This window comes from Apus apus, chromosome 1 (genome assembly GCF_020740795.1).
Source record: "Apus apus isolate bApuApu2 chromosome 1, bApuApu2.pri.cur, whole genome shotgun sequence".
NCBI lineage: Eukaryota > Metazoa > Chordata > Aves > Apodiformes > Apodidae > Apus > Apus apus.
The window spans coordinates 152,087,849-152,142,097 of record NC_067282.1 but is presented as its reverse complement, the minus strand read 5'-3'; the positions used below and the strand labels follow the sequence as shown (position 1 = coordinate 152,142,097).

Sequence of the window (54,249 nt, the reverse complement as noted above, 5' to 3'; positions counted from 1 at the left end):
TACCTGTTCTCCCTTTCCCCTGTCTGGAAACCTGCCTCAGGGTTCAGCCCTTGAGCCTGATCCCTTCCAGGTGATGCAGGACAAGAAAAAGTTATCCATACCAGCAGGAGAAAAAGCAACTAGAGCCAGCTTACCTCTGCTTGGGTTGTGTGTGCAATTAAATAAATTCCTTTCAAACTCCAACATAAGAAGGACATGGAGCTATTGGAGCAAGTCCAGAGGAGGGCCGTGAAGATGATCAGGGGGCTGGAGCACCTCTCCTCTGAAGAGAGGCTGAGAGAGTTGGGGTTGTTCAGCCTGGAGAAGGGAAGGCTCCAGGGAGACCTTATAGTGGCCTTTCAGTACCTGAAGGGGCTACAGGAAAGCTGGGGAGGGACTTTTTACAAGGTCATGTAGTGATAGGACAAGGGGGAACAGTTTCAAAGAGAAAGAGGGTAGATTTAGGTTGGATATTAGAAAGAAACTATTTCCTGTGAGCATGGTGAGACATTGGAACAGGTTGCCCAGAGAAGCTGTGGCTGCCCCCTCCCTGGAAGTGTTCAAGGTCAGGTTGGATGGGGCTTGGAGCATCCCGGTCCATTGACAGTTGTCCCTGCCTCTGGCAGGGGGGTTGGAGCTAAACAATCTTTAAGGTCTCTTCTACCCCAAACCGTTCTGTGATTCTATGAAATCCAAGGTTTTGTGAGACTAAATCCCTGGAAAGGACCCCGGACATATCTCCAAGAAGATGAGCCGCTGCTGGAGCCATGGCCTAGCAGGTTGCAGGGGACAGACTAGGAGGGACTGTTCCCTTGCAATAAATGCTGGACAGGGAAGGGAAATGTGCCAGTATTTTCTCACTTGGAGCTAGAGATAAGTTTGGCCATTTAAAAGGTCAGAGGTAGGTTCTGTGTTCCCTGCAGTGTTTCTGGCAGCTGGGTGCTGTAACCTCATCTTAGCAGCCACTAGCTCCCTGACTAATGCCTGTCTAGGGGCCTTCCTCCAATTGCTTCTGGAAAGATTAGAGACTCATGGATAACAGGTGATAAGGAGGGGATGCCATCTCAGAGGAGATGCTTACAGGGCTGTTCACTTCAAGAAAATTCAGCCTTCACACTTAAGCCTGCCTTGAACCTGTGCTTGTCTGGTAGAAGTTCAGGTGTCTCCGGTGGCTTTCAAGGAGGCTTGAATTAAATGGCATTATCAGGACAGGCTAATGCCACAGGCAAGGGGGCCATGGGGTGTCTCATTGCCTGTAGGCCACAGGCTACCTCCATCAGTACAGTGCCATGACTCCCTTCCTAAGTCTGGGTTGGAGCCAACATGGGGAGGTGACAAGATCTGAAGCTTCAGGGCCAGTGTCCTCACAAGATATGGCTCAATTCAGGGAAGGGAAGGTCCCAGCTCACCCTGATGGCACACCAGAAAGGGATGGTGGCCCCAGCTGCACTGACACCTGCTTCACCACACTGAAGATGCAGAGGTGCTTGCCCATTATTTTCAGGAGTGATGTGGTGTAGGAAGAGCCACTGTGGGTTGAGAAAGACAGAGCCAGGCTGGTAAGAGCTGGCAACTCTCACCTGCCATCACCTCATTCCTTACCAGTGTGTGGTGGGTCAGCCAGCTAGGGGATGTGCCATCAGGTTATTGACCCATCTGATCTGCAAAGGTGGTGACGAGGAAGATGAGGACAGATCACAGCAGACCTTGGTGGCATGGGCTTATCCTGCTGTGTGGGAACTTAGCAGTGTGAAAGGTTCCTTTTCCTCCACCTTTCCAGCCAGGCTCTTGCTCATCAGGAGAGCTCTCCTGCCATTACATGGCAAGTCCTTACTTTGTATTACAGGGTGAGACACTGATCTGCATCATACCTTCGGAAGCAAAAGATCATCTTTGCCCAAGCCAAAAGGAGTGAGTGGACCTGATGCTGTTGCTGCAAACAGTGCCCTTGGCCATGCCAAACTCGGCCAGAGGGAGCTGGAAGTATGGAGAAGGAAGTAAAGTCTGTGGGATATTCTTTCAGCAGTGCCTCATCTCTGTTTATGACTGTGAGGCTGGTTGGTGTTTGCATCTGCACCTGTGATCTCCTAACTGGGATTTTGTGTCAGTGATAGGACAGGGCCAGGAGAAGTGGGTATAGAAGAGCCAGCCAGACCAAATTCAAAGGCCAGATATCACAGCAAAGACCCCACCAAGCATGTCCTAAGCTAGAGGTTAGGCATCCCACTCAGGTCCTGTCCCTGGATACCTTTCCTGTGACCTGGACTTCAGAGACAGCCTGGCTTCTGGTAGTGACTCACTGCCCTCTTGCCAGCCTTTCCTTGCACAATGTTTCTGTCTGCTTGCTTCTCCTTGGAAAGTGCAAGTTGCCCTTGTATGCTGGGCTATCCCAGACAGTCCTGAAAGAACTGCTGCTACTTTTGGGGCCTGAGCTTATTTTCCAATGCTGGCTGTGACCCATCATTCCCACAGAAGGGTCCAGACACCTCTATCTGTTCTTAGGGCTGCCTATGGTTTTTGTTGTAGTTCTTCTCCCAGATCCTCAGATACCCTTCTGCACTCTCCTTGACACCCAAAGAGCCTGTACAGATCTTTCCATGCTGAAATGGCACAGTTTCTTGAGCGCCCAGCTTTACTCAAGGACATGGCCACCTCTCCCATCTTCCAAGCTGTAATTCATCTTAGGTTGAAGAGGGAAACATGATTGCTCAGGGTGAATTTTGCCACCGTGAGTAGCTTTGATTTAGGGCCTGCCTTCTGGTCTAGCTGATAGGCACTGGTATGCTTTAGCACACCTGAACTGGTCCTGCATGGTGAGGGCTGGAGTCCAGCTGCTGCATGCTATGGGGTTGAGTGGAACTGCTGGGCTGAGCTGTTGGGTGGCTCTAACCAAGGTGGTTTGGCAGCCACCAAGGAAGCAGCCCCGTCAGGCTAGTGTCTGAAGCAAAAGAGGGAAGATCTGCCTCCAAATCTGCTTGTGAGGGATGCAGTGATAGACAGGGCATCCCAAATCATGACCTTGGAGGACTGGAAGAGGGCCTGGCTGAAAAGCCAGTGGACTACGTGACCAAAGTCCAGCTGTATGCATTGTTGTCCAGCTGGCAAAATCCTGTTTCGGCTGCAATTATTCCTTCAGTGATTTGCAACATTTTTCCACAGGGAGAGCATCTTTGTACCTGTTCAGCCACTTTGTGTAATGTGGGCTGTGGTATTTTTAAATTCAGGACTAGGTGTGCTAAACTCAGTTTTATTATCACATGGACAGAGAGCCTCACACCAGGAATGAGCCACAGCAGGATCTCCCAAGCTTTGCCTGCTGAAAATTTTCCAACCACATCCAATTTCCTGGATTAGGAGTCATCTGTGAGGCTCCAGCTCCTGCTGACTCCAGAATCTCTGCTTTCATTAAATCAGTATGGAAATATGTTCCTCAGTGGTGAAGATAACCCTGCAAATGCTATCAAAGGGTACCTGGACAAGGCGATTTATCCGGGTGAGCCTGAAATTACAGCTTGGGGAAGCTGAAACGACTCCTGCTTATGCTAATGACACTGGGATGTGTTAGACACACCTCAAAGTGCATCCCGGGAGCTCCCCAAAATCCATGCTCTCCACCTCCTCCCTGCATCTCTGTCTGCTCACATTGGGCTTCATCTCACCTTTGGGGTGTGAACCCTCCCCAGGAACAGCAGGGAAGGGAGTACACCAGGTCTGCCAGCTGGGGTGGTATCCCTGTGGCTGCAGAATGGGCACAGCTCCCTGGCCGGGAGGGCACGGAGGGGGCTGGGCACGTGGTTGTGGCTGCAGACAGCACAGATCAGCCTGGGTCATCCTGTGGGAATGGTTGGTCCAAGCCATTTGAGCACCCTTCTAGTGTGTAAGAACAGCCAGAAGTCACCAGCTGATCTGGGTTAGCTCCTCTGCCTGGGGAAACAGGCGGGAGGACTCCTCACCTGATGGTGCTAGAAACAGAATCATAGAATCACAGAAGGGTTTGGGCTGGAAGGGACCTTAAAGATCATCTAGTTCCAACCTCCCTGCCATGGGCAGGGACACCTTCCACTAGACCAGGTTGCTCCAAGCCCCATCCAACCTCTTTGGGCAACGTGTGCCAGTGTCTCACCACCCTTACAGTAAAGAATTTATTTTTAGTATCTAATCTGAATCTACCCTCTTGCCAGTGCAGAAAAAAAAGGAGCCAAGCCTTCGATTAACTTGGACAAGAATGGTCCTGACAGTGAGGCTGGAGCAGCGAAGTTAGCAGATCTTTAATCCCAGTCAGGTGGTGACAGGTCAGGAAGGCTTCAGGCCACTTACATTTCAGTTTAAGAGCACTTGGCCCAGGGTGGCACAACAAAGGCAAATCCAGGAGGAGCAGCTTGATGTGTTAGGAGAGCATGTTCTTGGGTTTGACACAGAGAAGTTGCTCACAATGACACAGCCTGGACTGGGCTGTTGCTGCATGTAGAGGATTTCCAAAAGCTGCAAATGCAGGTTAGGAGAAGTCTTGCAGCAGGTTGGGCAATTGCTGCCGAGCCAGAAGGGACTGCAGGCCAGGGAAAGCTGGAAGGTAAACGGAGCAAGGTTCAGGTTCTCCTGTAGGCAAAGTACAACTAAGGACCTCGTACAACCATGCCATGCAGTTTGAAACTGGTAATACTTTTCTCATTTAAAGAAAATGGGAAATCAGACTCAGACCAGTGGAGTGCATTTCCATTTTTTCTCTGTAAATAACTAAAGTTGAAGAAAGAGAAAGGAAGGAAAAGGTAGAAGTGAAAATGAGTTGGGGTGCAGCGTGCATTGTTCAGGCTGTGCAGGCACTGCAGGCAAGGCTACAAACCTAACCTTTAAGAAATGACATGTTTCAAAAGCAGAGCTACAAGCTCAGCAAATGCTGGCTATCAAGGCAAAAACATTGTCTGGATAATGGATAATGTCCAGAGGGCCTGGAACTTAAGCCCAGCATCACCACTGCAGGAGAAAAAGGGAATATTATGCTAAAACATGACACTACGGAATATTCCTGGTCTGCTAGGTGTTCAAGGGCAAGGAAATGCAGCTCCATGCAGGAGGATCAGATGTTTCAACACTGATATGCAGGAGCAGAAGAGCTGCAGGCTATTGACTGCTTGTGGCCACTGGCTCTGCACTTCTGTAATACCCAAATTGGTGTCCTAGAAGTACGTTACAAACCTGCCATTTATTGAGCCTATTTCAAGGCTAGAAACAACCTGCTGAGGCATATTCCCTCTCTTGGGTTGCCTGTTAAAGTGACTTTTGAGATGCACTGGGCACTGTAGTTAATATGCAAACTGTTAAGTGGATGCCGTGTTTGAACATGTTACAGCAATCCCAATGCTGGCTTCAGCTCTTCCAAAAAACAGTGCTCAGAAGAAGTATGTTCATGGAATACAGGCACGTTCTCCTGCAACACCCTTGAGACCGAAACTCAGCTGCATGCAATTTAGCAGTGAACCATGTGTGTAAAAAAACAGTCTGGAATGATAATCCTGAAGAAAAGGGTTGTCTTGGATATGCTTTTCTGGCAGGAATGACAAAGAAGTCTGAAAAAGCCCTTTTTTCTTTTTTTCTTTTGTGCATGCAAAGTGGTACCTAGGGTGTGGGCTGTGGTATTAGTCTCCACACACAGCAGAAATGGCATCAGAGCTGCTTGGGAGGTGAGGCTGGCAGGGAGCCTGGAGCACACCAGGTTTTTCTCACTGGGATGTACCCTGCATGGGCCATTGCATCAGACATGGCAAATGTGTTCATCTCCAGCCAGCCCACGAGCCAGCGTGAGGGGCATATCTCGTGCTTGGAGAGCTTCCAAAGCATGTGGCACCATAAGGCATCAGCACAGCTGTGCTGAAGCCAAGGCAGGCAAAAGGCCAGCTTGCCCTTTCCAAGGGGCAATGGGGTCCTGACAGGCAGCAGGAGCTGGAGAAAAGAGGGTTGCCTTGGATATGCTCTTGCCCTTCCTTGGGGTCCTGCAGGTGGCACAGCTCACTGTTCCCCAGCAGGGATGCATCCTCCTGGCCACAAAGCCAGCACAGCCTGGGATACCCCTCCACTTAATGAGTAGGGAGCACAAAAAAACTTCCTCAGGGGTTTCAGTTGCATGGGTGATCCCTTACTTGGTTCCCCAGAGTTAGGAGCTGCTGAGCCCTGTTCAGCAGCTGCTGCCACTCTACAGCCAGCTGGAACAATTACCCTCTTGCTAATAAACTGTCTGTTATCCACCAGGATCAGCTGCTGAAATGGGATGGTGTTTCAGCACGGCTTGGCACCCTCCCTTCCCTGAGGCTCATACTATTTGGGGAGAGAAAGCGCAGGGCGCTCCCCTCCGATGCTATCGTGCCTTGGAGACAGTGGGAAGAGCTGGGATGCGTCATCCCCTGCAATGCTGTTGGTTCCCACCCCCTTGCAAGGGGGCCCAGGCACCCTCTGGAGCTGATGGGTACTTACACATCACTGCTGTGGTGAGGGTGTATTGCTCTTTTGGGAGTTTTTGCAAGCAGATCTCTCTGAGGAAGCCCTTTGCAGAGCACACCCACCATCATCATGTCCCACTCAGGAGCTTGCTCTTCCTCACCTTTGGCTTCTCTGATGTCCTTTGCTCCCCGGGCTGAAGCACCCTGCCAGTGCCAAAGCTGGGCTCTGCCTGCTTGCAGTGCTTGGGAGACCCAGCCTCAGGTGCTCAGCTGAGCCCAAGGGTCATTTGTCCCACCTTATGGCAAAAGAGCCACACTTGGGATTTCCTCAGTTCCCTTCTCCAGATGTGGAGCTGGGGCAGGTTCACAACAGCATCTGGTAGGGTGGTAACTACAGGCTGTTTCCTCAGGAGCACAGGTTCGCTCTCCCAGCACTGGCAGCATGGATGTACCCTCCCTCTTTTCCCCCTTGTGCTCCAGGGCTGGGCTCCTCAGCCTTTCCCAAACAAAAGACCATCTCATTTTTCTGAAAGAAAGCCAATGGCAAGCTCATATCCCAGCAGAGCTGGGTGGCTTGGGAAAAAGGAGAGAAGTGTCTGGATGATTTTAGCATCCAAGGAAACAACGTGGTTTTGTTCTATGGAACCGGAGTCTTGCTCTTGTTATGAAGGACGTAGAGGCTGAGCACTGGCAAGCTCCTGATTTGCCTGGGGGTGCAGACCCTGACGTGAGTGCCTGGCCATGTGCACGGGCAGGGGGCATTTCTGTGGGACAGTTTTGAGGATTCTACAAAGCCTTGTTGGCTGAGAAATGTTTCATCAGGGAGAAGGGTCACAGATGAGGCTAAGTGTTGGTTAGATACAGCGTCATCTTCAGCTTAGCCTCTACACAGCAGGAGCCTAGGGAAAGATGGATGGATGGGTGGATGGATGGATGGATGGATGGTTCTTCACTTGAGGCATCCATGTGCCAGTGATTTGGTGGCAAGTGCTGCTTGTGTGAAGCCTGCTCTTCTCTCCCAGAGGAGAAGATAAGCAAGAGTCCATCAGCCAGCCAGGTATTTTTGGGTGTAGACTGTAGATTCCATAGGTAGCCAGTCTGTGGGGCACACATGGTGGGGTAGGTCCATGCTGTCTGTTCAGCCCACAGCAGGTTCACCAGGTACACTAGGAGTCCAAGGGCTGTTGCACCAGTGGGAAGCTCAGCCTTTACACCCTGGGGTGCTGGCCCCTGAGTCTTCCCCAGAGCTGGGAATGGCATTCATGTATTGAGCTTCTCTCTTGGCAAAAGTGAAGTAAATGGCCACAAGGGACTGAAACCCAGAAGGGAAGTGCAGAAGGCGCTGCCTGAGGATGGAGGAAGCACTGGGTACATCTGTGTGGGGCATCACAAGACAAAAGCATCGAGGAGCAGAAGTGGGACACTTGCAAAGCTCCTTCCTGGACAAGGAGGCATTTGTCACTTCCCCTTGGCTGCAGCTACTGTTTAGGGTTACCCAACAGGGTTACTAAACCTGCCTGGCTTCCCCTCCCACCCCAGACCCCAGGCTAGTGACAACGTTTCAGAGATCACACTGACTTGGTTCATGTGGTGTCCTCTGCACCCCTGGCTCCAGAGAGCTTGTTCAGGCTTGTTCACCCTTGTCCTGGAGGTCCACAGTCTAAGTGTTTTCTTGTGAAGGGTGGATTAGTTTCCAAAACACTGGACATCTGGAGGTGCTGGCCTCCAGGCCCTTGGGCATTCTCTCCAGAAGCAGGCAACAGTCAGCATGTGTCGATTCCATTCCCACCAAAATTTAACAGGGAAAATCTGGGAAATTCTCCTTGCCTCTGCATTGGCTAAATTTAGTCAAGCAGGTTCAAGCTGTGATATAATGCACCTCCTGCCATTCAAAGAGGAGATGGGGTGAAGAAACAAGTCCACAGGTCAAGCCCATGACAAGGAGGTGACCTTAAAGGGAAAGCAATGTCCCTACAGGGTCCGTTGTTGTGTAACCTCACCCCGAGGGGGACAGGCTCTTTACAGGGCCCAACCCTGAGCCAAGCTCTGAGCAAGGGTCCCCAAACCTGGGCATCCTGGGCTTGGTTTACTACCTCTGCCACGTGTGAGCTCCTGGAAGAAGCAATGCAAGGGGTGCTGCTGGGTGCAAATGTTGGGTTGGAGCAGAGTGAGCCCCGTGCTGGGCAGCCCTAAGAGAACGCTGTTTCTTTTGAGCTCAGTTTTGGCATTCTGTGGAGTCCCTGCCAGCCCAGGGCCACATCAAGAGGTCCAGAAATGGGGGCCTCCCTGCACACCCCTTGGTGTCTGCCAAGCTGGTGTCTATTCAGGATAAGAGCCATTGGGAATGGAAGTCTCCCTGGGCAAGCAGGCATCAGCCGTGACTTTCCTGGAGAGAAAGAACAGAGGGTCAAGAGCCCCAGCCCTCCTCCTCCCTCCCCAGTGCACCCCTTCAATAGCACTGTCAGCAAGGACTTGTGTGGCAGGGCTCCCTGTGGCTCTTGGGGAATTTTCTAATCCCTGACGAGACACAGGGAGACATGCCATTCTGACAGCCCTTCCCGCTTTGGAAACAAAGATGTTTGTCTCTCTTTGTGGTAGCCTGTTTATTTGGGGGAAAGGGAAGGGAAAACAGCAGAGAGGAGAACAGGGCCTTCCCCGACATGGTGCTTATTCAGCTGCCCTCCTGGTGTGAGCTTGGCTTCATGGGCAGGGAAGATTTTACCTGCTGAGCAAGCCAAGGAAGACCCGTGCCCATGATTGGGACTGAGCAGTGCAGGAGGCGCTGGGAGGAAGACCCACTGGGGGCTGGTGGGGCAGGGTGGCTGGGGGACCAGGCCTACAAGTGGACAGGACTACTCCTCCAGCCATGAAGGTGTGAGTCCAAGAAGAGCTCTGAAAAACACAAGGAGCCTGCTGGCCAGTTTGCCAAAAACTACAAAGGCACTCAGTCTTCCTTTGCTAGCTCCTCACCGACCATAAGTGGTTACCCCCTTGGCCCAGGCACCCACCCCACCTTCCCTAGGTGTTGGTCCCCTCTCCAGATGGCCCAGCCACCGTCTTGGCTTGGGTGTCACAGAGCTGCTTCTCCTTCTCTCCTTCTGCTGTGCTGAAGGCTGCAGTGGGAGGACTGCCTGCCTCTCCTCCCCGTGGTGCTCAACACTCTCAGCTGGTGGGCGAAGGTAGTCTGGGACTTGCTCGACAGGTAAAACCTTCCCTCCCTGTGAAGTCTCTACCTGGCTTTATGACTGCCTGCCTCTGAGCCAAGGATGCCTTTTTGGCAGCTCCAGGACTGGGCTCGGCTGGGTGCAGAGCACTGTTTTTCTCTGGGGTTTTATTACTTGCTTCTTTTCTCAGGGTGTCTCAGTTGGACTTCCTTCAAAATCTCCATCGCTTCATTGCTATCCACTCTGTTCCTTCTCCCAGCCCTGCATGGACCCCATCCATGGCAGGGAAACCAAGATGGCACCTGGCACCTCCCAGACACCTCTCTTGCCAAAAATCCTGCTACTGAGCTGTGCAACAAACTCCACATAGGCTGAGCCATGCAGCATCCTTGTGACACTGCCAGTGGGTTGGGGGGGGATAGGGGCTCATGCAAGACCTCCACTGCTGCTGTGCTCCCACCTCCTCCTGCTCTCTGGCTGTGCTGGGAGCCTGTCACACCGGTGCCAACACTATCTCTTGCTGGTTAATGAGGCTGAGCCCTCCACCCTGCCACCAGGCCACCTGGCCACATGTCCTGGACTACCTGTTCCCTGTCCCTCTGCCTAGCGATTAGTGCTTGCCTGCAGGGACCCCTCAGGGCAAGGGAGTGGGTTAAACTCCCTGGACCCAGGCAGGACCCCCCAAGGAGCACCACCAAGGCCAGTGCATCCATCCTTGCTGCTCAGACCCTCCAAACACAGCCCTGGGGCTGAATCAGAGAGAAAGGAGTGGAGCACCCAGGACTGGTGGTGTGTTCATCCCCAGATGTCTGAGGCAAGCTTCTGGTAGGGCAGGGTGCTGTGCTACAGGGATCTGCTCTCAACAAACACCAACCTTCATCTCTTCTTGCATTATGCAATGTCCATCAGGCTGAGGCTTCCTGAAAAACACTTCCTCAGGTTCCCAAAACTGGCCAGGGAAGCCCTGTGAGCTGAGCCTTGACTGAGAGCAAAGACTCTGTCTTTTGGGAACAGCCAACCTGCTGCTCCTGGGCCCTACAGGTATTGTGGCCTAAGCAAGGTCAGGATCCATGCTGGGATCAGTTCACTCAATGCAGTGGGGATGGATAGGTGGATTCAGGGTTGTGAAACCCTTGGGTGGAGGAAAAGGCAGGCCAGGTCACTGCAATCACTTGGTGAGGCTGGATGCAGCTGCAAGGGGAGTGGAGTGCTGGAGGAGCAGCCATCAGTTGCTTCCATCCTTCTGTTCCCACAGCTCCCCAGGCCTGTTGGGCACATGGAGGGATTTGGGATGAAGACTACTCCACCTGCAAATCTGCTTGCTGTCATGTGAAGGAGATGGCTTGCAGAAAGACTGTATCTCCCCAAAAAACAATGTCTAATGCTGAAAAACCATCACACCCCATGCTTTGGGATGCAGGAGTAGGGGATGAAAGAAAGGGTCATTCAGCCCTGGAGAAAAAGGTCCATGGAACTGGGGGTAAATCTTTGTCCCCAGAACTAAGCCTTCCTCCTTTCAACCTCATAAGAAAGCCCTAGCTGAGCAAGGGCAGTTCCAAAATGTGTCTGTACAGCTCTGTGGTGAAGCCCAGGGCACTGGGCCAGTGGGAGCAGCCCTGCTGGAGGAAAACTAACCCCTCTGCATACAAACCCACCCTTGGGCATCACAGGGTTGCTGTGGTTTGGCTCAGACCAGCCTCAAAAATGCCGAGCTCACTCTTTTTGAAAGCAGGCAACCTAAGTGAAGACTGTGACTGACCAAAGCTGGTGTGGGCTGCAGCTGCCAAAGGGATACTCTGGAGGACCAGCCCTGGGTACTGAGCCGCTCCCTGCCGAGTCACCATTTCCCTTTTGGAAAACCAGCACTGTCCTGCTGCAGAAAGGCCAGACCGTTCCTGGTGTGCAGCTGCATCTCAGCTTGGCTGGAGGACAGATGGCTTTAGCCCTCAGAGTGAAACTGAGACCCTGGGCTCTCTGCTGCTATTCTCAGAAGCAGCAGGTGAGGATGCCCGGCTGTGCCATGAGCCACCCATCCCTCTTGCAGGCAGGAGGGTGGCCACTGGCTCAGAGTGATACTCCCCATGGGAAAATGGGATGCTTTCAGAGAAAGGCAGGCTCTGGGCAAGCAGTGTGCCAGCAGGACTCGCTGGGCGCTGGTGAGAGCTGCTGGAGATGGGGTGGCCCAGTTTGCTGGGCACGAGCTCACCCTTCTCAGAGGGAGCTCGTGAATGGCTCAGAACGGTTGCTTTCTTTCCTTTTGTTTTTGGCCCAGCACAGGACTTCCCAAGGCAGAGTAACACTCCTGTGTGTTTGGGGGGCCTCCCTCTGTCCAGAGTGCTCAGGGAAGGGTGTATCAGCCCAGCCCTGCAGAGCCCACCACTATGCCAGGGTGTGGGTGTGGGCAGAGAAGGATGAAAGGATGAATCCTGAAGACAAGCAGGACAGGCACTACAGTTCACAACCAAGCTTATCTTGGTTTTTTGTTTTGTTTTGTGGGGGGATTTTTTGTTTGTTTTTTTGTTTTGTTTTGTTTTGTTCTTTTTTACTTTCTAAAGTAAAGTGTTTCTAAAGATAAGATACTCTTTGGTCCCTCCGAGAGACTGAAATGCAAAATGCACAGCTTTTCTTTCCCACTTTCCTTTTTAATGCAATGTTTTACAGACTTCTGGGTTGTGTGTCTGCATTTCTGGGAACAACATAGAACCTAGAATCACCCAGCCCTGTAAAACCACAGGCCAGGCCTCAGCAGCACCAGCAGAGCTGATGGGAAGGCAGGCTTAGGTGTGTGACACAAAGGGCAGAGTCAGAGTGGGCCTGGCCAGAGGGAGAGAGGATGGTGGGTGAGCAAGTGCTGCCTTGGGAATGACAATGGGGATCCTTAGACCTCTTGAGGCATCTCCTCTTCCAGGGATGTTCCATACTGCATTGCTCCACCGATCAGAGGGAGGAGAATGCCCAGGGCACGCCAACACCCACCACTCCTTTTAGGTAGCCACAGAACTCTCTCCAGCTCTGGGTCCCCTTGTCACCCCCAGAGCAGTTTTGAATGGGTGCTTTGTAGAGTACTGGCACACTAGCTGTTATCACAGCAAAACTGGGTGCCTGGAGGAAGCCCTGCATCTCCCTGGCACCTCACAAAGGTGGCTTCCCAGGCTCCCACTGCTGCTAACATCTCAACCAACTGCAGGCAGACCAAGTCCCTGACCTCCTCCATCTGCAATCAGGACATGCACTGACAGGCTCCAGCTCCCCAGCAGACCTTTGCCCAGCCAGTGTATTTCAGCTCTGCTTGCAGAGGAGCAGAGAGCTCTCTGTATTGCACCGTGGTGCCAAACCCAACTTTGCTGCCAGCTATGCCTGCCAGTTATTTCACCACAGCCCTGGCTCTCCTGGGCTGGGCTGGCTGGGCACTCTGTGATGGCAGCCTTGCTGGCGTGGTGGCTGCCCCACTCAGGCTGAGCGTCTGTGGCCTCCTCCTGTTGAAACTTCATCCCTCAGGAGCAAACCAGCCAGGCACCAGTGAATGAGCTGGGATGAGGCTGAGAGCTGCCATTACAATGGGTAGGCTGCGTACGTGCAGCTTCCCAGCAAGGTGCAACCACAGCCCCAGGTGTTCTCCTTCCCCGTGCCTGGCCAGGCTGGTGTAGCTGCAGAGAAAGGGCACTGCTTGGCTGCTCACCCAGCCTGTATCAATAACTGTCCCACACATGGGTCTGGAAATAGGCACTGAACACGGATTTGGTGTAGCTGCACCCCTCAGAAGGGGTTGCGGATGGCTCGCAAGAGCCAGTCTGGCCCCTTTTCCCTGTCCTGCTGCTCCAGACTCTAAGTCTGACACGTGGAGGTTTAGGCACCTGAAGCTACTGCTAAGAGTTTTACAGCAGTGCCTGAAAAGATTGGGTCCTGTTTCACTTTGACTTGGATAGGCAAAAAAAATGTACTCTAGGCCTGGGAAATAGAAAATACAATTCCTGTGGCAGTGCAGCCAGCAGAGCAGTGAGTAAAGCAGCAAGCAGGGTGTCTGGCAGTCATCAAAGGAGGATGAGGAACTGCGTAAGGCAACTAGTGAAGGGAGGACACCATGCAGGCTGGAAAAGAAAAATCTATAGCATTGAAACTATAGGGCATAGACGGAGGGCACGGTCCTGCTAACAGCAACTGGAAGCATGACAGAAGATGCCAAGCAAAAGCACAGCACAGCACAGCCCGGCACAGAAGGAGCTGGTTAAGCGTGCACAAAAGGGAGCCGTGACTTGGATGCAGACTGGAGGGCTGTCAGACACATTGTGCACTGTTTGTGCTCCAGGACACAGCCTCTGCTCACCAGCAACCAGGCTCTCCTGAGCAGAGGCGCTTGCGTGACTGAGCTGCTGCGACTGGAGTGGTGGAGGGAAGCAGAGATGAGCTGTGATCAGAAACAGCTTTGGAGCAGAGAGCTGCAGCCACAGGGTGGCTGGTTACGCCCAGGGTGCCAGCAGCAGTTAGGGTCCCCAGTGGTGGTGACAACGGCCAGTGAAAGAAGCTGATGCCTGAAGAATGGCCAAAATTGTCTGTGGTTATGAATCCAGCTTTTCAGCTCTCAAGAAGGGGGCTTGTTCAACAACTCAGAAGAACACAAATTTTGTATGTGTGAAGAGACAGGACTTCACACTCTCTTCCCAACCAGCTGCCACTTATCAACCCATATTTCTGTGAGTGAGCTCATATCGGCCGGGGTGACACCCCAGGTCATCCCATCCCATCCCACCCCACCCTCCAACCTTCAGCTGTTCGCCCCTGCCTGGCACAGCCCCCTCACTTGTGGTGGAAGCATTCCTGTCACTGAGCATCAGACTGATGTGAAAATAACCGAGTTTTTTTCAGCAGCAGCTCAACCTGGGTTTGCAGATCCACGGAGCAAATGTGACGTGGAATCTCCCACTCCTTCCCTTCTATTGAGACACACAAACAGACAAGAGGCTCAGGCAACAGAGGACATGAGGTTTGCTGCAGTCCTTTCTACCCAGTTGCATTTTTTTCCTCTTTCCATGCCCAGCACCAAGGCCTGCAGGCATCACACAGCTGTGTGTTAAAGGACAGGGTAACAACTGGTCTTGGTGGGATGGATGGTGGCAGGGATGTACAGCTCACAGTCTGTTTGTACAAGGAACTGGTGGAACTGGTAGGCAGTGGAGCCCCTGGTAGTTGCAACAGGAAGGAAAAAGGAAAGAGAACATTTGCCATTAATATTATTAAATTAAAGAAAAATCTGGTGTCAGTTCACTCCAGCCAGTGTAATGGGAACAAAAGGAAGAAACCTCCTACTTCTAGATTTATTTTCAGCCTAGAGAACAACAGCCCAGGAGACGAGATGGGAGAATAAGAGCCCTAGACAGATGACTTACTAGAGTTGTCTAATTTACTTATTGCACCTGGCAGGACCATCCAAATTCAAGAGAAGAGGAACAGATAAATGTTATGCTTTGCAGATGTCTTACTCTTCTGCATTACAGAACATTGTCAGGGCAGGAGGAGGAAATATGGGTAGTGGACAGGATGCCTCCATGTTGCTGAACTTGGAGGTTTGATGCCAGAAGAAGTCCCAGGGTAATTTGCAGACTCCTTTTCCAGGGAGTTTTGTCTCTTCCTAAGTCACTACAGGGATCAGACAGATGTTCCTGCTGCTGTTTGTGAGCCATTGCTGGAGACATTGCTCTGGACATCTTATGACATGCCTCAAGTATTAAGAGCAGAGTATTGTATTGCATCAGCAGGCAGCACCAGGGGCTCTGCCTCAGATCCTGCAACTTAAAAGATGTGCCAGCCAGGACAATGTGCTGCTTGCAATGACTGACCACCTCCATCCCTGGACTGACCTGAGGAACAAGTGTGCTCCAGTGAGAAGGACTGTGCTGCTGCCACGTCATCAGCAAGTGACAAGTGACCTTTGGGAATGAAGAAGACCACTTCTGTACAGGGTTCTGATCAGCATCCTCATCATCAGACTGCCTGGACAGGTAACTGAGAAGAAAGCAGCTCAAAAACCTGCACCAACAGGTAGATTTCCAGCAACCTTGGCTCAAGGGCATTCAGAGTTGCTTGTGTCCAAGCAGGAGCCAAACACAGTGTGGGATTGCTCAATGACACACATCCTTTCACCCCTGAAATTGTTAAAAGAAAGCAACTAATGAGTCTGTGGTGAATTACAAGGCAGTGTGCATCTGGAAGCTCAGCCTAAACACAGCCTGTGCTCTCTGCTGGAGGAGGATGACCACCCATCTCAGGAGGCATGTCAATCTCCAGGTTACCAAGGCTGTGGCAGGCACATGGTCCCTTAGCTGCACCAGAGTGCCAAAAAGGAGCACATTGCCATTCTTCACACCTCCACCCCCAAACATTGCAAGTGCCCAAATAGGGGCTGGCACTGCTCCACACCACTCCTATGCTCTCCTCAAAGCTTGCTGAATCAGCAGCCTCCATGTATTAGGCCAAACAAGGACACCAAACCAGGAAGACCTACCTCTGTTTTGTGAGGAAAGGACAATCTTGCCAGGGCCTCAATCAATGTTGTCCTAGCAGGTGGGAAATCTCCAATCTACAATCCAGGAAGGCTCAGTTTCCTCTGGCATCCATGCTGCAGGGGTAAACTACTTAAGTCACACATAGGCAGCAGTAGTACAACAGCAGAGTGAGGAAACAGAGAAGAGTATCATCTGAGTTATTCCAGGTTACTTAAAACAGGTCATATAGGGAAGCAATTCCTGATCCTGGATTTTAACCAGCCTGATTTACAGCCTGATGGACAACAGCATCCATTTAAAGGACAGGTTTCTCTCACCCGTAACAAGTGAAGAGAACATCTCGGTGCTCAGCAATATTCTGTTTACAGAATGGAAACTGCAATTTGCTGGAGCTGCACATCTAGCAGGCTAAATCATGGGGCAGAACAACCTGGATGGTTGCAGGCAGCTGCCCTATGATCTGGGAATGTTTCTGGCATCACATCTCCCTTATCTCCATGCTCAAGGCTTACAGAGCTTTGCTGTGGTGGTATGTTGAAGCCACAAAGACCAGTATCACTTTCTAAGTTGGTGAAGGTATTAATGCCTTTTAATTGCTCTCAGCAGGTTCAGCTGTTCAGTATCTCTGAGGGATTATATCGAGTGCCAGGATAGCTTGTCTGCCAGGAGCCCTTCCAATATATTATCCACAATTCCCAGGGAGGTAGAAGCCAACAACACAGCAGCGGTTCCTGGACGTGCATGGCCACACAAGCGTCCTGGGCTGCTTAGTGAGTTTGCCAGGTCAGAGTCCATAATGGAAATGAGGCACTGAGAAAGAATGAAAACAATGGATAATGACATGGGGATGGGAAAGGGGTACCTGAAAGCTCATGTTATGGGGTGGAGGGGGCAATGCTGTGTGTAAGGGGAGAGGAGAGGGAAGCTGTGCTGCTGGGGAGAGACTTCTACCCACACTGCTGCTGGAGGAAAAGCAAATGTTGGCTGCCTCCCCAGGGCAGGCAGTAACAGGCTGCTGCTCCTCACATTCTCCTCCTCCTCTCAGCTCCATCTGCTGCAAGACTGGGTGGTGCCAGAGGTACCTGCCTTGGCAAAGGGGGACTTTCACATCAAGTTGGGCAAGTATCGAGCGAGTTCTTAGGATCATGATCCTTTCTTGGCTCTGGAGGCACTTTCCCATGAATAAAAAAAACCCGTCTCTGTCCTGCCAGGCCCAACACCTTCCAGATCCTCCCAGTTCTCTTGCCATGTCATGTGGCTGAACACTAACGACTTCCCAGCCAGGATGGTCATTAATTCCTCATATTAAAGGCATCTACTCACCGATTAATATCTTTGGGCCCTTTTGTTGTCTTCCTCAAGTGTCAGCCACTTGATCAACTCGATAAACTTCTATGATGAAATGGCTGGCTTGGTAGATGAGGAGAGAGCAGCAGACATTGTGTACCCTGGCTTCAGTAAGGCCCTTGACACTGTGTCCCATAAGATCCTCACAGAGAAGCTAAAGGAAGTACGGGCTGGGCAAGGAAACAGTGAGGTGGACCAGAGCATGGTGATCAGTGGCACAAAGTCTAGCTGAAGGCCAGTAGCTGCTGGTGTACCCCAGGGGCCAATAATGGGTCTGATCCTGTTTAGCATTTTCATTAATGATCCAGATGATGAGGCAGAGTGTATCCTCAGCAAGTTTGCTGAAGACACAGAACTGGGAGGAGTGGCTGACACACCAGAGGGTTGTGCTGCCATCCAGAGGGACTTCTACAGGCTGAAGATGATGAAGGGACTGAAGCATCTCTTCTATGAGGAAAAGCTGAGAGAGCTGGGACTGTTCAGCATGGAGAAGACTCAGGGGGATCTTGTAAATGTGTTTAAATACCTGAAAGGAGGGTGCAAGGAAGATGGATCCAGGCTCTTCTCAGTGGTGCCCAGTGACAGAACCAGAGGCAAGTGGCACAGACTGAAACACAGGAGCTTTCCTCTGGGCATCAGGAAACACTTTTTTACTGTGAGGGTGACTCAACACTGGCCTAGCTGCCCAGAACTCTTGTGGAGTCTCCACACCTGGAGACAGTCAAAAGCCATCAGGGCTGCTGGTACAAGGAGCCCTGCTTGAACAGAGGAGGTTGGACCAGATGACCTCCAGCTGTCCCTTCCAACCTCAGCTACTCTGTGACTCTGAGAGGGAAGAAAGCAGTATGCTTGAGAAAGAATGCAGGAAGAACCTGTTACCATGCTGATCACAGGAAAGTAGCATGATGAAGAACATTTCAAACTAGGGGACATCAGGTTGCCAAAGCCTCAGTGCCCAAGAAGTCAGGCTGGTGAAAGCAGCCTGAGGCAGCAGCCAGCCCTGGAGGAGCACACAGACTATTTCCAGGTTACCTGCTGTCAAATTGTGAACACTGCACACAAACAGGAGCAGTACAGCTTGATCCACTCTGGCTCAACGAGTTGCTTCCTATGGAAGCAGTTCACCTAGTCATGTATCCAACCCCCTTCCACATTGCCCCATGCTCCCAAGAGCCTAGAGAGACTTCTCCCAGCTCTCTGCCTCCTCCACCCATCTGTGCCCAAGGATGGCTAGAATCTGGGAGGTGAGATGAAGTTGCCTCTACCCCCAGCCAGGGTAACAGAGGCATCCCTAGGCTCTCCCTGGGCCTTGCCCAGAGCAGACGATTCTTGATGCTTGGCAGGTTGCTGCTTACATCATCCAACCAGTGGTTGCCACAGTAACGACACTTACAGATGAAGGATATGAGGTTACTGGGTGCTGTGCGCCTTGCCTGGGTGTTGTCTCTTTTGCACAGCAAGAAATGATGGTGCAGTTTTCTGGAGGTAAGAAAATAAACACCCTATGCTACACAGAGCCAGGCTTCCCATCTCCTCCACCCTCCCGTGCACTGCCACAGCCTCACTCTCCATAGCCCCGCGCTCCCTGGCAACTGCAGTGCCTCTTTGAACTGATTTAGACAAGAAGAATCAGCTACCCGGGCAGGAACCATCTCTTATTTTAGTTCCAACAGTAGACCTGCTTGGCAGCCCCACCAGACCCACCCCAGGCCAAGACCTTGATTCCCATGAGGATCACAGACTCCTTAGTACCAGCAGTGGAACTGATGTTTGAAGAGCTTGGATGGAGAACTCACCATCCCTCAGGGACCCTTCCAGTCTAGTTTTTCCAGTAAGATTTGCTGGCACCTTCATTATGAGGGAAGCTGCACAAAGGCAAAGCCTGGCAGACCTGAAGGATCCCTAGAGTGATCCTTTCGTCCCCGTTCAAAGCAAGAGAAGCCCTGTGGCCAGAGGCAGCACTTACCCCTCTGCTTCCATCACAGGGGAGAAGCAGCATTTACAGGATGGAGGTCACCTCTGCCTGGTGCCCTCAGCTATATGAAGAACCAAGGGAAGGCTGGCTAGAGCCTATTCCCTTTCTGCTCCCTTTGCTTCATAGCAAAGCCCTCAGGGAGAGGTGCACCAGACCAGAAGTAGCTCCATGGCCCTAAGGGACAGAGGTCAATCATCATTTCTGCTAAGCTGTTTTCAGCAGCAGCCACCTGAAAAAGAAAACCTACTCTGCAGGCTCACTATTCAGAATCCAAAGGACGAACTCCGAAGTCTCTTTGGAGAGGGCCCAAAAGCAGGCTGATACAATCCAGGTAGCTACTAGATTCCCTTCTGTTTCCTGACGTGCCAGCCTACAAGACCACAACCTCCAACCTCCTGTTTGCTGCCTGGGAGAGCTGGAAAAAACAGAGTGAATGAGGCAGAGAGCACGAGAAGGACTCAACCTCAGAGCACCCTAGAAAAAGAAGGGGGCAACTGCTGGAGGTGCTCTTGCTGTGCACCATCTCCTCCTCCATACACAGGTAACCAACTCAGCCTCTGCAACTTGCAGCCACGCTGACCATTCCCAGCTGTGGGTGCAAGTCATGACAGCAAGACTCTGAGTTTCAGCCTAGTAGAAGAACTTGAGAGCTCTGGAAAATAAATCAGGGTCTGGGTATCTCTATTTAGGCAGCTGGAGTTAGCAGACACATTAGGTCTTGATTTTGCTCTGCTTGATGATGCGAGTGCTGGTCAGGTGCTCATGAAGGGAATACCAGTCCTCTGGTTGTCTAACCACTGGAGACAGGACAGAAAAAATGAAGAGATGAACATGTAAAAACAGGACCAATTAAGATGACAGGAAGTCTTCAGATAACTTTTTTTGGATGTTTTGTGGGGTTTTTTTGTTTTGTTTTTAATTTTGGAGAGCTGTTTCCTAAGTTGTTTTGGAGGGGGGAAAAAAAACCCAAACAAAAGACACAGTACCTGGAACCATCCTAGGGCCAGTAAGTTCCATCTAGCTCTGCCACATGAGCTGACACAGCAGTAACTTACACTGAGGCTGGTTGTTCAGCTGAACAGCTGATCTCTCAAGCACGAGATGTGACGCTTGGTTACCACCAACAGCTGTTAAAGGGGTCTGACAGACACGGGAGGATTTGGCTCCTATGTGTGGAAGGGAGGCAAAGTACATTCAAGTGATTTCAAACACTCTTCTTACCCAGTCTGTTTTCCCCCTCCTGCCTGGGAGCTCAGCCAGACTGAGGGAGAGGACACAGGCATGGCAAGCTATGTGCTGGTGAATGTCACCTCCAGGGGTAGGGTGACATCCACCTCCCCCTTCACTCAAAGCACCCCACATCACAGCCCCACTGGCCACCTCAACTCCAGTCCCGAGACCCCAGTAAGAGACAGCAGCAAACAGCACCATGCAGACACCATCCACTCCTCTTGCTTATCCAGCAGCACCCCCTTGAGTGAAGAAAGGTCATCTCATCTCCTCCTTCGAGGCCCTCAAAGATACCCAGGCCATTCTCAACTTGATGGGACCGCAGGCAAAAAAACCCCAACAAACCAAAACAAAACGGAGGAGCCCATTTCCAGCCTATGCTCACACTTTATTATATAGAGACATGGCGAGTGTAAGAACAACAACGTGGGACATGGACAGCAAGGGAGGCCCAAAGGCACTGCCCCCCTGTCCCCTTGGCGCAACCAGTCAGCATAATTTATACAAATAATACAGTATTTGAACAATAAATAAGTTCAATAAATAAGATCAAGAAATTAAAAAAAAAACAACAAACCAACGTATTAAGACAAAGCAGCAAGGAATGATTCTGAGGGCTGCGACACATTCACAGCAGTGACAATACCACCAACACCTCACCAGCACACCAGCAGCTGGAGCACAGAACCCCATCAGCCCTTTTCTCTCACCATACTATGGCAAAACCCACTGAGGAGGGGGAACTGGGGAGAGTCGTACAGTTCACTACTGCTGTGCTGTCATGGTCTAGGAGCCTTGTCTCCTTCACAAGCCCCTTCCCAAAGGGTGCTTGAAAGCAAGGTACAACCGCAGAGCCACTGTGCGCAGTCACAGCTTCTCTGTTTGGCACCAAAAAAACCCCCTCAGACCAGTTTCTTCTCTCTCTCTAGTCCTTCAGGTGGACACTGGCACAGTTATTAACTGAGTCGGGGCAGGGGGTGGTAGGGGGGAACATCTCTAAGGAACAGGGGAGATAAGAGATGAGGAGATGCTCCCTCTCACTTGTGGGAGGCAGTGATGCTCTCATTCATCACTCTGGCACGCTCCTTCCACGTGCCCTGGCACCAGTGGAGACCGGTGTGCGTGGGTGACACCACCAGCTGGTCTCCTGGCAAGGAGGGGGTTACCACAAGGACTGCAGGGACGCAGAAATCCTGAGTCACGAGTGATGGGACAGCAGTAAAAGGCCGCCACTGGTTATCTAAGAGAAAAATAATAGTAAGACAGCCAGTCCCTAACCCCTGCAGGGGGAGAGGCCACATAGACACATGATTTGACCCCCCTGTCAGCCTCAAGGCCTCCAGCTCTCTCCCAGAGATGCTGGCAGCTGGCATGAGGGAAGAGGACTGTCCACCACGGATAGCTCTCAGCAAAAAGGAGACAACTTGAATCCTGCCCCCTCCGGCCAAACCCCCCCATCATTTTGCCCCCAAAGAAGGGCGATGGAATGTGAAGAAACCGGTAATTGAGGGAACAGGGCAGTGAGAGAGAAATGGGAACAGATGGAGATCTGGGGTGGGGAATCCAACCCCTCCACCCTCACGTGTACGGACTGCTACTCATCCAGGCCTGGTATCAAGTCTGCAATGCTGTCCACATAGTAATTGGGCACCAGATCCTTGGCGGCGGGGCTGTCGCTGGCCATGTAGGCCTGCGCCTCTTCCAGGCGGGAGACGCCCGTCAGAGTGAGGATGGTGGAGAGGCCGCAGTTCTTGCCGAAGAGGATATCTGTCTCCAGACGGTCTCCCACCATCAGGGTGCGGGACGGGTCGACGCCGAAACGCTCCACGATGCAGTCGAACATGTAGGTGTTCGGCTTGCCCACCACCAGCGCCTTGCGGCCCGACGCCGTCTCCACCGCGGCCGTGAGGCTGCCGGTCCCTGGAGGGGGAGGGAGGAGAGGAAAACCACACTCGCTGCGGGGTGACGGGACACCGGCTGCAGCCAGCTCCGTGCCCCCCAGCCCCGCCAGGGCCTGAGCGAGCCGGGCGCCGGCAGCACGGCTCCGGGAGGGAGGCAGGACGGCAGCCCTGTCCCTTCCCGTGCTCTGGGGAACTCCTCGCCCAGGGTCGGGACGGAGAACTCAGCGCGGAAGCCGGCCCCACCACCCGCCCCGCCGCACCCCCGGGGCAGGGGGGCTCACCGGGGGTCCGCTGCCCGTCGCTGAGCGGGTGCCAGGGGTCGGGGTCGGTGGCCACCAGGAGGCACTGCGGGTCGCGCAGGTAGCCGCAGGCCTGCGCCAGCTTGGCGAAGGTGAACTGGTCGTCGTAGCCCACCAGGACGGCGCGCACGGGCTCGGCGGCGCCGGGCAGCGGCTCGCCCTCCCCCGCCAGGCGCAGCCCGGCGTCGCGCACCTCGCCGCGCAGCCCCTCGCCGCCCAGCACGAAGACGCGCCCGGCCCCGCTCCCGCTCCCGCCGCCGCCCAGGAGGCGCTGGCGGAGGAAAAGCGCGGAGCAGAGCGCGGAGCTGAAGACCTGCTCGGCGCGGACGCCGCGGAAGCCCAGGCGGCTGAAGCGCCGCTCCAGCTCGGCCACCGAGCGGCGGCTGTTGTTGCTGACGAAGAGAGCGGCCTTGCCGCTGCGCCGCAGCCGCTCCAGCAGCTCGGGGGCGCCGGGGACGGCGCGCTCGCCCGCCCACAGCACGCCGTCGCAGTCGAAGAGCAACCCCTGCGCCGGGCCCAGCACCTCCCGCAGCGCCGCGCCGCTCAGCCGCCGGCAGCCCGCCATGCCGCCCCGCCGCGCCCCGGCCCCGGCCCCGGCCCCGGCCCCGGGGAGGCGGGCACAGCCCGGAGCGGCAGCCGCGCCGGCCGATCAGCGGCGAGGGGAGGGGGCGGGGCCGGGCGGCCGGCAGAGTGACAGCCGCGCCGGCCTGTCGGCTGCGGAGGAGGCGGGGAGGGGGCGGGACGCAGCCAGAGCCCGCTCGCTGATTGGATGAACCCACCGGTCCCCGCCTCTCCCCCGGCCGCCGCCTCCCCCGAGGGAGAGCGCGCTGCGGCGGGGCGCCCCCTGCTGGCCGGCGGGGGGGCGGGGGGGGAGCCGCCGTCACCCCGCGGAGCCGCCTCCGCGCCGGCCGGGGCTGCGGGCTGCCCCTCCCGCGCTGCCGCTCAGCCCCGCCTCTCCGCCGCCCCGCCCCTCCCGCGCCGCCGCTCAGCCCCGCCTCTCCGCCGCCCCGCCCCTCCCGCGCCGCCGCTCAGCCCCGCCTCTCCGCCGTCCCGCCACTTGCCGCCTCCCAGCACCGGAGCTGCCGAGTGCCTCCCGCTCGCACCTTGCCTGCAGCCGTGGCGCCAGCTCTCTAGATAATTTCTTTGCCAAGTATATATATATATATATATATATATATATTTGTACATATCGGTCTAGTTCTCGAGGCAGCACGTTTTAAGGCAGAGCGGGGCGGGAAGGGGCTGGGAGCACAGCTGCGTGCCCACAACTGGCCCCGCGGGGCCAGCCTGCCTGCGATGGCCCGAAGAAGCGGCCGGCGGTGCCCGGGAGCTGCTCCTGGCAGCCCCTCCTGCTCCCCGAGCACCCGTGGAGGTGGCTTCACCCGCAGCTGGGGGACCCCGGCCCAGGGCTGGGTCCCGCGGGGCTGGCAGGGCCTGAAGCCCAGCGTGGCTCGCCGGCAGGAGCGTGCAGGCGTGGGGTGGAAGGCTCCGTGGGGACGGGAGAGCAGGGAACGGCGGGCAGAGGGTCCCACCTGCCGTGAGCCGAGGAGGAGCTGGAGGGACGCTCTGTCCTCTCAGGCCACCCCGGCATTTCCGCAGGTCCCGCGGAGCGCTGCGCTCCCGTCTCCCAGCCCCGTGGTGACCCCCGTGCCCCGCACCCTGCTCAGTCCTCCGCGGGCTGCGCTGCTGGCGGCGACGTGGCCGGCGGGCTTCGTCCCCGCTCCGGCGGCGGCTGCCCCGCGGCTGTCTCGGCCTCGCCGGCGGGTGTCCCGGGGGGCGGCGGGGTGTCCCGGCTGCGGCGGCGGGACGGCTGCGGCGGGAGCGGCGGCGGGACGGGAGGGGCTCGGCTGGGCGCCCCCGCCAGGCGTCGTGGCCGGGCTTTGGGGCTGGCTGCGTGCTCGGGGGCTGCGGGGGCGGGAGCGGGGCTGCGGGGCTGGGCCACGGGCGGCGGCGGCGGCATCACGGGGCGGGCTGGAGCCGGGCGCTTGCCTGGAGAGAAAGCGGAGGTGGGCTGGGGTCCCTTCTGCTGGGGTCCCTTCTGCTGGGGTCTCTTCCCAGGGCAGAGGTGGCCGCGGTGCTGGCCCTGGGTGAGGCAGGGGGCTGCAGGCAGATTGGCGGACAAGCTGCCTCTTGTCTGGCTTCTGCACTCGGGAGGCCCAAGCACACAATGGGTTTTGAGAGCTTTTGCCACTCTCTTCCCTGAGCTTTGACACCTCTTTATGGGGAGTGTCCATCCCATGCTGGAGGGACTGGCCACATCCCCCCCTGCAGTCCCACCCTGGATGCGGACAGAGCAGGCCATGAGGTGCCACATCCTGGCCACGCTGCCCCAGCTAGAGGCCCTTCCAGTCATTTGGTGGCAGGGACATCCCCAGTACTCTCCTGGGAAGTGTCATCTCTCAAGCATCGTGCTGTATGAGGCACCCTAACCTTTGCGGGCGGTGTCATCGGTCATCTGCAGAGCTGCTGGCCCTGTGGCTTCTGGAGATGATCTGGTCACCGCAGGGGATGCTGGCGGGGACCTGGCCTCGGGGTCCCTCGAGGTGCTGTGCAGAGAAAGGCACAAGGCAGGCTATGGTTGGGCATGGCAGGCCACGAGGCAAGGATATGGCCCATGGGGTGGGACGGGATGAAGGGAGGGCTTAGGGAGTGCTGGGACAGCCAGATCCCCCAGATCCTGCCAGACTTACGTCTCTCCATCCTGGAGAGCAGGGGTGCCAGCCAGAGGGGAATTGGGGCACAGCTCTTTCTTTGGGGCAGCTTCACCAAGTCTGATGTTTACGGGAGGAGTGAATATGCCCGAGACGTTGAAATCTACCTCTGGGTGAAGAGCAGGGAGGAGACTCCGCAAGGAAGCACTCTCCTTGCAGAGCTTCCCCCAGTGACCCCACAGCAGGGAGCCAGAGCAGCCCCCAGCTTCTCTCCTCCTGGGGATGGAGAAATGTCCCTTCCCCCTTCACTCTCTGTTGCATTCCCCAAGCAAGGCCCTGGCCCTACCTCCAGGGAAAAGGGTGTCCGCGTTCTGGATGAGGGCTTCCACCACACCCACCACCTGGATGGAGGAGACCGAGGCCAAGTCCAGTTGCACAGGGTCTCTGAGAGACAGGGGTGGGGAGGCATCAGAAGAGGGTCTGGGGGGCTTTAACCCTTTTGCTGTTCATTGCTGAGGGGGTAGAGCCCAAAGGAGAGACAGCCCAACTGAGCAGGGTGGTAGTGTGGCAGGTGGGTCTTTTTCCCTGTCCTGGAAACACTAGTTAGGTGTTGGACGCTATCCATGTCACAAGTGCTCTGGGTCTCAGCCTCTTCCTCTGCTGCTTTGCAGAGTGGCTAAGCAGACACGTGTTTGGCGACGGGACGTGCTCCTGGGGATTGTGTGGACAGGGAATGGGACTTGAGGATGGAAGAGGTGCGGGTGCTTTAGACCAGCATGAAGGCTGCAGGACCAGCCTTTCCCATGGTGTCAGTACTTGCCCAGAGCTGCTTCCCACCCCTCTGATCCAGGCCTTACTCATTGCTCTGCTGCGTCCACAGCAGGTTGGGGCCCAGCACGATGGCGATGTTGCTGGGGGTCATTTTATTCAACTCCTGGTGTTCGGCCAGCTTGGCTAAAAACTTGATCAGATACCTGTGGGATAAAAGGAAGGCAAGGGGCAGTAAATACGGATTTGGGGAGGGAATGGCTGCCCTGGTCATTGCTTGGGGCTGAAAAAACCCATCCCTGCAAAACACCTGAGATTGTTGTAGCTCTCGCGGGGCAGGCGGCTGCAGGTGTCCTGCAGGCTTCGCACGCGGCCATCAGCGTCCTTCAGGCTGTGAGAGAGAAGAGGGAGGAGTGGAGAGCTCAGCCCGTCCCCTGCAGCAGAGGGGGACATGGCGTGCAAGGGAGGAAGGCCAGTGGCAGCAGCCCCGTGCGGGGATGGAGATGCCCTGCTGCTGCCTTTTCTGGGCAGCTGAGCCAGGCGTTGATAAAAGTGCACCCCAGAGGCTCAAAGGGACTTGATGGTGGGTGGGCCGGGGGGTGAGCACTGCCTTGCCACCAGGAACAACCCTGCTTCACCGTGACTACAGGGGTTAATGGCACTGAGCCCATCCCTTTAGAAAGGTGCTGTCCCCCTTTCCCCAGGGTTTTTGATGAGCCTCCTCAACCACGCCTTTCAACCCAAAAGCAAGGGGCCAGTCTCAGCTGGTGGCCCAGTGAGATGGGGCTCATGCCATTGAGGCCAAGCAGCTCTTCATAGACTAAGCTCTTCTTGCAATAAGAAAGGCTGCAGCCTTCCCCCCCTCACCCTGCCGTGTTTTTTATTGCTGTTCTATGGAATTTTGTGGCATCTGGATTTCTGCTGAGCATGGAACAGACCAGGTGCTGCATTCTTGTCTCCCCATGTGGCAAATGAGGCCAAGCAGCCTTGCTCCCAGTGCTGGGAGAGATGGAGGGAGGGTGGTGGGGTAGCTCCTTGGTGCTCCACCAGACTTTCCCGCCCTAATGCCCAGACCCACCTGGCCACTTTCACCCACTCGTTATAGAGCTCAAAGGTCATCAAAGGCTGGGGCAGCTCCCGCAGGTAGGATTTCAGCGCACCTGGGAGGGGAGGGGGAGTGGTGGGGGTGATGGCAGCTGGGGGATGGTAGGGACGGCCCAGCTGTGTCCCACCATCCCCCCTTGCTGGCACCCACCAGCCACAGCGTGGGGGTCTGAGTAAAACTCCTCTAGGGCGTTGGAGCCGCTGGCCAAGCTGCTCTTTAACTTCCTCAGCACTGAGGCACCCGCTGCCAGCCGGAAGAGTCCCTGGGGATAGAGCAAAGAAGGAAGGGATGCGAGGGGCTACATTCTGGGGCGGGGGAGCAGGGCAGGGGGGGTGAGGAGCACTGCCTACCTCCTCCCTCATGCCAGAGGCCAACAGCATCATGACACAGGCTTCGATGGGCAGCGCAATCTCCCTTCCCAAGCTCTTGAGGTGTGTTTCTAGGGGCACGCCATAGTACCCCACTGCTGGGGTGAAGGAGGGCTCTGGAAGAGGGAGGTGGATGTCGGGAGGGACAGTGGTCACCAGGCCCATCTGGTATCTAGCCATACCAACACCTCTCTCCTAGTTGGGGCTGAGCAGGCAGCATCCCCAGCCTGCCTCATGCTGCTGTCCCCATCCCACCAGCCTGATGTGCAGCACAGAGTGGGGAGAACTTGCCTTTCTCAGCCTGACCAGCTGTGCTTGCGTTCCCTGTGCTCAGCTGTGGCTCTCCCCAGGCTGCATGGAGAGCTGGCAAGTACCTGTCTGGCTGTGGCATTCCTTCAGCTCTGCCAGAGCTGAGTCCAGTGATCCCAGGGACTGCCGGTGGTACTGGGCTTGGATTTCCAGCAGCTGCCGGGTGGGGAACACACCAATAGTGCTCAGTTCAGCATTGGCCCCTCTTAGAGAGACCCTCGTCCCCAGGACACGGTACCCACGTGGAGGCAGGGAGAAAGGGGAGCTGAAAGGGGAACCCCCCCTGGAGTTTGTGGGAATGTGGTTATTCTGAGGGGTGGAGGGCAAATTGGAGATAGGGGGTCATCAGGACAAGCCACTCTGTTTGCAGTTGGTGACACGCAGCCACAGCACATGGAGCAAGGCCAGCTTTGGGCATCTACTGGTGCCTGGGGCTGTCCCCTGCCCTGGCTGGAGGGCTTGATACAGGTGGATATGAGGCTGGGCTCAAACATACCCCAGATGTTCACATGATGAGGAGACATGCAAGAAGACTTACTCTGATGAAGTAGCTGGCGTAGCTGTCCTCTTTGGTAGAGAAGTGGTAGAGGTCAGCCATGTACTCATCCTGGGAAGGGAGACACAGAGATCAGCAACCTTCCACCTTCTCCCTAGTACCCAAGGCAGAGGGGATGTCTTCACAAAGCCTCCTGTCTGGGCTGTGAGTCGCCCAGACAGAGTCTCCAGGGTGTGGTTGGGAGGCAGGCTGGGACCATGAGGGGATTCCTCCTTGCCCCCATCACTTGTATTTGGGTACCATCAGTGACCTGCCCGATGATCAGGATCCTGGCACTAGAGGCTCAGGGACAAGAGGTCCCTGCACCTCTAGTTCCAGCATGCCCTTGGGATGTGCTTGTTTCAGAGAAAGAGGGCAGGCATTGAGGAAGCTGATGTGAAAGTCTCCTGCTACCCAGCACAGATCCGTGCTTGGCTGGCTCCCAGCCCTAGGGGACCCCATAAGCTCCCTTCTGAAGCCCCTGGAGCTTGGGGCATCTCCCTATTGCTGCTCCTCGAGCGACTGGTTTGCTTACAGAGGGCAGGACATGCCAGCTGGCTGCTTTTGTCTTGGCATGGGGCCATCTTGGATGGAGCCACTGGAGAGGACCACGTCTCCAGCCCTGGAGGTGCCCCATGGGGGAGAGTGAGTGATATTCTCACCTTGCACTGCTCCACCTTCCTCTTCACCTCCTCCTCCTCTTCCTTCAAGATCTCCAGTTTGTTGGCAGCAGAAGATGCCCCAGGGCCAGCGCCAGGACCAGAACTATTACTGGTGCTCTTGGCAGCTTGGTTCAGCCTTTGGAGTGGAAGAGAAGAGGCACACCCAAAGCCTCAGTGCTGGGGACACAGGATGGGATGAGTGTGCAGAAGGGGTATGGGGACTGTGAGGGCGGTCAACCTCAGCTATGGTTGCAAGTCACAGGACTGCCCTGTGGTGGCTTTCCTGCTTTCCTAGGCCAGCACCTCTCATTTCCCTCCCCAAGAGGAAGATGCTGCTGCACCAAGAGGTGTGACCTGATGAGGATGGGGAGCACTCAGCATGGCTGCAGGACCCTTCCCAAGCCCTGTTCCTGAGGTGTTTCCTCCTCTCCACCCAGCAGCCAAAGGGAGGGCAGTGTGGGAACGAGGCACCAGCGACCCACGGCTACCCTGCTCTCCCAGAGAAACCTGGCACAGCATGGACTACCCTGCAGAAGTCCGAGCAGGGCGATCTCAGCAGCACCGAGCAGCACCAGGGCACTTTGCTGCCTTCGGACACGGCCCTGCCCTTCCCTCCCGTGCCACAGAGCCAGTGGCTCAGCCCAGAGCGGCATGTGCCTGCAGAGAGGGGCTGGCTGGGAGTGTCCAAAGAGCTGCTGCCTCTTTGACTTCACCTCCAGCCTGGGGAAACTTGCTCCCCAGGGCAGTCATCTTCCCCTCTCCCTCAGCCTGCCTGGGGACTATGCCCCATGTGTTCTGCCCGCCCCCTCTCCCCCAGGCTGGAGTGTGCCCTTTACCGGCTCTTGATGGTGTTCCAGTCAGAGATCAACTTCTGGAGGGTCTTCTTACGCTTCAGGACGATGGGAAGCTCTTCCTGTGGGAGAGAGGGGCCAGAGGGAGTTGCAGAGGCTTGGGAACCTGGGAAGGGGAGGTGGGATGGGAGAGTGGAGCTGGGAAGGTGGCCAGAGCTACTTCGCTGAGCTTGTTGAGTGGCTGCAGGACATCGTGCTCCAGGGTGATTTCAAACTCGGCCAGGATTTTGGCCAGTGAGCTCTGTATGCAGCAGGCCATCTCCAGGGCTTTCCTGTGTGTGGGACAGAGATGAAATGACTGCGGGCTGGAGCCATGTCACCCTATGACCCAACACCCCCCCACCATACCAATACCCATGTGGGACCCTGAGTGAGCCCCTGGCCCTCTCTGCAATTAGAGGCTGATGGTGCTGGCTGTTCCTTCTCCTGCAACACCAGTGTTTGCTCTGAGGACAGAGTTTGACAGCTCAGCTTTGCCATGGGAGCCCCTGAGCCAAGACAGAGGCTCTGCCTGAGTCTGGCATCTTTCAGGGTCACCACTGGCCCTTTCTTCCATTGGCACTTACCCGAGGCTAGATTCTGTGTCCAGTTCCTTGAAGCTCTCAGCCATTGCTGTGGACAGAGCCATCAAGGGCATCTTCTTCTGCACAAAGCCAAGGATTTGGGAAAGGGATGGTGAGCTGGTGTGTGGCAGCTCCCACCCTGTGAAGCAGGCCAGCATGGTGTGGGAGCAAGTGACCAAAGCCTGTGTTGGGTCCTCACAGCCCAGTTGGCCCTGGGGTCTGGGAAAGGGTCCTCTGGATGTCCCTTCACCCAAAGCCAGGATCCAGTTAGCTAAATGAGGCACAGAGGCTCCAGAGCTCATTAGAAACCCTCTAGTCTTCTGTAAAATAGTGCCTTGTGGAGGACCATGACATTTGGCCCTCACTAAGCCCAGCCCTGCCACATCTTCAAATGTATGGAGCAGTTTAATCAACAAGTATAATTAAGTCAAGCTAGGGCTTGTCAGGCTGCCAAGAAGAGAGGAGCTCACCAAATCATGGGAGGGGCTAAGGTAAGTGCAGGGGCATCCACTGTTTTCTTCCTAGACAAGGGCTGATGAGCACCAGCCAGGAAGAGGGCGGCAGGTTCAAACGGAGGAGGAATAAGTGGTAGCACCTCTGCCTGGCTGTGCTGTTGTGCTCCTCACCACAGGGCACGATGGGTGCCAGAGTTTCACAGGGGTTCAGGAGGGGACATGGACAACAGGGCTTTGGAGGGTTATTCACTGCAAAGACACTGTCTTCATCTCAGGAGGCCTCAAATTAGTGATGATTGAGAGGGTTGTCCTGCTCTGCTCTACCACCATCTGCTGGTGGCCACTGCTGAGGATGGAACCTGGGCTGGGCTCACCCTCAGCAAAGCCTGCAAGGCAGGGGCCTCCTGTCCCTTTTGCTTTTGGGAGACAGAGCTGGGGCGAGCGTGGGCTGCAGAGGAAGGACTCCACTCACCACTCGCTTGTCCATCTCGGAACCACACTGCCCCTGCAGGCAGGCTTGGAGCCTCTTGGACACGCTGTGAGCTGCTCGCTTGGCTGGCTCGATCCTCTGCTCGATCTGGGGTGGAAAGGTGGCACTGGGGAAGCCTGAGGCTGTCACCCCACCACCCAGCTCTGCATCCCAGAGTACCCCTGGCCCCCGAAAAAGGGAGCACAGCTCCTGGTCAGGATTCATCCCTCTCTGAGCAGCTGGGAAAGCCCTTTCCCATGGCAGGAGCCTGCCAATCCTTTAATGCCATGGTCCTGGAGTTACCCTCTGGCACACAGGCAGATCCCAGCCCTGTGACTTGGACGTGTCAGCAGGAGAAATCACAGGCAGGAACAGGGCAGGTTCCCACACCCAAGCACAAGCAGGCACACGCCTGCCCACCCAACCTACACCTCACCTGCAGCAAATCTTCTGGCAGGAGCTCGGTTGCTTCTTGGGCTCTGTGGAGAAAAGAGAAAGAGCCATCAGGAGATGGGGGTGACGACTCAACCTCCTCAGGAAGGAAGGTCCTTATGCATCCCACCTGTCTCTCTTTGAGCTCCCAGGAGCAGGAGACACTGGCTATGGCCTGGACCATTGTACACAAGACTGTGGACAGAATGAGCCCAGGGGGTACAAGAACAACAGGAAGAAGGCAAGGCAGCCAGCCTTGCAGGTTGGTGGACACCTCTTCAGACAGGGCTTCCAGTTCAGAGCACCACAGTCAAAATGTCCAGATGTGGGCTGTTTTTTGGGGACAGAGTGCCTAGCAAGGCCATGGCAGGGGTGGGATGTTTGCTGGTGAAACCTTCTATCCCAGACCATCTGCCTCTACTTTGAAGGTGAACCCAGGGCAGTGCTGTTGGAGCCCAGCATGCATCTTTGCAGGCCAGGGTAGCCATGAGCAGTGGGGCCACTGGTGCCAGTGCAAGGATATCTTTGTGGTCAAGCTGGGGACTGAGACCAGCACTAGCCCTTCCAGAAAAGCCTACATGAAACTAGCCTTTTGCTCAGTTTTGCAGCGGGCATTAGGAGCGAATCTGGCAAAGGAAACTTGTGGTTTACAGCAAATTGAGCTCAGAACCAATTTCAAACCCCACCAGCCACCATCATCACCAAACCTCCCTGAAGGCTCCCATAGAGGAAACCTCGCTTCACAGCCCACTGCCATTGCTATGGCCCAGGAACCCCATCTGCTTTCCCTTTGCTGCTGCTGCTTTTTCCCCAGTTCGTGTTTCTCTCTTCTCACCACCCACAAGAGCCAACACAGGACGAGGCTGTGGAGCTGCAGGAAATGGGGGCGGCTCGGTTGAAGGCACGCAAAGTCATGTGAGATTGTGGCCTGAGGAAGAGAGGCTCTGCAGCGGGTGAAGAGTTTGCTCTTGGGCTTCACCCAAGAGACCTCCTGCCCACCCAGTATTAAACAAAAGGGATGTGCACGTAACATGGAGATGAGACACCTTGAGGAAGGAGGGTTGGGAAAGGGGTCATGCTCTCCTCTGGGGAATGCACTAAGAGGAAGAGGCCACCATGATGTAGGAGCTGCTTCCCTGCAGTTTGTCTGCTGGGCTGGCAGAAGGACCTCAGTGGTCCAAGAGACACGGTTGGTCCCGCTCAGACTCCCAGTGCTGGGGAATCTGTGGAGGTGGCTGTAGGACAGAGGGACTGGGGGTCCTGGGAACAGAGGGCCCAGCACTGTAATTTCAGTTCTGAGTTTTGCAAGGGGAGAGCTTTGGGAAGCCAAAGGGAAAAATAAGGAAGCAGTGAGGCTGGATGGGGCTGGCAGGATTTGTGTGAAGCTGTAAGTCCTCCGTGGGTCCTCTGAGGATCTCTGGTCCTCTCCTCTTAGGGCATCCCAGGATGCCTGCACTGCCAGGCCAGCTAGAGCTATGCAGGGCATCTGGCTCCCATGGGGCACCCTGGGCTCAGCAGGGAGAGCAGGACCCAGCTCCTAACACCCTCCTAGTCTCTGCACAGCCACGGGCATGTGGCTGGAAGGTCTCTTCCTATTGTCCTCACATCCTGGGGAACTCAAGCTCAGGAAAGGCCTGTTTCCAGGTGGATGCATCATCTGTGGGCACTGGGAGAGGTAGCCAGGCTTGAGGACCATCTCCCTGCTGAGCAGCAGCAGCACAGCCTTCCTGCCACCCCACAGGCACCAGGGAGCAACAGCCCCTTAGCTAATGCTCAAGATGCTCTAAAATCAGGTCCTTCCACCCTTTCCCCTTGCCACCAGCCCTGGGAGGCCAGTCCAGTCCCAGCACAAACCCCCTGGGACCCACATCCTGCTCCCTCACAGCCCTCCAGCACAGGTAGCAGAGAAGTCCTTACCGGCTGGTGCTGTTGGGATGGGACAGCTGCTGCCGCATCCGATTAAACTGCCTCTTCATCATCTTGAGAGCTGAGAGGAGATCACAAGAGCTGCTCCGCTTGGCTGTGCCTGCTCAGCACCCCTCAGTGACACCTGGCATCAGATGCTGGTGGCCCCTCGGCTCCCCAGAGTCGCTCTGCCCCTTGCTTTTCCCTAAGAACCTCTCCTTCCTTACTCTTCTTCCTCCTTCCCCCTTTTTCTGTTTCTCTGGCAGGTCCTCTCCCTTGTCCCTCCCTGGGAATGCCCTGCCTGCTTTCCTTTCCCCTCCCTTGGACTCCCTTCTCTCACTCCCTCTCTTCTTCTGAGCTTCCTTCCTCCTCAGTCCGCTTCTCTGCTGCAGATCAGGTAAGAGCAGTTCAGGGCTCCTGCTCCGCGCTGTGTTCCTGTCACCAACCCACAAGTATAAATAACTTCAGTCCAGCCTTAAAGGGGAAATATTATTACAGCAAACACGTAACAAGGCAGGACAAGCACACGCTGCTGCCGAGCCCCAGCGACGGGCCCACGCTCAGCTTCTTACTCTCTTATTTCTTACTCTCTGTCTCAGCCCTGGTGGTTTTTTTCCCCTTTGCCTTGCCCACACCAGCTGTGCTTTGGGGCAGCCCATGGCCATGCCAGCTGGCTGGGCGACTCATCAGGGGTGCCTGATGTACACGCTGCCCTACTTGGTCACCTGAATTCTGCCAACACCCTCCATGCTCACAGCTGCATCTCCAGCCTCTTCCCCCTCAGAATACATCCCCCTCACTGGGACAAAAGCAGGAGGGCGAGCAGCAAAGCCACCCCTGCAACCATTCTTGTGTCCCACTTTCCCTCCCTGCCGTTGTTGCCAAGGCTCTCCGGAGCCACCACAAAGCTGTGGCCAAGAGCTGTTGCCTCACGCCCTGGGGAGGCCCCTTCCTCCCCGCTCCCTGCTGCTGGCAGGGCTCCTCCGAGCAGGGCAGCACAGTCACACGGGAACCACAGCCTCACGGTTCCCAGGCTTGGGTGCTGCTTGTTCGCTGCAGAGCTGCACCAAGGCTCAGCGTTTTATTACTATTTTTTTGGTGTTTTGGGTCTAAAAACATCCCCCCTCACAGCACCACCGCCTTTGCTCCTGGCTTTACAAGCTGCAAACCTCGCCCTTAATTCTGGCTACCTGCAGCTGGGACTTTCCTCCTTCAAGCGGAGGTTGCTGGTGGCTGGGTAATGTGGCTGGCAAAGGAACTAACACCCGAGCCCAGAAGGGAAGCGGTCACTTTGGGGGCAGATGAGACAAGCAGCAAAGGAGAAAGGCAGAAGGGCCATGCTACCTGTGCCCTGAAGCTTGAGGAGCAGTAATTTGGAGGTTGCTGAGCTCTGCTCCAGGAGCGTGCAGCAAAACAGTGCTGAACTTCTCTTTTCAAGCAGGGACTGAGCAAGTGAGCACTGTTCTCCCTGCCTGAATACCAGGTTGCTCTAAACCTGTGGCCAAGCACGTCTGATCCCCCAGCCACGAGTCCTGGGGGTGCTCCTAATGGGCAATGTGGTGGCTGAAAGCAGGCAAGGGATTCAAGCACCTATTGAAAGGCACAGAAAAACCCCCACAGACTCTTACTGGCTGCATCAGGTGGTTGCCAAGCTGTGGCCTCTTCTCTCCCATGCAATGTCAGACCTGCTGCCAGCCTGGGGCTGCTCCCTGCAACAAAACTGCCCCAGGGAGCTGCTTTTAGAAACAGCTCTGGCAAAGAGGAGGAAATGTCACTATAGGCAGTGGTGAATCATAGAATGGTTTGGGTTGGAAGGGACCTTAAAGATCACCTAATTCCAAGCCCCCCTAACAATGACTGGGGCACCTTCCGTCAGATTAGGTTGCTCCATGCCCCATTCAACCTGGCCTTTGAAGCTGCAGCCATGTGGGGCATGGGAGTGAGATCAAGCCCTGCTCCCCATGGGCTGTAGGACACCAACCCCTGTCCACCACCTCTCCCCAGGGAGGGAAGCAAGAAACACCCAGCTTACAGCCTAGAAATGACTTTGCTCTCAAACAGGAATTGAGAGCAGCTGGGGGACTTCCACCAGCCCCTCTCCCTATTCATGGGACTGAGGAAATAACCATGGCAAGGCCCTGGGTCACTTACAAGATTGCAGGGATAAGATTTGAGCTGGAGACAGCGGCTTGCAAGGTGCAGTCAGTTCCTCTGCAGTCAGGGGAAAATGCATTTCTTGAGTCAAAAGCCAGATGGACAGGATCAGGAAAGAACTCTTTTATTTCCCATAAATACAGCAGAATCTCCGCGCCGGGCGTTTCGTTTTAAATCTTTTTGTTTGTTTGTTTTCTTCCATTTACATAATTTTGCACTGAAAATATATACAAGTCTGTTCAAGAACCAAACAAGATCTGCAAAGAAAAAAACCCAACCCATACAAAACCCTGAAAAGAGACCAGAAAGGGAAGTAAGACAGCAGAACCCTACCATAAAGACCTTGCTTCCCCCTCTCCTCTACCACTTGCTGCACCCACCTCCAAGACACCTGCTGTCCCCATCCCAAAGCACGAGGCACCCCCATGCTCCTCCATCTCTCACAAGCCTCCTACTACCTCTGGAAAGCCAATGCAGGGCACACCTTGCCCACGGCTTTTAAGATCAGGCCCTGTTAAAACCAGTTTAGGGATGGGGATCGCTTGGCAAGTGCCACCCCCTGGTCTCCTCCCTGCCTGCAGATCCCTGCTCTTGTGTCACAGTGATCGGGCGGCTGGGGCGAGCCCCCTCCCCACCGCAGGGAGCCAGGCCTCCCCCAGCTGCGGGCGAAGGTGTGCAAGGCACAGCTGTTCCCCCCCTCCCAGTAGCCCCACAGTGCAGAGCTGGGCTCCCAGTGCTGGGCTTTCCGTACAGAGCTCACTGGTGCCCTCTGGTGATGGGCTGGGCTCCAGACTCTCCCCCTCGATTCCCAGCCCATCACCTACCCCACAGAGAGAGGACACTGAAGAGCTGAGAAAGCCCCCTGCCCCACCACGCTCTCCAGCCCGGCCAGGGGGAAGAAGACCATGTGCTGCTTCCTCTCCCTGTTGGGCAGGAGGCTGCAGGCAGACTCGGCATGCCCACTGCCCCCAGCACTTCCCCCCCTCATGGCTGCCCTGTGGGACAAAGTCCCACAGCAGTCCCCAAAGCTCGATGTGGTAGCACATGGGAAGCAGAGGGGTGGTGGTGGGGGGAGTGTCACTGCCCAGGAGCTCCAGCTGAAGGGGATGGGAAGGCACTGTGCAAACCCTTCCCAGCCCCCGGGCTCCCATGCTTCACCAACAGCTCTGTAAGCAGCTGGAAGGAGGGGATACAGGAAGATCACTCCCTCCTGACCTCCCCAAGGAAGGGCAGCTGCCTGCTCCCTGGAGCTGGAGGGACACCCAGTCTCTGCCCAGCCTTGTTCCACACTAGCTCCAGTGCGATCCCACAAGACAGGGAACCCACTGGGGCCCAGCTCCATGGAGGGGGCAAGGGGAACAAGAGGAAGCACCACAGAGCACGAAGCAGCTGAAGGGCTGGGAATCACAGAAGGGACAGACAAGGAAAAGGACTGTCCCTTGCTAGGCCTTGCCTTAGGCTGAGGCTGTTAAGCTCCCCATCCCTGTTCCTCACTGTACCTGGAGGGAAAGCAGGGCTAGAAGAGGAGCTGGGCAGACTGGGGAGGGAGCGATGCCTTTGGAAGAGCAGGGAAGGCAACTGTTCACCCACACAAAGCTTTCCACTCCACTCCTAGTCTTGTGGGATGAACATAACCTGGCATCTCTGCTCTACTCCTTGAGGCACACTCCCTCTGGCCCTCACCCAGCCATCTGTGGAATAGAGCGTGAGCAGCAGCCACCCACCCACCCTCCCCATCTCCTCGGGCTGCTCCAGCCCCACAGGGCCGGCTTCCCAAGGACACTGCACTGTAGTGTCTGCAACATCTGCCCTAGAGGTTTCCCCAGGACTCTGGTGGAGGGAACTGGTCCACATCCCCCATTTCATTGTAGGTTTGCTCTCCCATGGTGAATGTCAGCTTGTATCGTAGCCTCACTTTCTCCTGGAGACAAGGGAGAAAGGATAAGCAGTCAGAAGTGGGGGAGGAAGAAAGTCATGAAGCACAAATCATTCAGGTCTGCAGGAAGTTGCAGAGCAGAGGAAATGGGGACAGGGGAACTGGGCCTTGCCCAGGTAGCAAGACCAGCCTGCTCACACCTCAGGGATGGTGCTATTACCTTCTGTGGGTTAGCGAGCAGCAGGACTTGTGTGATGGCACTGGGGTGGACAATGGGGTTGAATGCTGGCAGCTCCGTGCCTGAGGGAGGCTGTAGCTTCACCTTCATCACCTCGGGAGAGAGAAGAGCACCCTACATTCCTGAGCAGGACTTGGCAGCCAGAGGCCTTGCTCCCTGTATTTGGGGAGCTTCCACTCTTTAGTCAAACAAAAAACCATTGTGCTGGTTCCTGCTAATTTGAAGGCAACACACCTCACTTGCAGCCCTGCAGAGCTCTCTCTGCACACCCCCCTCCCCCCCAGCCTTTCCTGCAAAGGGAGAGGGCCACTTCAGCCCAGCCTGGGGATCTCAGCCCCTGCAGCCACCTTACCTTGGGGACGGCAGACTGAAAGACAATGTTGTGGATGGGCTGTGGGGCTGTGCTGAGCATAGAAATCACCACCACCAGCACATCGGGCCTCTCGGGCAGGGCATCCTTAGCAAAGTGGAAGAGGACACGGAAGCCGTGCTGATCATACACTGTCACAGGAAGGATGCTACCTGTAGGAAAAGCAGGGACAGGAAGCACTCAGCCAGGAGGGAACTAGCCCTGCAGCAACCTTTCCCCATCACCCAAACACTATACAGGTGACAGATACCACCCCTCCTCAACCTCCATGAAATCCAACAAGCCAGAAGTTTCCTCATGTTCTTCCCTTCCATGCGCACGTGGTTTATTCCACCTTCTTCATACCCTGTCCAGTTGCTTCTTCCCTGATTTGCTGGACTCCCTTCCAATCTGTCCACCCCCCAAGACTTGCCCCCCTCTTTTGCCCAATCTCACTGGGTTTGATTGACTCCAGAGGCACAGTGATGTTGGCCAGGGAGAGCTCCTGGGGCAGCGTGGTGGCAGGAGGCCGTGGTGGGACTGCAGTACTTCCTACTGGTGAGGTGGCAGCTTTTGGAAGCGTAGTAGGGGCAGGTGGCTCTGAGGTCAGGGGCAGTGTGGGGTTAGGGGAAACACTCTGGAGCACCGGCAGAGCACCAGGATTGTGGGCTGTGGTGCCCACAGAGCTGCTCCTGTTCTGGAGATCCCTCAGGGTGAGCCGGGGGGGGTGGCTGCTGCTTCTCCCTGTAGGAAAAGAGCAAGAGAGGGGGCAAGGAGTTGAGCAAGGCATTGAAATGTCTGTGTCCAGCACCCCAGAAATGGAAAGGATGGGGAGAAATGTGAGATTGCACTACACCTGCTTACCATCGCATTTGTTGAGACTCTGGAGGCAAAGACTGTTGCAGCAGAGTCTTGCCCAGGAGGTCCAGGTCATCCAGGCCACTGGTGGGAGGTTTGGGGGCGGATGCACCAGCATCTGCTTTGACCGGTGGTGTTGCCGTGACAGCGGTGATACTGAGCTCATTGCTGTCTGAGGACTGTAAAAAGAGTGCACAGGAGAGCCCCCCAAGAAGGGCTACGTATCAGCACCAGCCACCAGATGACCCTGCCTACCCCATTTCCACCCTCCCCACCTTCTGCCCTGGCTCCCAGCACATTACCTGGAAGCTGTTCCAGCCACTGCTGTCACCAGCCTGGGCAGGATGTGGTGCTGGGTCATTCAGGCCTGGTTGGGGGTAAAAGCAAACACGAAGCTTAGCTACCAAGGGGGCAAAGGCATTAAAAAGGGCCTGAGTAAGAGACAGAAGCAGCAGCAGAACCACCAGTGTGGTCTCCATCTTTGGCCCCTATCTTTGCCTGGGGCAGAGCTGGGAGGGTGATAGTGTTTATTCTGCCCAGAGATCCTCACTTACAATCTAGTTCTCACTGCAATTGGCACAGAAGTGAATACTACTGGACTGACAAGCCCAAGTGATCACATTGTCTACTTCATGCTCTTGCACTCAGACCCACCTATCTTGGGAAAGAGACACTTTCCTGGAATAAGCAGGACTCTAGAGCCTTCTAGGACTGGCACTTCACAAGACTTCCATGTGAATAGTTCTGGAAGTTCCATGTGTCTATTGTCAGCTTGTGACTTCAACTGCAAGGAGTAAACACAAGGAGCTAAGAGTGATCCACTCCTGTGATCCCACCTAGGAACAGCTATTGCATCACTCTTGATTTACATGCCAGGTCAGTTTTTCGAGAGCAAATCAAAGGGCACTTCCCTGCAGGCTCTCTCTGACTAGTCAGGAAAATACCATGGAACTGAAGTTCAGGAGCATAGCATGGTCTTTCCTTCCTTCTCCCTTACACCGAATGGTGGACATCTCTTGACCTCTCATTATACACCTCTCCCAGAGCTCTCACCCATTCATGCTCCTGTCACAAGGAGAACCATCCATGGAGATTGTCCAGAGTCCAGAAAGAATAAAGAGCTTTTTGCTCTGGCCTTCTTACCTAAAGACATGAGTTCATCATCCAGCAAGGAGACAGAGGCAGCTTGGTCAGGCATGGGGACTGCTGAGCCACCTGAAAGGGTGGGCAAGGCTGGGTAGGAAGGGCCTGTTGCTGGAAGATCCAGGCCTGAGAGATCCAGGAGTGCAGAGGTGCTGCCTGCAAAGAAGGAACAAGGTGAGAGATGGAAACCTTATCCAATCCTTATCCAGTGTGCTGAGGCCAGTTCCCAGCCTTCCTTACACCTGGGAGAGGGAACTACCCCTCTGCTCTCCCAACTCCCTCTCTTCATGCATCAGTCACCTCCACATGACATTTCCTCATCTCACCAGCCCCACTCTGATCTCCTGCAGGTTTCACCTTTCCTCTTCTCTCAGTCTTTTCTTACACTTAAGGAAGCCAACAATAGGGTCCCTGTGCTCAACCTTCCTGTCCCATTCCCCAGGTCTCCTCACCTCGAAGGGGACCAGCCACCGTCTCCCCGTTGATTTCTTCTCCCCGTACAAGCTGCTTGTAGAGATTGATCACCTGTGTCAGATTGTCATTGGCTTGCAGGATCTCCGCTGAAATGGAACAGGTTTGAGAACTGTGAAGAAACAGAGTGACTTTTATACCCCAAACTTTGTCTATTCCTTCAAAGCAAGGCCCACGGGGCTGACAGCAGCCCACTGCAGACAGTGTTCTTGCAACTGCTGCTGCAAACTGCACCGGGGTTCGCTGACACCCCCGTGGCAGTCTCAGCAGGACAAACTCAAGTGTCACTTCTGCTGCAAAGTGGAGGAAGCCTGTGACACTGCTGATTGCTGCCATGTGCCCCCACTTAGTGCCAAGCGTAACTAATCTACAGCAAGCAGCCACCCCAGACAGCGCAGCAGCTGCTGACAGATGCTATGCCAGGGGCAGCTCAAGCACAGGCTCCCTAGAAGAAGATGGAGGGAGAAGGGGACAGGATGAGAAAGGCCAGGCATGCTTACCCAGAGCTTCATCATTGTCTTCGGTGTCACTGGCGAGCCGGAAAAGCATGGGCCTCATGCGCTCGCAGCGCTGGTACAGCTCCTGAGGGGGAGGAGAATAGGGTGCTGAGGAGAGCAGCAGGATGTGCACAACAGGCAGGAGGAACTTAAGGGGCTAAGGGTCATCCCTCTCTGCTGAACTCAGGGAGGATGCTGGGATGGCCCTTCCTCACCTTCATTAGGTCCTGATTGCTCTCTGTTGTCTCGCCCCTGCTGTAGTTTGTCACCATCTCTGTCAGAAGCTTCACATTGTTGTTCACTTCCTCGATTGCATTAACCCTCTTGGAGATCTTCTCCATGCGCTTCTGGTCCTGGAGGGGAAGAATATCCTTGCACTTGTCTGCAACTTGGAGAGGAGGAAGGCTGGGCCAGCTAAGACACCAACTCTCTGGCCTAAGAAATAGCTACACTGCCCTCAAAACAGCTCCCACTCCAGTGAAAAACTCCAAATCATCACTGGGCCAGCACTTGCCAGACATGAGAGGCCTTGCTGCAGATCTAGAGGTGCAGCAGGGCTTGGGCCACAGAAAGCATCCAGACCCGTTCCTCCAAGTAGCCAAAGGGTGGCAGAAATCACAAAGGGACTCGTTGGCAGCTGCTGCCACAAAAATTTGGGCAGAAGTTCCTCTGCATGAGGACAGAGAGCCACTGCTTCCCTGGGGCTAACCACTGCCACCCCAGACCATGACCCCCCAGCTCCCCTTCTCCCCAGCCACACCTCCTGAACCATCTCCTTGATAAGCTTGTTGGCAGCCCGGAGGTCCTCAGGATGGGAACTTTTCAGGAGACGAGCCAGTATCTGCAAAAGAGAAAGCACCTCTGAGCCCAAGCTGCAGGGTGGCAGCTAGAGTCACTCCTGCAACCCTAGAGCAAATGGAGTTAATCCTCTGCCCCTCTGGCAAAGGCAGGGGACAACACCAGCTGTTGGAAAGCCCAGCTGTGAGTCTGTGGGCTACTGGAGACCAGGGAGAGGAGAAGTACAACTGGCCTTCCTTTTCCCGTTGTGGTTCTGGTTTTGTAAGACAGGTCTTTCCCTGAAGATCCCTTGCATTCAAAACCTGCTCCTGCCTAGCCCATCATGCATCATGGATACCCTGAGCACAGCAGCACTAGCATTGAGAGGAAGCCTGGTTTATGCAGGAATTACCATGGGATTGCAACAGGCTCCTACTTGGACCTCTTCATGTGCCTCTTCCCTTTTCCCTGGTCAGTGAGCAGTCCCACAAGGCCAACTACAAATCCTCTGTGACCCACGGAGGCAAAGTATGTCCCCTGCAGCAAACTGGCATTACACCTCAGCTGCAAAACTAGACCCTAAGGAGCCTAATTCTTGCTTAAAACCTTGCACTGATAAAGCAGAGGTATCTTTAAGTGGTGACACAATTCTGATGGGAAATATAGAATGGGTCCAGGAGGGTATAAGTAGTTGGGCAATAAGCTGATTGCTGGGCTGGGGGTGGGGAAGAGATAACAGGAGCAGCACTTGGGGCTGGGATTTAATCCTCATGGCCAGATAATGCAGAAGCCCGGAGACTGTACAGCAGCAACCCTCCCAGAATGTGTCAGCACCTCACCCTTTGCACCATCCTGCAGCTGAGCACTCCACAGGTCAAAGAGACCCACATCACCCATCTCTGGGCATTTCCTTTGTCATGATTTTGGAGTGGGCCCTCAGCATTCCTCTGATGTATTTTCTAAAGCACAACATGTGGGTGCAGGGGCCTTGATGCTTTCTGGATCTCCACCTCGGCAGGACAGGGTTAGGGTTAGGGTTAGGGTTAGGGTAGGGAAGTATCTTCCTGGAGTAGGGAAGATGTTGCCTGCTGTCCCTCTCCCTGTGCTGAGCCCTTACCTTGGATTTCTCTTCATCATCAAAGATGATGTTCTTGGGCCGAGGGGGGGGCGGTGGAAACGGAGCATCATCGGGCAGTTTTGGGTCACATTTCACGATCCCTGCAGTAGAGACCAATAGAGAGATCAGGAGGTCTCAGCCACTGGGAGATGGCACTGCCACCTAAGTAATTTCTTCCCTAAAAGACCACCAAACCCAGCTGGGGCTGAGGGGTTTTGGATCTACTCCAGCTACCCACGATCCTGGATTGCGTTTTCAGTAAAAACTGTCTGTCGCTCCTTGTAAACATCCTCTCAAAAAAACCCAGCATCAACTGCCAAAGCATTCACAGCCCTCCAGCCCCAGACCTTTCCAGTGACCCATCTCTTGTAGGGAACAAGCACATGTCCCCTCCAACCTATGAGTCTGTTTTGGATTCTGCCCAGACAAAAAAAAGAGGGAAGGCAAACTGTCCATCCACCTTCCCCTTCCAGACCACTGCCTCTCACCTTGCTTCTTCAGCATTTGGTAGGCTTCGGAGATCTTCACCTCGTGAGGCAGCCCTAATGTCCAGCTGTACATCAGCTCCAGGATCTTGGACTTGACTTTTTCTGGTGTCCGGCTGCCAAGATACTAGAGAAAGAGAGAAGAGGTGGCATGAAGCTGATCTGAGCCGTTGCAAGCCTGGCCTGTCCCTCTCCTCCCCTCCCCCAGGAGAAGTGAGACTGTTCCCAACAGCACAAGGAGGAAAGAGGAAGCAAGCAGGAAAGCTCACGAGGTCCTTGCAACATGTCCTATGCTGCGCTTGGGTTCCACCACAGGACAAACAGGAGGTGGGAGAAATGCTCCACCAGCAGCCCCTCAGCAACATGCAAAGACAGGTGGGAAGGCCCAGGTGAGTCTCTGTCACCTTGAGAAGGGAAGGGTATGGCTTACAGAGGCTGCTGAGCAAGGCAACCCTCCAGAAATGAGCAGAGAGCAGGGCTGGGAGGGAAGGACTGTGGGCAAACGGGTCCCTGGAGCAAGGCCCAGCCCTCTCTCAGGGGCAGACTCCAGCACAAAGCGTTTGGCACCCTTTGGAGCCAGGCGCGTTCCAGACGACCAGCAACCTGCAGTGAGATCTCCAAAGGTTACAGCTCTACCCATGCTGTGCCATCATCCTTCACCCTTCTCCTGTGGGTCTGCTGGGCACTGGTGACAGGAACAGTGCATGTGCCATCAGAAGCCAGTGACTTTAAGGCAGAGGACATGCTCTAGGGTGCCTAGCAAGAGAACTTCAGGGTGCTGCTGCCACTGTCCCTGGCTATTCATTGTCACTGATCACAAAGCTGTGACTGGCAGACAAAGATTTTCCTTAGTCATATTTGGTCTGTGTTCCCTTAACTCTATCCTTGCTGGTGTTAACTGCCTTGACCAAATAAGAGAGCACAGGCAGCTTGTTCTGCTGCAGGAACAGCAGCATGAGCAGAGGAGCAGGTAATGACTTGGTGCTCCAGATGGATTTGAAAGAGCACCACTGACCAGGCCTAGGCTTGCCCTCTGAGAGTTTCTCAACCAGGCTGGGGCATTCTGGAGAGACACGGTCACAATGTCAAAGCTGAGGGAGGTTCCTGAGCACACGCAGCACTGGCAGGGCCTGACAGAGATGCAGGTAAGGTGACTCCAGGCACGCAGATGAGCTCAGTAGTCTTACAAGGGCTGGTTGCATCATGTCTAGCTGGCCCTCCACCTCCTGCATCAAGAATCAGCCAGGAGCAGAGGAGTGGATGCTCGCCTTCCCACTGGAAAACTCACCAGGGAACAAGGACCAAATCTCCTACTAGCACTGTCCTGTTTCTCCCACATCCCAGTGGGTGTTTGACCCTTCTGCTCAGGTACCACCTCTTCCCAAACGCCCTCCTGCCACCAGACTCTGGTCCCCTCTGGCAGGATTCCCCAGGACCCACCTTGGGTGACACCACTTTGATGAGCTCATTTAGGAAGCGGAACTTGCCCACCTCATCGTGGAAGCGTTTGCCACAGCTCTTCATGCAGGACTCCAGCACCTGGGGAGAGGGGCCGGGTGAGCCCCAGCACAGGGTCAGCAGCAGGGTCAGGAGCCAGCTCCCTCCTGCTCCCTCCTCGCTGGGCGTGGAGCCTGTGGCCACCCTCACAGTCATGTGGAGGGACACCACCTTTTCCTCCCAGGTGGCAAATCACCCTCCCAAAAGAAGAAAGAAGATTTTCCTCTTCGGAGGAAACAACAGCCCCTGGCAGGGGGGCTTAGAGAGTTCACAAGTATTGGGGTTTCACAGCATGGATGTACAATGACATGAAGGGAACAAAAAGCTTCCCATTGACTGCAACAGCCTAGGATTGTCCTAGGAACAAGACCTTTCCTACCAATCACCCCTCCTCTCTTGTGGAACCACCTTCAGCCCCTCTCCCATCCAAGGGCTCAGGTGCTCCAGGGCTTTCTCAGGGGGAGTTCAAAGCCTCCTTTGCTCCTTCAGTTCAACTAGAGCAACCCCACACCCTGACCCTCCATCTAGTTCTACCAGCCTGCAGATGCCCTTACCGTGAGGGCCTGGATAGCTTCCCATTCCTGCGGAGACTGGATCTTGTGGGCAAGAAGTCGGGTAGCAAGTGGAGGACTGGAAGGAGCAAGGGGAAGAAAAAAAAAAGCTCGCCAGTTATGGATGGAAGGCCTGGTACCTGTGATTCTAGGTAGGAATCCAGGGTTGAACAGCCTGTTGCAAATTTAAGGCACTGACAAGGAACTAAAACCCTGTGGGAACCTTCTGTCAGAGTGGACCAGGACCCCCCACCCAGCTCTGCCTTGCAGGGCTTCATACTTATTCAGCTCTCAGGACAACCCCACTGGACCTTACCAGGCGAGCAACCATAGCCCAGGCCTGTGATCAGGAGCAGCCTGGGGAATGGAAGCAGCACTTACCCCTCTAGCTCCTTATTGAGCTGCTCACAGAAAGCATTGATACCGTCCCAGTCCAGGTCCTTGTTCAGGGGGTTTGTCGCTTTGTCTGCAGGAGGGGGAAAGGGATGGTGAGAAAGCCCCGCCGGGCTCCCACCCTCTGGGCAATACTGCTCCCCCTCCCCCTCTGCCAGCTCCACCGCCTGCATGGAAACACACACACTCTCGTGCGAGCCCGGAGCACAGACCTCCCCCTGCCCCCCACCAGCAGCACACACCGACCCCCCCAGTCACCGCCTGCCAGCATCCCCCCCCCCCCAACGCGGGGGTCGCCTCCGCAGCCCCCGCTGTGCTCAAAGCCACCCCCCACGCGTGATCCTGCACCCGAAGCCCCCCCCCCCCCCTTCCCCACACAGCCTGACACCTCCCTGGCTGTCACCCTCAGCCCACGCCCCGGGCCCTCACCCCCCCAACACCCCCCCCCCCCAGCTCTGGCGGCCGGGCCGGGCCGTGCCGGGCCGTGCCGTGCCCGGCGAAGGGGAGAGGTGTTCCCGCACTCACTGATGCGCGCCTCCAGCGTCTCGGGCTCCATGGCGAGGGCCGCCGGGCGGGGCAGGGCCGCTCAGCGGGGCAGGGCCGCGGCGGGGCCGCCCGCTCGCAGCCGCCGGGCCCGCCGCCGCCGCCGCGCCATGGGCCGCGCGCCGAAGCCTCTAGAGCGCCGCTCCGCCGGGGCGCGAGCCGCCAGCGATCAGCCGGGCGGCGGCCCAGAGCGCCGCCCGCCGCCCGCCGCCCGCCCCAGCGCGCCCCCTGCCGGGGGGGAGGGGGGCGAGGAGGAGACAAACCCCCCCAACTCCCCCCGCGGGAGGGGCGCCCGGCGGTGCTGGGGGGGGGGGGGGGGCAGGGGTCCTGTCCTACAGGGAGACGCTGGGAGAGAAGACAAGGGGGGGGGGGGGGGGGTTGGTGGGTGCGGGTTCCTCCTGGGGAGATCCCGGTCGGACACCCGCAGGAAACGTTTCACGGCGGGAACAGCCGGATGTCGAAAGACTCTTCCCGAGGAGAGCGGTGGCTCCCGCAGCACCGGGCGGTGCGAAGGCTCAGCTTCGCAGGGGGCAGCCAAACCCCGTTCCTGCCCCCCGGGGGTCCCCCCCCCCCAGCCCGGCGTGCCGGGACCCCCGGGCCGGGAGCCTGTCCTCTGGGAGCACACGCGCCCCCCGGGATTCCAGGGGGTGTCCCGGGGAGGGAGGTCGGTGGAGCCCCAGAGGGAACTGCAGGGCTCCAGGAACGGGAATTGTGTTTCTTGGGCTTGCTCAGGCTGGAGAGGAAAAGGCTCCAGGTGTTGTCCCGGAAAATATCCGGCATTCCAGGGAAACCTGATCGTGGCCTTCCTGAAGGGGCTACAGGAAAGCTGGGGAGGGGCTTCTTGCAAGGGCACGGAGTGATGGAATGAGGGGGAACAGCTTTAAGCTGAAAGAGGGTAGAGTTAGATCAGATGTTGGCAAGAAATGCCTCACTATGAGGGTGGTGAGACCCTGGCACAGGCTGCCCCGGGAAGCCGTGGAAGCCCCCTCCCTGGAAGTGTTCAGGGCCAGGCTGGATGGGGTTTGGAGCAACCTGGTCTGGTGGGAGGTGTCCCTGCCCGTGCAGGGGGGTTGGAACTAGGTGATCTTGAAGGTCCAACCCAAACCGTTTTATGATTGTTTCTCCATGTGGCTCCGGGAATCCAGGCCAGCCTAAACTGTGTCACTTAACAGCGCTTATTTTCTCTGTGCTCCAGTGACCTTGGAAGGAACAGTGTGCCTAAGTCCCTGGGGATTGATTTTATTATTATTATTTTTTGTTTATTTATTTTTTTTCCCCCCTGTAAGCAATGCCGGTGAAAGGGGCCAGCTCTGTGACCTTCGGGGCGCCTGATGGGTGGTGCTCAGAGCTGTGCGGGGGGCCGGGCCTGCGGGAGCCCCTGCCGTGAGAGCGGGGAGGATGCAGCCTCCTCAGCCCTAAAGCGTCTGATCCTGGAGACCGGCGCCTGAGCCAGAGCGGTCCTGGGTCGTGTTACTCATTTACAGAGCTAATCCCGCAGATGGCAGGCAAGGGAACTGCCCTGGTGTCACACCTAAATGTCTTTTCCTTCTGGGTAGCCATTGTTTTGGGGGGGATTTTTTGGTCATTAAAAGGTAGTTTTTGGCACTTGAATGTAATGCTTTTTTTAACTGTTACAGCTTTGCATCACAAAGCACTTTTTAAAATGCCTTTCACAGAAAATTGCCACATCCTTCCCTCCTCTGTGTTCAGGCACGTTTTACATGGGTTATTTTAATCTTATGACTCAGCCTCGCCTGTCACTAGCACCTCTTTGATTTTCCTGAGAAGCCTTAAGTCATCTGTAGAAGACCAAGGCCTAGATATTTTCACTTCTAGGTCATGTACAACGTGCTCAGAAGGTATGCATCTCTTCTCTCCAACCCACCGGGGGAAGCTGCTGAAGGAGTGGCTTTGCAGTCTGGCGTTTCAGGGCCCCCTTTTGCTGAAGTTTCAATCCGTCTGAGTCTGGAGGTTGTTTATTTTCCTCTCTCTGGCAACACCCAGTGGTTAGCAAGTCTAGGTGAACAGAAGGCTGCACCTCTTTTCAGCTGGTTGCAAACAATGGCGAGTGAACTCATGCATGACAGTCGTGTCAGCAGTGGCCTTTCAAACCTTTCTTTTGTTTCTGGTAGATTTAGGAGTCTCTTTCTCCTACTTTTCATCTCCTTTCCATCCCTTTCCATCTACTTTCTGTGTAACCAGGACACCGAGTGCAACCAAAAAAAAAGAGCCCTGAGTCTGAATTTTGCTCCTTGTATCAGTGGCTAGACCATGTGTGAGGAAAAACCTTTCTCCTCTCCCTCAATGTATTTTTGCCGACAGCTGGCATCCCAAACTGGATAGGGAGCGAAACAGTCCATGTTGTAATTAACACCGCTCCGGAACGAAAGTACAGGAGCTATAATTAGCTCGGAGCCGGTTGCTGAGGAAAGTGATTACCTGCCAGCCGGAGGCCTGGGTCGGTGACACAAAGGCTTGTGCCGGTGACACAAGGGCTTGCGCGGGTGGGATGGGGGGTGGGATGCCAGGCTCGGCAGGCCTGGCAGCAGAGGGCAGCATTAGGCAGGAGAGCTGCTGCCTGATCAACCCGGGCTTGGCCACCGATCCTGCTGCTTGTGCGCTCGGGGTGGGTCACCGAGCAGGCGAAGCAGCCCTCTGTGGGGAAGGGAAGGTGGCCTTGCAGCAGTAGCCCAGCAGAGACGTTTTCCACCCAGCGGGTCATCTTCAGCCAGCCAGAACCGCCCTGTCGCCCTCGCTCTGTCCTAACATTTGTTTGGTTTCTCTGCCCCGACATTTGTTTGGTTTCTCTGCCTTGTGTGTTTATGTGAGCCCTGCAATGTTTTTTAGATGCTCCAGCGAGAGCTCTTGCGCGTTTCCTGCCGGGTCGTTGGCTCTGGCCCGTGATGTGAGGTTCCCTTTCCCCTCTCACATTCCTTTTTCGGAGAGCTTTCACTTTCCTGAAGCTCTGTGCTGCCGTCTTTTGTTCCCTTTTCTTGCTTTTGAGCTGTGGCTGACTGCAGTGACCAGTTCCTGGGTTTTGGGCTCGGTTTTACCTCTGCTACTTTCTCTCAGAACGGGGCTGGCAGCACCTCTCCTGACATCACTTCACAGCACTTACCTCTTCCGCAATCCTCTGGATTTGCAGCCCTGCTATTCCCTGACCTTGGCTAATCTCCCCTTCCTTTTGCAATACTTGTAAGCACCTTTCCCAGCAGAGGGTTGCAATTAGAGAAGCAAGTTGCATACTTCTCTAGAGGGAGAGCAGGTTTCAGCTCCTTTAATCTAATAGGAAATGTCTCCTTCCCTTTCATATGCAGCACTTTCTTGTGGTATGCAGTCATCCACCAGGATTGCTCCCCTCCATTTCTTTCTGAGTTTCCCTTTTTGCTGTAGGAAGACCTGTCCCCAGTGATCAAAGGCTTCTTTCTACAACTGCAGGAGCAGAATGAGGAAACAGGATGCAGGATAAGGGATCAGAAAACCTGCTGGGTAGATCTCTGCAATTAAACATGTCTTGGAGCAAGACTTAAGGAAATGCGTATCTGTGCTGGCTGCCTCAGTTTCTCTGGTCATTAGCATGGGGATAATTGCACTTGCTTCCTTTGGGGAATTGCCTTGACCTCTGCAGACTAAATTTCTTTTCCACCTTGGTTCTGTCATTAGAGCAACTGGCTCAGCGAGACGAAGAAGCAAGGGAATGCCAGAGTCAGAGGTGAGCTGAGCAGCTTGCTGCTGCTGTGTGTTCCAGCTCTCCTTCCAGCCCAGACCAAGGGCTGCCTCGATCCCCCAGCTGAGCGAGGAGGTGGCAGTGCCCTCCTGGCCAGCGTAGGCAACCGCGCTGCTTCCTTACACCCTGGGGAAGGTGCATCTGGATTTGCTGTTGCCAATAGTGTCTTCCCAAGAGAGTGCAGGACAGCCAGGGAACACTCTGAGAATACGGGAACACTCTTGCTGCTGAGGAGCAGTTTTGGCAGCAGGCAAGGATAAGAGAAACCCATCAGGACAGAAACCCTCGTCATCGCTGTGGTGTGGGGGCTGACAGGTGGTGTATCTGGGTAACCCAAAAGCAGAACAGGGAGAGGAAGACCTGCCGAGTTAGAGAGAGGGGTTTGAATTTATGGGGCTGAAGCGAACATCGAAGGCCCCAAGCCCGCAAGGGGGAGCCTCGATGAAGTAATTCCCCGCACTGCTGGTGAGATCAGCTCCAGGCTGGAACAGATCTGCTACCGAGGCGGTGCGCTCGGGATGCAGGTGTCGAGAGCCGCACTTGGAAAGGTGAACAGATTCGTGTTCTCTGCCCGACTCTCTGTGCTATCACCAGCAGATGGAAGGGCTGTCATTAGAAAGAATAAGTATTCGGAAAAAAAACGGTTTAAGAGCCTGGATTTTACTGAGTTGTGGTTTGTAAAGAACAGCAGGAGAGAGAAGGAGAAGGAGAAGAATCCTATTGCAGAAGCATTTTTCACGGGCATTCAAGCATGATCCGAGCAGAGATCAGTGACATAAAACTAGGCATCCTGGAGCAAGTCAGGGAGCCCAGCTGCAGCAAATCCCCACGCCTGGATGATGAATACATCCCCGCATTGCGGCGACAAAGAAGTGCAGCTTAGGGAAGCGTTTGCTGGGGATATTTAGTGTAGCAGCGGCCTGGGGAGCTCAGAGGGGCAGCCGTGTGCATCCCTCTTTTCCACACTGTGGCCCAGGGAAGGAGGCATCCCTGCTGCGGGGTGCCCCAGCAATGAATGCGTGTGCTCTTGGCTGTGCAGCTGGCTCAGGTTTGGCCGCTGATGAGCTTGAATAGATGTTTTTTGGCCCGGGCTTGAAGATCCCCTGTTGCCAGCCATCCTGCTTTGGCTGCAGCTGCCTTAGGTTCCCTAGGAAACTTCTGTGTGCTGGCTTCAGTCCGGGCTGTGAAATGGCAGGAGGAGGCAGTCTGGCAGCTCCCTCCCTCCAGCCTGGCTGCTCGGCCCCTGCCGCTTGGCACCGCTGCCGGCTTCAGCTCCGCTGCTGGCAGTGGTGAGGAGCAGCAGAGCGCAGCGGCCCCAGTGCTGGGGGGTTAGGAAAAAAAGAACTGTGACCCAGGAGGCGGGAGACGCAGAGTCTGTGTACGCAGGTTTCCTGAGGGTGGACCTGGCCTTTCGTAGGCTCCTTTCTGGTCCCCCCTGGCTTAATCTGTCTTAATGAATGCAACAGGAGCGGGGCCAGGTCCAAGCTGCAGAGGGATGATGGCTCCTGCCCTGCAGTTCTTTGTACCCTCCCTGGTGTGGGTTTGGGCTGTGCCCGTTACCAGTGCCACAGCGCCCAGGCATGGCGGGGGACTGTTCCCAGCAGAGCCTTGATGTTGCTGAGCATTTAATCCCATAGATGGGAGCTGTGCCCTGCTCCTTGCTTTTGGGGCCTGGAATGAAATAGCTACACCCTGTAAGCCCAGGTCCCACTGAAGGCAGGCTTTTGCAGTGCAGTCCCCTGCAGCCTGCATTTCCCCCACCCCCTAATTTTCTACTTTTTCCCTCCCTGAAGACGGGAAATGTCACACATCATGTTGTTGGTGAGTGTGTGGGGCAGGAATGTGTGCACCAGACTGAAACTGGGGAATGCTCTGTCTGCTGGGCACAGTGTTGTGACTCAGTGTCCTACACCTTGTGCTATGTATCACCAGCTGTGTTTGACCTCCTGCCTTGTGGAGTGGGAGAAATGCTATGAGGAAACATTGCCTGAGTGCATGAGGTCATGGGGATGTGAGGGCCAGCTTCTGGATGCAGGGAATCAGACAGGCCTGGATGCACAGACATGTTGAATTTGCCTCTCTGTTTCTCCTGCCTTGGGTGGGCAGAACGAGGAGTCCATCATGTTGCTCACAGAACACATGATTCTGGAAGGGCTCCCTATGTGTGCACAACCCTGTCCTGTTTCCCCCACTTGAGTCTGCATCAGGTTTGGGAACTTGGGGAGCAGAAGGGGGGGCAGAGCTCCTGTATCCTGCACTTAATGTGCTTCTGAGAAATGTGTCCCCCAGCCAGGAGAAGGATTAGGAGAACACCCCTGGGTGCATCTGCACAGCCTCTTCTTTCTCTGCCTGGAGGGGCTGCATTCAAGCAGCTGCCCTTGCCCTCAGCCCAGCTGTAATTTCAAAGTAAATGTCCACATTCTGGGTCTGGCCACAACCACCTTGCACCTTTGCTGTCGCCGAATTTGCAGCCCAAGTCCCCCTCCCCTGTGCAGGAGGAGATGCTCCAGCAGAGGCTGCTCCTCTTTCCACATCCCTCCTCGCGTAGAGTAGCTTTGCATCTTGAGTAGCTCACCATTCTGTAGCAGGACTTAGGAGGATGCATGCTGGGAGTCAATGGGGTTAAAAGCAACTGTGTCACAGTGTGGCTCAAGAGTGGGCTGTGAAACCTCTTTCCTCCAGCTGTCCCTGGTCAGCCACTTGCTGGTGTCCTGAGCAGGCACTAGGCACTCTTCAGCTCATCCTGAACTGGGTCCCTGGGGAGCCGTGTCTCTGCCGGAGCTGTTCAGGAAAGATTCCCACCCCTTTCCTAATGAGACCGAGTGAGTAATAGAGATGTTCCTAAGGGACAGTGTTGTAAGGAGTGCTACGTGCATGCTCAGGACCAGAGAGCAGGTCTCCACTAGCTTTTTCCCTGCTGTTGTGCAGCAGACGTTGATACATGTCCCATCTTGACAGAAGAGATAAGCAAGCTGTGTGCTGATAGCAACTTGCCTGGCAGTTGCAGCCACTGGTCCTCCTCACATTTTTCAATTATCAGATCTCCTGCCTTGGCGAGTCTGTTTGTTGCACAGAGAATGGCAACGTGTTTCGGGCTATTCCACCCGGTCTGGTGTGAGTGGCATTCAAAGCATCCAGTTTGGAGCAAGTGTTCTCGATCCAGGAATCAGACTGCAATTCAGGCTGAAGTGTCTGTTCTGCTGCTGGGGGTTCTCGGGGGAAGCAACACAAAGAAACCTGGGGGCAGCCAGAGACACACAGCCAGATTCTGGCCTGGGTGTGTTGCCAGTGATGGGGAAAATAATGATAGCAGCAAGAGGCACAAAATGGAAGGAAAAGAAATCCAGAGAGAACAAAGAGCCTAGCATGACTGCTGGGAATGCAAAATAAACATCCAGTGTGGTCAAGTGAGGGTTTATGTACTACTGGCTATGTGGGATCGATCAGAATCAGGAGTAGAGGCTCATGGGAACAGTCCAGAGGAGGGACAGGAAGCCTGTATGGGACTGGTCAGCAAAACAGGGTGTCCTCAAATGCACAGGACATCCCTTAGTGCCTATTATAGTGCTGGAAAGGGAGATGAGGTGTCCCAGCAGTGCAGAGCAGCTGCTGCCCTGCTCCCTGTGCTACCATGTGGAGGTGAAACATCTCTAGGCAGTGCTGTGACCCAACAG

The 54,249-nt window shown here is 55.3% G+C and overlaps 3 protein-coding genes across 3 annotated transcripts; all 3 read right to left on the bottom strand.

Annotated features, from left to right (window-relative positions):
• Window positions 1-20,993: 20,993 nt before the first annotated feature.
• PDXP (pyridoxal phosphatase) lies at window positions 20,994-23,421 on the bottom strand. The gene is made up of 2 exons (XM_051608164.1): window positions 22,809-23,421; window positions 20,994-22,546 (listed from the first exon to the last, which is right to left on the bottom strand). The coding sequence occupies exons 1-2, from the start codon at window positions 23,389-23,391 to the stop codon at window positions 22,221-22,223; spliced, it is 909 nt and encodes a 302-aa protein (XP_051464124.1). The 5' UTR covers window positions 23,392-23,421; the 3' UTR covers window positions 20,994-22,220.
• Window positions 23,422-24,052: 631 nt separating this feature from the next.
• SH3BP1 (SH3 domain binding protein 1) lies at window positions 24,053-34,188 on the bottom strand. The gene is made up of 18 exons (XM_051626503.1): window positions 33,912-34,188; window positions 31,999-32,041; window positions 31,566-31,670; window positions 30,642-30,718; window positions 30,236-30,347; window positions 30,061-30,137; window positions 29,225-29,360; window positions 28,566-28,634; window positions 28,093-28,183; window positions 27,701-27,834; window positions 27,501-27,612; window positions 27,324-27,405; window positions 26,556-26,636; window positions 26,335-26,451; window positions 25,824-25,921; window positions 25,517-25,646; window positions 25,257-25,372; window positions 24,053-24,815 (listed from the first exon to the last, which is right to left on the bottom strand). Exons 1-18 carry the CDS (start codon window positions 33,971-33,973, stop codon window positions 24,490-24,492), a joined length of 1,968 nt encoding a protein of 655 aa, XP_051482463.1. The 5' UTR covers window positions 33,974-34,188; the 3' UTR covers window positions 24,053-24,489.
• Window positions 34,189-36,161: 1,973 nt separating this feature from the next.
• On the bottom strand, window positions 36,162-47,020 carry GGA1 (golgi associated, gamma adaptin ear containing, ARF binding protein 1). The gene is given in 18 exon segments (XM_051639561.1): window positions 36,162-37,974; window positions 38,150-38,260; window positions 38,520-38,689; window positions 38,973-39,243; window positions 39,245-39,260; window positions 39,381-39,553; window positions 39,677-39,741; window positions 40,518-40,673; window positions 40,970-41,077; window positions 41,489-41,570; window positions 41,701-41,838; window positions 42,246-42,326; window positions 43,380-43,480; window positions 43,868-43,991; window positions 45,305-45,403; window positions 45,916-45,991; window positions 46,294-46,378; window positions 46,831-47,020. Coding segments are annotated over 18 exon segments (1,998 nt in total). The 5' UTR covers window positions 46,862-47,020; the 3' UTR covers window positions 36,162-37,863.
• Window positions 47,021-54,249: the final 7,229 nt, after the last annotated feature.

Bases quoted from the DNA above. Each gene is read 5' to 3' on its own strand.
- SH3BP1 (XM_051626503.1), bottom strand. From the start codon at position 33,973: ATGATGAAGAGGCAGTTTAATCGGATGCGGCAGCAGCTGTCCCATCCC. The intron at 30,719-31,565 runs GTGAGTGGAGTC...GGCTTTGTGCAG, and splicing joins CCGAGATGGACAAGCGAGTG to AAGAAGATGCCCTTGATGGC. The intron at 27,406-27,500 runs GTGGGTGCCAGC...CTCCCCTCCCAG, and splicing joins AGACCCCCACGCTGTGGCTG to GTGCGCTGAAATCCTACCTG.
- PDXP (XM_051608164.1), bottom strand. From the start codon at position 23,391: ATGGCGGGCTGCCGGCGGCTGAGCGGCGCGGCGCTGCGGGAGGTGCTG. The intron at 22,547-22,808 runs GTGAGCCCCCCT...CTCCCCCTCCAG, and splicing joins CGACGGGCAGCGGACCCCCG to GGACCGGCAGCCTCACGGCC.